The sequence below is a fragment of the Coffea arabica genome, chromosome 8c (assembly GCF_036785885.1).
Source record: "Coffea arabica cultivar ET-39 chromosome 8c, Coffea Arabica ET-39 HiFi, whole genome shotgun sequence".
NCBI lineage: Eukaryota > Viridiplantae > Streptophyta > Magnoliopsida > Gentianales > Rubiaceae > Coffea > Coffea arabica.
The window spans coordinates 36,357,843-36,408,860 of NC_092325.1; the positions used below are offsets into that span (position 1 = coordinate 36,357,843).

A 51,018-nucleotide genomic window follows, 5' to 3' on the forward strand; every position below is an offset into this window, starting at 1 on the left:
CTAATTAATCTTATCTTTCCAAAAATCTAACGTCTAAAGTATATTTTAACTAGTGGCCATTCAGTTTCTGTTAGATAGACCCAATAAATAATATATATACATAATCTGTTTGAATCTATTTTAGAATTTAGTTGGTTTATCAATTATAAAGTCATCAATGTTATGTTGTTATACTCTATAATCTGTTTGAATTTTTGTCGGTGGTAGTTATAAAATGACATCAACTCTATTGTGAGAATATATGCTATCAAATAAATCATTTTGCCTCACTCCAAAGCTAATTAATGTGGCGTCATTGATCTTGAAATGTGTCTAGATTTTCAATGATACTTTATCTCTATTAATCATGTTTAGTGTTTTTTTTCCTCTTTGGCGTGTTTTAGTTCTGTACTAAAGTAGCTGTTTGCTTTGTATCTCTTAGTGTGTTGAAGAATGTATCAAATTGGCTGAGGAGTTCCAACTACTCTTGTGATTAGATTATCACCTAGAGAAACCCGTGAGGAGAGCGGAGCAAGGCGGGGCGCGGGAATAGAAGTGAGGAGAGATGTTTGGCAACGAGGCTGGGGTTGAGGGTCGGGGTAGGGATCCCCCACCCCAACCCTACCCCGTTACCATCCCTAATGGTAAGGGATGGAAGAATTTTTTTTTTTTTTTTTGTTGTTGTAAAAAAGAACCTTATTAAACAACCTAAAACCTTATTTGTTATTAATTAGTAGTATGCACAATTTTTTGCTAGAGCAAGGCTCCCTAAGCAACTCTTTCATTTTGATTCAAAGACCAATGAAAAAAATCATACGCTCTCTCTGACCATGTGATGGGATTTCCCCACAGTTGAGGGATCCTCCTCAAAATTAGATCAGAATTTATGCTCCAATGATGCAACTACTTGAAGATAATACATAAATAAATATATATATATAATTCATTTAAGGGTATCCCAACCTTTCGATTAGATTAATTTCTTAAAATTGTATAGAGTCTTATCCCAAGAATATAAAGTGAGATAGCACACGGAAGTCAATTACGGGACCTGCTGGTAATTACTGAACTACGAAACCAGTCAGATTAACCGCTGGAGCTAGATACTTCCTCTGTCCCATTTTGATAGTTCTAATTTTTCTTTCACACAGTTTAAGAAAAAGTAGTTAATTTTGTTGGAAAAACAAATTTAGGTTGCTATTTTCCTAAAATACCCTTACATTAAATAGAGTACAACTTTATATTAATTATTCATGGAAACTTGAATTGATGGCTCATGAGAACTTGAATTGATGATCAAGAAAGAATCAATCCTTATTTTACATTATTTCACATTAAATCTAAATGTATTAAATGGGGTAGGTTAGCAATCTATATTAAATAAGGTAGTTTATACTAATAACAACCTATATTGAATAAGAGTATTTTAGAGAAATTAAAAAAAAGTGTGTTTGGACAGGAGATTATTTGTCCAAATATATTTACTTATATCACCATTACAATTTTCAATACACCTTTTTATCTTCTCAATTAATTTTTTATCTCACATACATCACATCATCACAAAAAGTACTACAATAAAAATATCTTAAATAATTTATAATTCAAACACATAGTATATTTTTCAATTGAAAAATGCCTGCAATTTGGGATGAACGAACAAGAAAAATTGGACGGAGGGAATAATAAATATGTTAGGTGCAGTCAATGTGTCGAAGAAAAACCGCCTAATTGTTGATACCGCTGCCTTCACTGCTAGAGATGGAAAGTTTCTGATCGTTTCGACTTAATTTCACATGCACTTGGATATGTCACCTGAAAAGTATCTTCGTGAATAGGAATTTGAAGCTTTCTAGGCATTTATTATTGGGTTGCTCGAATCTGACTGACTATGCTAGGAAGATTGCAGCTTAGGCCGATTGATTGCTAAATTTACGTTCTCGTTTTCTCGTGCACTTTGACAAGGCATTAATATCTTCTACAGGTCACGGGACTCACGGAAACAAATTGAGCTTTTTCGAGCGGGTGTTTAATGGACATTCATTAATATGTCTAATAATCACACACCCAACTTATTATGCACTTGCTGATAATAGAGTAAATCTTATAAGTACATATTAATAGTATATATATTATCACATTAGAAGTATGATATATTCAAAATTCAAATTTTACATAATTATTATTTATTCAAAATTGACAATATATATATATCATTTATTCAAAATTGATAATATATATGTATATTGTTAATGTAACAAAGATTAATTCTAATAAAAGTAAATCTTATATACACTAACTATCACTGTTAGATCCATGACACATTGCAAAATTGAACTTTAATATTTAAATTTTACATAGTTATCATTCATGCAAATCTGACAATGTCACTATAGGAAAGATTAATCCTAACAATTATTGTACTTATTTGCATTTGTATACTTTTTCTAATGAATTCAATAATTGCTCAATTGGCACCATTAGATAGGCCCAAACAAATTAATACGAATGATCTACTAGCTCTTGGGAAGGAAAACATTAATGCTCTTTTTAAATGGCGACCATACAGTTGAACAATGTCTTGTTTTTTTTTTTTCTGTAACTTTTAAGTTCTTGACTTGTTGGTAGGAGATAATTTACCTGCTTAACATTATTATTTAATATGTTAGGCTTAGTTCATGACCAAATATGGTAATGTGGTTTCTTTTTTTTTTTTCGAAACGATAATTTTGGTAACGTGGTTTCACGTTCAAAGGAATTCAGTAAGCTAATCCTTTGAGTAATTTGGCCTCCATTACTTTTACTGTTTAATTATTTCTTCTACTAATATGACCACGATTTTTTTACGAATAGAAATAAGAAGGATTGGGTTAATAATTAATTTTAAGTGCATGTTTTAATCTATTAATTTATTTGTCCCATATGTATAATCTATAGGTGATCCCTTTTTGTCCATCTTGAAGGCTTTGTTTAATAATCCAATTTAGCATTTAAACTTAATAGATTCAGATTTTAACATATCCGAACCGTTTAATAACCAAAAATTGAACATCTGAATTAATTAAGTGACACTGAATTTTCTAAACAAAACTTGTTCTCAAAATTAAGTGATAAGTTATTTACTTATCACTGAATGTGATATGCACTCATATGTATTAAATTTAGTACTGAACAATTCAATAATTTAATGAATTCAGATTTCAGATTTTAGTTTAATCAAATGCACCTTAGACTTAGGGGTAAAGATGGTGTTGGCAAGATTTTAATAGAAAAAAACAACTACCCTGAAAAAAGAATATTGATAAACAACAGCTATCGTAATAAAAGACTTTTTTCTTCCTTATACTCTCATTCGAACATGAAAAATTTCGCTATAAAATCCAACAAACCTTTCTCCCAAATAACAAAAGAAGTATCTGGAGAACAAAATGACGCATCCTATTTATTCATTTATTTTTCACAAGCCAATGCAAGGATTTTTTATTTTTCTTTTTCTTTTTGTCCACACTTTTCCATTGTAAATTCACACCTCCAATGCATTATTATTATTTTTTACCATTGATACAAGAATTTATAAAAGTACAAGGCATTGATATTAATGGTGCAAATTATCAAAGAGTTTACGATGGGCGAGTGCGATTTAGGATTTATTTTTCTTTTGCTTTTTTTAAGCTAAACTTGGATACCCATCATTTGAAAAAATTATTGATTACAAAAATGTGACATTTTTTATTTGGGGCATGATGTATATTAATCATAGGGTCAGCTCAGTGGTCAGAGAAAGCTTTTACAGTTTCCCCTCTTGATTGGGGGTTTGAGAGCTGGAGGTGGGAGGGTCAAAAAAGAAATATTATATTTTAAATAAAAAATGGTCAAAAAATATATTTATAATTTAATCCAAATAATTTTTTTCTCCAAACAATCCAAAATTTCTATGGGGAATAACATTTGAAATTCTCGGTGACATATTTTCTATGTCAATTCAATGTCACCTATAATATTCAGTGTCACTTGGTGCAATATCATAGGTGGCATTGGATTGATATAGAAAAACATGTCACCGAGGATTCCAAATGGGGAAATAAAGGTTAATTTAAAAGTAAATAAAGAGAAGAACCAAGGTCATTCTTGTCTTTCCAAATGTTCTAAGAGTCCACATGAAATACCATAAATTAACTCTTTTTTTTTTTTGTTTCTGACGGAATGGGTATATGGATCAATTCTCACGGGGTCCGACTAATCTCACTCCGATCCAGGTAGAGAGGTTCCATCCCCCGAACGCGTTAATAGCGGAACTCGAATTCTGATTGTCAGGAAGGCCGTCATATCCTAAAGAGGGGAGCGGACCGCTCGAGCTACCGTGGGACTCACGGGGACCCATAAATTAACTCCATGATATGGAAAAGATGAGCACAACTCTGCACAAGCATGAGCCCAAGAATATCAAGGAAAAAGGAGAGATCTAGAGACAAATAAACAACTACAACCTCGGAGACAAACAAATCTAGACACAATTCAAACGTAAGACTATTTGTATCCGTCAACAAAAATGGATTGAGAGGAACAAAAAGAGGGGAGGGGCATTTTCATGTGTCTCAGAACGCCAAGTAGAAAAAGCTGGAATAAGAAAGGAAGGAAAAATCAGGCAAAATGGGATTTTGAAGAGGGGGAAGAAGAAGGATTTTTCTTGAAGAAAGAAAGAAAGATGATGAAGGAAAAAGGACAGAAGAGGGTATCTTTTTTCAGTGGGAAGCTGTGTGGAGAAGGAGGAGGAGCCTCGTTTGTAGAGAATGAGATTGAAAGAATTTCAAGGGATGATAGAAGTTCCCATCACAGCATTTCCAGCGGTATTCTTCCATCTCTTGGTGCCCATAGCAACAAAAGGCCCAAGCTTCGTCGTTGCATCATCTCCCCTTTTGATCCCCGTTACAGGTACTTAATTCTTAATTCTTCCAATTTCAAATCTTTCTTCCCTTTTGCGTTTTTTCTTCTTTTGTTATTATTGTTGTTTTTCAATTTTACTTTTTTGGGGCTAAAAGGAATGGTTAATGGTTCGGTATTGCCTGCATGTATTACATTTAGGCGTGTTAAAAATTTTTGTTTTTTGCTTGTTCTTGCATGTGCTGTTTTTACTATTTTATGTCGTAGAACCTGCATGAAAGTTGAAACTGCAAGTAGTAATCTGAAAGATTATATCTTAGCAGATTTAAAAGACTCTCTGTATAAACAATTTCTATATTTTCAAATTTTCAACCTCGACAATTTTCTGATTCTGCTTCCTTTGCAATAAAAGTGTCTTCTGTTTCCCAGAATTTGAGAGGTATACTGTATGAATGCTGGCTTGTTTTTGATCATCTGTTAGATTATGTACATAATATATTAATTTAATAAATATCTTGGATTTTTTTGGTTTTTTGTTTGCTTCTTTTTTTTTTTTTTTTTTTTTTGTTGTGGTGGGGGGGGGGGGGTTGGTGTCTATGTAATAAGCCTGGTAACTGTTTGAGCACCCTCCAACTCTGTCAAGATGGCCCCATCATCTAAAGAAGAAAGTAGGAAAGACAATCTTACAGTGATCTTAGTTTTTTATCAACAATTGCAAATTGACTTTTGTTGAATTTGATAAACCTAATCCCAGAAGAACCCTCAAAAGCCGGCAACTCTTGAGGGCCTCCTAGGGACTTATCTACCCAACTAACCCAACCCCCAACCCCGATGTGGGATAAACTACCCTGGAGAGAACCCTGCTACTAAGAGTGTAATAACCCCCAAATTCCCCGGAAAGCAGTTTGTCTTTTATCAACAATTGCAAATTGACTTTTGTTGAATTTGATAAACCTAATCCCAGAAGAACCCTCAAAAGCCGGCAACTCTTGAGGGCCTCCTAGGGACTTATCTACCCAACTAACCCAACCCCCAACCCCGATGTGGGATAAACTACCCTGGAGAGAACCCTGCTACTAAGAGTGATCTTAGTTTGGGATGCAATTTTAGGACAAGGTGGTTGTGAATGTCATTAGACTAAGGCTGTGATTGATGTTTTTACTCTCTATGTGATTGATATTTTTACTCCTTATACAACAGAAAAAGTCCTTTAAAGCAAAGATACAAACTTTTGTTTGTTTTCAACTTAGCTGATTTGATCTGTTTATGTCATGATTTTGGTGGACCTTAACTGTTGCTAATATGACCCTTACTTTTCTTGCGAGTCTTCTTGGCTTTATTATTACCAATTACCATTCTGTAGCAGCTTTTCTATTTTTTTACCCCTTCCATACATAAAAGTGGGAAATTTATCCTGTTCAGTCAGTAGCTAACATCTAATGTTAAGGGGTTTAACAAAAGTAATGCACTTTAATGGTACTTGGGAGAAGATTTGCCAACAGTTAAGATTAACTTGTGAACTATCTTATCTGCAATATCCTTGGTCAAAAGCAAAACCTTCTACAATCTCTACATGATGATATGTTAAGTACCATAAATGTTTAAAAACCTTTTTTAGGTTATATTGATTGTGCAATAAAAACCTTTTTTATTGTGCATATTCATTTGGTATAAGGTTGATGATATTTGGAGAATGTCTCATTATTTCTTTATATAATCCCCTTCCACGTGTTAATGTTACCTCTGCTGACCTTAAATTTGCAGAGTTTGGGACACATTTCTGGTATTCTTGGTCTTCTATACAGCATGGGTCTCTCCATTTGAGTTTGGATTCCTAGATGAACCCTCAATAGCTCTCTCAATTACAGACAATGTTGTTAATGGATTTTTTGCTATTGATATCATTTTAACATTTTTTGTGGCATACCTTGATAAGGCAACATATCTTCTTGTGGACAACCCAAAGCAGATAGCATGGAGGTATACAAGAACATGGTTGCTTTTTGATGTGATATCCACGATCCCTTCTGAATTAGCAAGGAAGGTTTTACCTAAACCTCTGAAACAATATGGCTACTTCAATATGCTTCGGCTCTGGCGTCTTCGTAGGGTCAGTAAAATGTTTGCAAGGTAATCTCTTTGATCCATTTCCATATACTTACTATATTTCTTATCTTGCTAAGATTTTTTTTTTTTTTGAGAAATTTTTGTTTCTTCTCCGTGGGTGTAAAGATTTAGGATGTTTTTCTTCTTCTTGTCTCACATCATGATTCTCCACTATTTGTATGTGAGAGAAAGATGATGTTGTTTTGTGAAATGTTGGATACAATAGGCTAATACTAAGATGAAGCAGGCACACAGAAACCAGTGACTTATATTTTTGTCAAACTCCAGGATGAAATTTGAGGATGCAGGTGTAGTAGTGACTACCAAGTATCTTGTCTCCAGCAAGCTTGGGATTTTGACATCCAATTATCTTATGATCTACTGTTTCTTCATTAGAAGCTACCACAGATATTTTTCTTAATACCTCTGTATTCTGTGTTGAACTTGCTGAATGAAAACTTCATCCTGCACATACATTGTCTAAGTACATTAAATCTTTGGGATAGCTGAGGATATCAGAGTAGGGGCTTTATGTCAGAGACAATCATCTTGTTGATAAGGTCTTTGGCTAGTTAACTACTCAATGGGTTCAACATGAGATAGCTGTTTTGTCATGAAAAGGTGCTTGTTGGAGAACATCTCAGCAATTGTCATGAGCCAACTTAATTGAAACTTAAAACTATTTGGGGTAAGCCATGGTGATTTCTTGCTAAGGTAGAGTCACCATTTGGACTGTTATCCTTCTAATTGCTAGAAAGAGTTATCTTTTATAACATTATTATCTTCCCATATGGATTTGACAGGAGCAAATGTGTCAATGTAACTCTGGATGGAGATACAAATTGAACTTGAGAAATTTGCCTGCTACAAAACAAAGTTATATTTGACTTCATTTGAAGCTTGAGCAGCATTTTTACACTGTCCAGGACAATCCATTTTTCTCACTGTGTCACAATAGTCCACATACGCTTTTTGGTATTGCAGGTTGGAGAAGGATAGGAATTTTAGTTACTTTTGGGTTCGATGTGCAAAGCTTATCTGTGTAAGTACCATAAGAAACAAGTATTCGTTCCCATACTGCATACAAGACATATGATTTACTTTATGTATCTCCTGATTTGTCTGTAGGTGACTCTTTTTGCAGTTCACTGCGCTGGTTGCTTCTACTTTCTTTTAGCTGCTCACTACCATGATCCCAAAAACACATGGATCGGTCTCATGGAAAATTTTGATGAGCAGAGTTTGTGGGTTCACTATATAACTTCAATGTATTGGTCGATCACCACCCTAACAACTACTGGTTATGGTGATTTACATGCAGTTAACTCACGGGAGAAGCTATTTGACATTTTCTATATGCTATTCAACCTTGGTCTCACAGCATATCTTATTGGAAATATGACCAACTTGGTTGTTCATGGAACTGGTAGAACTAGGAAATTTGTAAGTAAATCCTCTATCGTTTCTGAAGTGGAAAAGTGAATTATCTCCATGTTGTTTTATACGTCAAAAATGCATTCAATATTTGCCAGTCATTCAATAGTATATGGCACATAAGGATCCTCACAAAAGGAATGATGTAAACTACATATCATGGTTTCTAGCTTTAACATTTAATGAAATATTTAGAAGCTCAATCACCCTTTCTTTTTATGTTTTCTATGGCTCACAGAGAGATACTATTCAAGCTGCATCAAGTTTTGCTCAAAGGAACCAGCTGCCTCCTCGCCTTCAGGATCAGATGCTTGCCCATCTGTGCTTGAGATACAGAACAGACTCTGAAGGCCTTCAGCAACAAGAAACTCTTGATGTACTTCCAAAAGCAATTCGTTCAAGTATCTCACATTATTTGTTTTATTCACTTGTTGATAAGGTCTACTTGTTTCACGGAGTATCAAATGACCTGCTTTTTCAACTGGTAATTGCTAGAACTTCCTTATTCTTCTCTTCTATGTTTAAGGTTGACGCCTTTTATCCCAGGCGCATGCCCAAAGAGGTGTGCTTCCAAATTTGTCTGTCAAGTGATGGGAAGGCTTAGATTTAGATGACTTACCATCCTTTTCGATGTTTGACTTGCTAGGTTTCTGAGATGAAAGCTGAGTATTTTGCACCCAGGGAAGATGTGATTTTGCAAAATGAAGCTCCAACAGACTTATACATTCTAGTGACTGGAGCAGTTGTAAGAAGCACTTTTCCTCCTGTCTGAGGCCAGCACAATATGAAATCACATAAACATAGTGTAGAGAAATAGGAGAGCAACTAATTGCTGATTTTATTGGTACATCATGTCTGGTTCCGTTTTTCTTACTTTTTGAATTAAGCAGACTAAAAGGGTAACATTAATCAGTAGCTTCAAGGCAGAGTCCTATTGGTTTTTAGGAAATTAATTGTTTTAGTTTTATGAAGTTTAACAACATCATGCTACTCAGATTGAGAAACAAGCATAGGCTGTTAAAAGAATGATGACCAACAATCTTCCTCCTATTTTTTATCCCTAAATAGCATAAAGAGTCCATGTTTTACTTTTAAATATAATCTTTGGTTTCTTTACAATTTTAAAGACTGATGTTCATTACTAATGGTGAATTATAGCTTGACATTGAGTTCTTGGTGACAGGAACTTATCGTGCTCAGAAACGGAATAGAACAGGTAACATGTGTGACATAATATCGCAATTAATGTCCCAGTCATATCTTATACGTCTATGCAAGAATAACTGCCCTATATTAGACAAGTAAAGGAGTGCTGTCTGTTATAAATGATCGCAGGTGGTTGGGCAGTTGAAAACAGGGGATGTTTGTGGTGAAATAGGTGTTCTTTGCTATAGGCCACAAGTTTTCACTGTTCGAACAAAACGTTTGAGCCAACTATTGAGGTTGAATCGCACTGATTTTTTGAACATTGTCCAAGCAAGTGTTGGGGATGGGACCATAATTATGAACAATCTTCTTCAGGTGAGACAGGATATACTTTTATTACCAATTCTCTATTCCTATGGTTAAAATGTGGAATGGTCTCACTTTTGAGGGATCTAGTTTGCAGTTCAAATTTTCAGGTTTTATATAGTAGTTTTGCTTGCAATAATTTCGCATCTGAGACAATTGGAGAATGTAGTTTTATCCATGTGTGAACTGATTGAAATGAGTTTTGTGTAAGCATCTGCATGGTATTGCTTAAGAGTTTCTAGCATGCACCCAGGGCCTTCTGTCTATTGCTTTAGAATATTTGTATATTTTCTTAGGAACTCAAATAAGTCAACATAAATTTCTCGCAAAAGGTAATGACTCTTTTATTGTTTCTGAGCTCTGCATCACATAAAATATGAAAAGAATTGATAAGGAAACAAGGAGCTTGTGGCGTTCTTCCATTTTTTTTTGCTGGAGTAGCCAGATGGTTAGGCAAGGCTACTTATCAACCATTCTTCATGTCCCATTGGTGGAATATGAGGAGTATGAGTTGAGGGCTTCATACACTCTAATCTGATATTGCGAGAAGAGTATGAGGGCTTCATACACTCTAATCTGATATTGTGAGCATTTCTTTTATGCCTGCGAGGAAAACAGTCAATTTATTTCTTTTTTTTCTTTTCTCGTGCAGCATTTGAAAGATCAAATGGACCCTTTTACAGATTCAATTTTGGCAGAAACAGAACACATGCTTGCGCAAGGGCGCATGGAAGTGCCTCTTAGTTTATGTTTTGCAGCAGCAAGAGGAGATGATTTACTCTTGCATCAATTGCTGAGACGTGGTACAGATCCAAATGAATTGGACAGCAGTGGACGTACAGCACTGGTTTGTAGTTTCTTTACTTTGTTCCATAGGTATGTCTACAACCTCAACATAATAAAAGTGTGACATTTTGGTTCAGATAATTTCATTTTCTGATACAGCATATTGGAGCATCAAAAGGGAGTCTTGAATGCGTGCTGCTACTTCTAGATTATGGAGCAGATCCGAATAGAAAAGGTACTGCTTCTAAACTTGAAATCTTCTGACCTGCAAATCATGGTGCAGTATAACAGGCACTTGTCAGATTCCCATTTTTACATGTTAAGCTCATCATATTACTAGTTTTTATATTGTTCTTCAGTGGTAAGTTTTTCCTGTTCAACATCCTGTGGTGCTCATTTTGAAGTACTTCTAAGTTCTATCTTCTTTCTTCATTGATTAGCTGAGTGAACAAGAAGTGTTGGCATCATGTTCTTGGATCTTCTGAAACGAATTTATTTAATCCCATATGATGTTCTTAATTTAGAAATAAGAGAAAGGGGCTGCAAAAACCAAGCAGCTAATCCTAAGAGGTTGTTCTAAGTTGACAACCCAATTGTAGGGGTTGTCATTAACTCAGGGTTAGCTATTAAGTTCTGAACATCTAGACAGGTCCCGCAGACATCTGTACATCTTGTAACACCTTTTACCTATAATAGTACAGGTTTTGTGTTTGTAGTCCATACCTTCTAATGAAATCAACAATTGTATTGCTGCAGATTCTGATGGGAATGTTCCCTTGTGGGATGCGATATTGAATAAGCATGAAGCTGTTATTAAGTTGTTAATAGACAATGGTGCAAATATATCTTCTGGTGATGTGGGTGGTTTCGCATGCTTCGCTGTTGAGCAAAACAACTTAGAGTTGCTTAAAGACATAATTAAGTACGGTGGAGATGTCACACTGCTTAACAGTTTAGGCACTACAGCGCTACATACAGCTATTTCTGAAGACAATGCTGAAATGGTTAAGTTCCTGATAGAGCAAGGAGCTGATGTTGACAAACCAGATGTGCATGGTTGGACGCCAAGAGCTTTAGCTGATTATCAGGCAAACGAAGGGATAAAACTTTTATTGCAGAATCAGAAAAAATCTACTAGACAACCTGTTGCATCTTCCCCTCAGATGCAAGCTGTATCTTACCTCAAAAAATACCAGAGTGAGCCTACCCTGCCTCCTTTAACCCCAGAAGTTGCAGTGAGTGTTACAGAGGCTGATACATCCAGAAACCGTTTGAAACGAAGGGCAAGTAATTTCCGCAATTCCTTGTTTGGGATCATGTCAGCTGCAAATAGACCTAATGAAGGTGAGCTTTTTAGGTAATTATTTGCTTTTCCTTTCATATTTAGAATATATTGTTCAACTCTTTTTGTGGATGTTGGGTATGAGAAGTTATGGATTAGGGTAGCCAAACAAGAACATGTTTGATCATGTTCAGGTGAAAATCTTGTTATGAACTAAACATCCAGTATATTCAAATGCAAAAGGATTATGAGGGAAACTGTGGACCTATCATAACTATCCAAACAGATAAATTATTCATCAGTTATGATCAAAATTGTCTATTGGTTGAGAATTTTATTAGCTTCCTTGAGTTAAGAAGAAGAACACGTGACAAATGACTATGTTGTTCTTGAGAAGAAATGCTTAGGAATCTTATCTTTACTACTGAAGAGGCAATTGTGATATTCTAGAAAATGTGATGCCTTTTTGCATGCTTGGAAGACAGAATATGCGAACATATTAATCTTATTTCTGCCACAAGTTGAGCATGATTATTTCTTTTAAATATTTATGCAGGAGGAAAGAGTATTGCTGCATCTCCAATTAATGTAAATACACTTAATCATGCTAGAGTGACTATTAGTTGCCGGGAAAGGGGCTGTGATATTTGCAGGCTTGTTCTCTTGCCAGAATCAATCCAAGAGCTACTTGATATTGGTGCAAAGAAATTTGGGTTCTGTCCAACCAGGGTTTTTACTAAAGATGGGGCTCTAGTTGAAGATATCGCTGTAGTGAGAGATGGTGATCATCTTATTCTGGCTGGTGATGAAATTGACAGGTCAAGAAGCTCATGAAAATGGAGTTAAAAAGAGCCGAAACACATTGTTATCCTACCCACATGCCACATATTTCATGGATTAGTTCAAAATCCCACGTAACACAATTTTGTTAGATGAATATAGAGCTTCGGTTCTTTTGCATGGCATCCCCTCCTTGGCCACCACCTAGTCAGGCAGGATATTTGATATGGCGCAAGCGAGGCATTTGTGCCTGCTGATGATGGCCAAGAGCTATGGTTTAATCATTTGTATGCTTGGCCTTCGGAGAATGCAGAGGTAAGAGATAGTTGCAGGCTGGTAGTTGAGTTATTTATCAGATCTTCAGGGTGGAAGAGATGATTAACAGTTCGATAAAAGAGAGAAGGCATTACAATTATAATTTTCTCTATATATTTGTCTTCATAAACTTTTCTTGTACCAGCCATGATGTTGAATGCCTTATGTTTTATACAGAAGCTGCAGTCTATATGAAGTCCTATTGTTGGAACAAAATGAAAGCAATGCATATTATTACAGAATACTCGTGTTGTGAAACAACAGCATAGATTAGACACAAAAGGCAATTGTATAACATGACAGATTTTCAGTCTTCTTTTTTCTTCTGATTTTGCCTTTTCATGTTCTAGAAAGACATCTCAATAGAATTTGGAAGTGATTGATGAAAGGGGGGCCAGTATTTTGATAAACCATGATATTTTGATATTCCAATCTTATGCACTTCATCATCTCCAATTTGCATTGCAAACCTAAGTTCATGCAACAGAAGCCAGAATATTTATATGGATTCACCAACACGATTCAAATGCCATTTACTAGTTCATATACTAAGATAATAGCAGCCACCTATTTCTTGTTATTCCAAATCCAAGGTGCCTGTATATTGCAAATCCCAACGATGCGGGTTATCCTTCCATAGTGCAAGTCTGATTTAACGGACTATGTTTTACATAAAATTCTACTACACAATACACAGCAAGTCTATATGGACAGTATCTCAAACAAAAGGACGAACGCTCATGTAAACTTCATTTGTGAAACTCACAAGTTATGTGAGATAGTCCATGTTAATCATGGCCAAAGAAGCACGCACAACGAATTAAGCAAAATTTTTCATGGAAATGTTGTCAGCGGATGTGTAGACATCCGTTTGGGTCGGGAGTGATTCAGTTCACTCCAGGTTATTCTTGGATTTTTTTAGGTCCCTCCTTCTCTTAGTATAAAGTAGTGTAGGTCTATCGTGTCAAATAAAAAAATATATATATCTCATTGATAGGTCATAATTTGTTGCTAAAATTATAATTATTCTTCTTTTGATTTTAGCCAAATATTGTTTTAATTGTCAAATTCTACTTATATTTGGTTAATGGTGCTAATTGTAGGAAAATGAGCAAAACGTGATTAAAAGTGACAATTTTCCAGTTAATTTGATGGTGGTATGTTCGGGACCTATATTCAATGCTGGAAAGTCGGGATTGAAATTTGGCAGTCTCCCAATCCGAGTCAACTTCCTAATTTGTTAGCTGTCAGGATTTTCCTTATTCCGTGAGGTCATTCTCAAGAGAAAGGAAAACTTGACGAAATTGAGTTGTAATAGGAATCTTTTGTCTTTTAGGAAGTTGATTGGTATTAGGATACCAATCAATTAGAAGTCAAAAAGGTGAAAATTCGGAGACATCAGCTTCTCAAGCTTTGGCTAGAGACGAAAAAGTAGCAGACAATTCTTGTCTTTTCTTTCCTTTGCACGGATTTGAGAGAAACAATTGGGAAGCTTCAAACAGATTTTTAGGTGGCTTGTTCTCCATTAATCTACCCATTAGAAATGTAGTATAAACTGGGAAGATGGTTTGAGAGTGTGGTCGTCCTCCATGTGAGTTTCACGTGCGAGAATGAGTTATGTTTTGTTTTGTTTCCTTTTTTTTCCCCACCCAACCTCCCCATTTTTCCCCCCTGCTTTGGGACTAAGGAGGGATGATTACTCTTTCCGCTTTTATTGCCAGTGTGTCAACGCCGGAGTGCTTATCATAAAGAGCATATATTGGGAAGGGCAGTCGCTAATCTCTCGTCTGAGCTCCAGCTACGGAGAGGCGGCTGCATTGTTATTATTAAGAGTTTAATTATGCTGGCATGCTCTGTTTTAGTAGTGGAGGTTTGCTCTGCCTGCAACATAATAATTCCTTTCATTTCCAAGACTTCTCTTGCCAGCTTCTCGTGCATTCTCTTCTTCACTTTTCGTAGAATCTCTTTCCGTCTTTCCGCTTTTCGTAGATTCTCTTTCTGCCATTCCGTGAAACGAGGATGCATGGCTTCGTTTTTTCGTTCTTATATAGCCTCTGGCCTTATTTTTTGCCTCTGCGCCATCTTCTTTGTCTTCTTCTCTTGCCGGCGTGTGTTAGCTTCTTCCATTGTCTGTTGCTCTTGCCTTCATCTAACTTGTGCTACTATCTGTTTTTGTTCTTGTTGTCGTCCTCATCAGCGTTGTTGTTGCTACTATTACTCGAGTCAGGTACTTGTTTTGTTCTTTTTTTGCCATTTTTTGAGCGTATGTATCTTTTTTCCGTCCGTTTTGCGGTTTATTCCCTGTTTAGCTTGCTACTTTCCGATTTTCTATTGCTCATCGCTTTTATCGTGCTCTTCTGAGCTATAGTTATATTCATCATCATTACTGTCTCTTTTCTTTTATTTTCCTTTCAGTTGTGGCCTGTTTACTTGGTCTTGTCATTCATTCGTAAAGACATATATGTGTTGTGTATTGCTTTTTGTCTGGTCCGTGGAAGGTTTTTTGCCTTTTGCCAGCTTTATTTGGTATCTTTTCTGCTGACTATTCACCTTCCTTTGTAGCTTGTTGTTTGGTTTTTTTTAGCCTCCATGGAAAAATGCATTGGAGTAACAAAAAAACTAAACGGCTAGCACGCCGCTGTGTCTTTGTCGACTTCGCTGCCTCAACTACAGCTTTGCTTGTTTTTCATCATGTTGTACATTTTACGAGGAATATCCTATCGTTCTTGTGATCTGTTTTGAAGAATTTCTTGCACTTGCTTCCCTGTTACTTCCTGTGTGGTGGATGGTGTTTTCCTTTCAGGTCTTGTCGTTCCTGCTTTTGCCCTGCTGCCTCAGGTCTTTATCATTTTCAAGAATTGAAGTGCCATCTCACATCGTTTCTCAGGCAACTTATATTTACATATGAACTATAGTTAGTGCCTATTCAATTCCAGGCCCTTCTAATCAAGCACCGTTGTAGCTAGATAACTAACTATAAGAGAAGGGTATAGAACATGGCTTATCCAACTTCGTCGGCAGTCATTCGCTGAAGGATGGCAGGAGTTTTGCCGCAGCAACATCATCAAGGAAAACTACTTTTTCTTGCTTCGACATTCTGGTCACCTAATTTTCGACGTCATCCATTTTTGCGAGGACAAAAAACAAGTATACATGCCATGGACAAATCCTCTACCTAATATATTGCATTCACATCCATCCCTTGAGTTAGGAAGTTGAGGGTTAACTGCTTTTGTTTTGTATCAGCCCATTTGTATTTTTTAATTTTTTTTGCCTCATGCGATTGTCCTTTAATTTCCAGGTGATATGAAGCAAAAAATGATACGGCAGCGAGTGTCATCATCAATGAGGCCTGATTTCGTACAAACTTTAACCGAAGGCATGTGTTTCTGTCAATTCATTGACAAACAGAATCGGCATAACTTTGTGAGTTTTATATATAGATTTACTCAGTTATTTGGCATCTTTGTATCATAACATTCTTAACTCTAACACCATACAATGCTAGAAAGTCCCAAGGTTTGTTGCTCAGTTCGTCCATAGTAGCAAGACTCCTTCGATTACTCTGAGGACTGGAAACAAAATAATAACTATTACAATGCGTGGAAGGCAGTTTACTGACAACTGGAACATCTTTGTGGCAGAGCACCAACTGCAGTTTCGAGAAGTTTTGGTCTTTGTTCCTGAATCCATTACTACCTACACTGTTCTAATCTATGATAGACATGGTGCAGAAAAACACTTCCCATGGTATGATAGCTTTTATGTGTATTCTACCATGGGAGATGCGGCAACTTGGTTGTATTCTATTGGCTTTTCTAACCAACGTTTGGTTTGAAAACTCCATCTATTCCTCTATTATCCATTTTTGTATGTTCATCCGTATGTACACTGTGCATCCCTAAAAAATGATGGGCTTGTTTGGAAGTGAAGTTTTTGGCCAAGTTTTTTAGCTACTAGTTTTTTAACAACTTTTGCTACAGGAACCCAAAAAACTTTGATAAGTTTTTTACTTACACACTTCAAAATAATACACAAAAAACTTTTCCTTCAACTTTTCTTCTTTTTCCTCCCCCACCCAACCGGCCACCACCTCCACCACCGCTTCCGGTGCCGGTAACTATTCCGGCCAACTTTTGCCGGCCTTCCTCTTTTTTTTTTTTTTTTTTTTTTTTTCTCTCCCTCCCTTCCCCCTTTGACCGATATGTTGGTTTCCAAAATTTCTTTTTTCTTTTTTTTTCTTTCTCCCTCCCCCCTCCCCTCTTTCCCTCTGCCTTTCCCCGCCACCTTCCCCGTCCCGCAGCTTGGGGAGAAGGAAAATTGCAAAAAAAAAAAAAAAAAAATTACACTCGGCTGTTGCTGCTTATTCTGCCGGCAAGATAAGGAGAGGAGAGGGAGATAGAACATTGGAAAAAAAAAATCATTTCTGTTGCTGCAAAACTCATGTGCAAAACTCAGGTGGCGGCAGAGACAGAGGGAGAGGGAGGGGTGACGGGGAAGCTTTTGCAGGGGTAGGGGAGGGGGCGACGGGGCAGAGGGGGAAGGGGCAAAGGGGGTGGCGGGAGATGGCATTGGTGGAGTTACTGCTGGGGGTGGCGGAGGTAATGGGGAAGGGGAAGGGGGAAGGAAGAAGAAGAAGAGAGGAAAGAAAAGAAAAAGGAAAGAAAGAAAGAGAAAGAGAAAGAGAAAGAAAAAAAAAAGGAAAAAAAAAAGTTTTTCACCCTACAAAAACTTCTACAAAACTTTTTACCTTACAAAAATTTCTATAAAATTTTTTCAAAAACTTCTACAGTGCACTACAGTAAAGTTTTAGACAAACTCCCAAAAAACCCAGGTTCCAAACAGGCCCGATATTCTTCATAGATGAAGTTTCATCAACGGTTTACACATGCTTGCAAATAGAATATGCACTGTATCAAACACTCACTCTCGTAGCTCCAATGTTTTCTCCCCAGGCTGTAGAAAAGGAATTGAGTATGCGTTTTACGGCTAGACATAATAAAGAACTTCCTCATTCGATCCTAGGCATATTTACAATTTACTACCGTGCGCGAGCACGATCATAATCTCCTAGTATAGTAAAAGCACGAATGAGTTTTGGCAAAAGAGTGGTCGTCTGCTGATGTGTCAAGCTGTCATTGGTTAAAATGTGGTCATCCTCCTTATGCCAAAATCACGTGCCCAACTAGAGAAATATTGGAGGGTTTTCTTTCTTTCTGACGTATTCTGCCGAGGATAGGACTAGCGCATGGCTCTAAAGGTTTCAAATCCTCTGTCCCAAAGTAGTTTCTGTCCCCTCTGTCCCTTATTTATACAGTTGCCACGTGTCTTTAATCTTTTGTTAATCCAAACTCAAATAAATTTTAGATTAAATAACTATTTCTTGTAAACAAGTGAATTTTGGAATAACTAAAATTTAATTATAAACAATAAAATATTACCTGTGACAATTGCGTTGAGCACAACATACGTTGGCTATTTGGTTCCCATATGTTTAAACCATCTCTACTACCAGTAGGACCTTCATACACATGCTTAAAAATAAACAATATAAATGAATAATTATATCATCAAGACTAAAAAAAAATTATATTAGCATAATATCTAATTAAAAGCTTGTTTTTCATGCAAACAAACCCATGGTTTATTTGAGTTTGGATTAACAAAAGATTAGAGACACGTGGCAGTTATATAAATAAGGAATAGAGGGGACAGAGACTACTTTGGGGACAGAGAATTTGAAGCCGGCTCGATACATCACAATTTAGAAGGGTTCTCTTTCTCCCTTGTTCATTACTGTTCTCCTCTCTCTCTTTCGTCTGATTGGGTTTTAGTCCCTTGGTTTACCCCTTCGATTTTTCATTTACACGAACTCTCTTTTCTATATGTGTTTGTTCTTTATCCACTGGATCCAATCTAAGACGTGCAGTAGCAGAGAAAATTACATCAATTGAAGGTTGGTTAGTGGCTCGAGGATTACTACCATCAAATTCTTATCTTTTTCCTCCTCTGATTTCTATACGATTGGGACTAGCGCTTGGTAAACACTCTCCGTCCCTATCACTTACTTTTTTCTCTTATCAAACTCACCAGCGGACCAACATTTCTTTCATACCTCTCCGATTTTCTCCGTATTGTTTTCTCTAAAAATTAAGGTCAACAGCAGCCACAGATGACCTTCAATTTTCTGGCTTTTGTTTCTGATCTTTTTAGATAAGATGAGCTACAAATAACTTGTAGATTTACTCAACTTTTCTCTGTTCTTCCAATGGTCTTTATTTGCTTAATAATTAATAAAGCTTGGTTTAATATCTCTATTACTCAGTTATTTTCTTAGCGATAAGAACTCTAATCTTCTAATCTTTATATCTTAAGATTTTTTTATTTTATGTCTCTTATGTTTTATTTATCCAATTTCCTAATTTTTATAGTATTATCTTTGCAGGAAAAAGATGAAAATTTTTGTGGGATGCAAATGCAAGTACTTGTGGATATATTCCATCCTTTTCTGTCCTCCAAAGGTCTGTTCTGCTTTATTTATCTATTGATTTATTTGTTTATTTATTTTTTGTCGATAAAAACTTTGTCCTTTTAATTTCGGTCTCTACTCTCAATTCACTTGAAGTTTTTATTTTGTCTTTTAGTTTATTGGATTATACTATTATTTTTATAGAAAGGAAGATGAATTTATTAGGTTTTAGCTAAAAAATAGGCATGAACATCAATGTTTTCCTCTGTAAACATTTTTTCTGGTGCCGTTTGACAGAAAGTATGAGTTATAGTGGTTTCTTAAAGCATTCTAGGAGCATTTAATTCCTAAAACACCTATGCATTCTAGAGCCCCTGTTATAGAAACACTGATTGCTTCTTTTCTTGGTGCACATTCATCTGTGATTTTTCCCGTCTTTTTACTTCGTTTATACTCTCATATTACAATTTGCATTTTTACAGAGTAAGGAAGAAAAGGAAGAACAACCTCTGTGGTAAGAACTTTTTAGCCCACAAGTTTTTTGCTCTGGTTTGTTTTCCTTTTCAATTTGTGACCTTTCCCTCTTTCCCTCTATGACAGAGGTTTGTGGAGGATGGCAAAAAATTGTGGTAAAACTCCTGCTCCTATTTTTTTCACGGTACTTTGGGCCTTTTTTTTTAGATTTTAATATTCTTCTTTTAAATACTAGCTTTGAGTGAATCCTTTTACCTATCAAAATGAAATCTGCCAAAATTATATCATGTGCATCTGTTAAATCAGAAGTTGGATGATAAATAACATTAACTAATATGGAACAAAAGGGTCAAGGTTAAGACTTTTCACTTTCACTTTTGCAGAGAAGTTTAAAGATTTTCCGAAGAAACCTCTAAGCCGGTTCAGGAATCATTTTTTGCTCAGTTAAAAGTTCAATCCTTTTGTTCTTTTCTTGTTTTTTCACTGAATATGGGACCTGGTCTTCATGCAATTTCTGTTTCTGCATCTTTTAGGACAAGTCAATATTTCTAAAGTAGTATATGTTTGAGAGTAAGACGAGAGAGATGATTGTCTACACAACTGAAGGTACTTTGCCATTCCAATTTCTCAGGGATAAATTTTTCCCCATCAGATTTTTATCTTTGACCTTTTCTTGCTTCTTTCTTCTTTATCCGGTATCCACTACAGGAAGAAAGCAATCTTTATTTGTGGTCCAGGAATAAACAAATGGTGAAGATAGCCTTTAAGTAGGTGTTTGTTCACCTTTTATTGTTGTTTTTCCTTTTTTGGGTTTTAATGATAGTATAAGTTCTAATTAATTGAGTTTCTGTTTAATTGATAGGTGAGAATATCTTAAACTAGGTGACTTGGTTGAGTAGATATTGTGCACATCCGTATTTGAAACTCTATAGCATGTCAGGTTCCTTATCTGACTATCTAGATAGACTATTTTGTAGTGTGAAAATGTCATCTTCTTTTGATGGGCTTTTGAATAACGAATCATTAGTTTCTTTTCATTGATTACACTTTTGTTGTTAAGAGTAAGTTTTACTTGGTAATTAATTTGTAAATTTCATCTTTAACCTTTTAGGTTCATTTCTTGAACTTCAATATTTATAGGTATAAACTTGTTGAAAAAAGAATGAGAGGCATTGGCAGTATGAGGAGGGACGTAAAAGAAAAGAAGAAAGGTGTGCGAAAAAGTGCAAGTTGAAATACTGATACTGAAATCATTATGGTCATTACTGTAATGATTAAAATGCTAAGAAAAAGCTAGAGATTGAGTTTCAAGAAAGAACCTTGGTTTACTTGGCGCTAAGATAGGCATTGGTCATTTAAGTTTCCTATTCTTTGGGAAATTCACTATTATTTGACCATTTCAATATTCTTTTACCATACTAGAGCTACTGTGTTTGGTTGACTGTATCATTGATAGCTATTTAATGTAACTTGTCTTTACCCCTCATAGCTAAAATGGATTGATGAGGATTTCCTGAGCTATGACTTTGAGTTCAACATTTTGCTGACTTGCTAAATTTGTTAAGAGAATTTTCTTCACTTTTCTTGGAATATGTTTCTGCTGTTCTATGTGCAGGTTTAGTCAAGATATGGAGATTAAAGGACCTCATTTAAAACATCTGACACTTCTTTAGGCTTTGTTGTTCTAGGCCCAATCAGATATCTTTATACTTACTGTTATTTGATTGTGTGGCTTGAGTTCAAATTAAGTAAATTATTTGAGAGAATGCTTAATGATTTGTTTGGCTTGTTTTGCTTAGCAATGAATCAAAGCCCGAAGAGTGAAAGAACTCTTACCGTTTCCCTTGCATTATCATGATTGAAGTGTCAAGCACCCCTAGAATCAAGATTGGAATTATTTCTATGTCTGTCCTGCATGGATCTATAGTGATTATTTATTAGCCTCATTTTTTGATACATATTATTGTAGACATTATGTACATTTTACTTTTTAAATAAGAGGTTTTGTTTGTAAAGATAGTGAACAATTTTTGTTTCAATGCATCATATTGTGTATAGTGGACCTATTATGTACTTCCTAATTTTGTCCAGTTACGGTGTGTTGTATTCTTAATGACACTGAATTGCCAAATAATTCAACATCTGTCATCACAACAATTTGCAAGTTAGATGGCCAGGATTGGGTAATTTGCATGCTTTCACCATTTTCCTGCTACCTTTTTCTGCATAATCAGTAATTAGTCAGTAATTAATTTCATATAAATGGCCTGTTATGGCATGAAACTCAAGTGCGCCAAGAATTCCACCTTTCTATTTGTCAACTAGTTATTTCATTCTCCCAACAATAAACTTTGGTTAGGGAACGTTTCTATTGACTGTGAAGATAGATTGTTGCACAGAGGATCCTTTTTCAAAAATATGAACCCCCTTCATTCTCAATGTACACCTACTTCATACCATGTATCACACTTCCATTCTCCTGACCAGAGTTGTTGCGTTAGTTGTTCCGATTTTCATGTTACATGCAAAGAATTGGATAAACAATATAGAAACGATTGAACCACATCAAAATTAATGCTCGTTGTAAATTTAAAACCACCACAGCTAATCAATGCTCCACAGAATAATAGAAAAAATTAATAGTGTTTACTCATTGTTTAATATTTTTGAATCTCCCATTTACTTCTCCAAACACTTTATCCCATCTCTACATGAAGCAAAATCATACTGATGAGCTTTAATTTTATTCGCCTCAATTATTTTCTTTTCGATCTTTTTCTTGACACCATGTTAGATGCAAAGCTTTATTTACTCGCATTTTCTTACAGCATTGCTTATTTAAAAGCTTAATCATTTTATAACCAAATAACTTAAATGCAATGCATACGATTTATGATATCTCCACTTGAAAATCTGGGCACTTTCTGGGCAACATGAAATTAATACCAGTGGAGAACTAACTTCATACTTCTAGTCGAAGGCCAACTTGAAAGCGCGGTTCCAAACATCTGTGAGATCGAATTATTTTTATTTATTTTTTTTATTTATTAGTACGTCTTCTGGTTTAACTTCTTATGATTGTTTTGTTATTTGAATGTCAAGATCCCAATATTCGAATTAACCTAATAATCTACAGCTAGATTAACTGATTGAATCCGTAATTGTTTAATCAATTAACACCAGTGGTGACTAGCGTGATTGGTTTCATGTTAGGAAAATGTATGATCTAAGTTAAACAAACTCTCGTAGCGTGTTTGTTGGTTAGGGTTGGACTTTTCTAATTATTAATGCAATCGAGGAATTAAATCCTACGGTCGTATCTAGAGTTATTTCTTAGTTAGAAAAATAGTTAACGGTCGTACCTTGATTATCGAAAAAGTAAGGAAAAGTTGGTTGTTTATCGCGTGTATGACAACTATAACTAATCTAGTAATGAGTAATTGAATTATCTTTGCATCGATGATCAGTTGAATGAACCGTGTCTGAAAAGTTGCACCTTTTGCTAGAATCATATTGGTTATTGATTAATTCCTGTTTATTTCTATTAGTTATTTCATTAGTTGGTTAATTAGTTATTTTAATTTTCCAAAAATCTCCCATGCTCTGAACTCTAGAAGAAACGAATTATCTCCAATCCCTGTGGATTCGACCCTACTTGTCACTGTCTACTAGTTAGTAATTTTGTCAGTTAGTCAATTCTGGTATATCGGATTAAGCAAACTCTTTGAAATTAGGGTGAATCAAGTAACCCATTGCACATCCAGAGTCCCTGCTCCAGTACTTGAAATTGATTGTTGATTGCTTTTGGTGGTAGTTAGGTTTTTATTATTGCACAAGCTCGACACCTGTCACTCTTCCTTTACCTTCCACAGTAATTTTGTCCTGAAAGTTTGCATTTCAATGTCTGTTTGATGCAATGTTCGTCAAACAAAACCATTGAGTATATTGAATGAGCTTTCAGTTCATAGGGGCTTGCTTGGAACCTCAAGTTTTTACCAAGTTTGTATAATACTAGTTTTTTAACAACTTTTGCTACAGGAATCCCAAAAAAATTTATCAAAGTTTTTCACCTACACACTTCAAAATAATACACAAAAAACTTTCCCTTCAACTTTTCTTCTTTTTCCTCCCCCACCCAACCCACCACGTCCTCCGTCGCTGGCCACCACCTCCACTACCGCTTCTGGCGCCGGTCACTATTCCGGCCACCAGTGCCAGCCACCTCCTTTTTTTTTTCTCCCTCCCCTCTTCTTTTGACCGATCTGTTGGTTTCCAAAACCTCTTTTTTCTTTTTTTTTCCTTTCCCTCCCTTCCCCCTCCCCTCTGCCTCCCCCGCCACCTTCCCCCTCCCACTAGCTGCGATCTGGTCGCGCGATCAAATCACAAGGGGGGAGGGGAGGAGAGGGGGAGAGACAAAGCGAAAAAAAAAATTTCAACTCTACAACAACTCTAGCATCGGAGGGCGAGGGGGAGGGGAGAGGAGAGGGAGAGAGAGAAGAGGAGAAGAGAAAGAAAAAAAATTTCCTATGGCTGCTGGGCGACCAAGGTTGCTGGTTGGGGAAGGAGGAGGGTGGTGAGAAAGGGGGAGGAGAGTGGGGAGAAAAAAAGAAACAAAAAATCCATGGCTGCAGCTTGCAAGTTCTCTAGCGTCGGAGGCCTCCAGGAAGGGGGAGGAGAGGGAGAGACAGAGAGGGAGAGACAGAGAGGGAGGAGAGGGCAGAGGTGCCGGGGAGAGGGAAGGGAGAGGTGCTGGGGAAGAGAAAAAGAGGGGTAGAGAGGGAGAGGGAGAGGGAGAGGGAGGAAGGGGCAGAGGTGCCGAGGGAGGGGGAAGGGAGAAGAGGAAGAGAGAAAAGAAAAGAAAAAAGAAAGAAAGAAAAAGAAAAAGCAAGAAAAAGTTCAAAAAATTTTCAACTTAAAAAAGTTTTTCAACCTAAAAAAGTTTTTCAAGCTAAAAATTTTTCTTACAAGTTTTACAGTAATCTATAGTAAAATTTTAGACAAATATCCAAAAAACTCACCTTCCAAATGGGGCCATAGTTCAACTGATTCAATTCGGTTCAAATGTTGTTTTTATTATTTTATTTATTACATAAATTGGATGGCTTTAAAATTTTTTAAAAAAAAAAGTATGAACATGTTCAAAGTCCAGTCTTTTTATTGGTTTTGACAGGTTCTTGATCGGATTTGACTGGTTCAATTGATTTTTTAAATTTAGTATAGAACTGAACTTGTGCCATGACCAGTTCGTTGTTCAACCAGTTGAACTGACCAATTCAGTCTAGTTTTCGAACTAGTTTGATGAGCAATGGGAATAGCAATAGCTGGTAAATTGGCAATGCAACCATTTTGTAACTATCTCGAATTACCTACTGCGAAGGGTCATATCATGAAGTAATTCACACAACAAAAAACGTAACTCAGAATTGAGTTTGGCCTCACAATCAATCCCACACCTTAATTGAATCCGATTTGTTGTCTCATGGGGCGTATAAGATGACTAATTGCTATCCAAAAAAAAAAACCAATCAATTGAACATTTTGCAAATTCTCTTGAAAACGTGATTTGCACAAAATGTTGTATCATCTTAGTTATGCCCACAGTAGGTATGGTATTTGGCACATGATGACTTACCATTTGAATGCAATTTATGGTGCATGATGAAAATTAATAGAGTGCTTTATATGTATGTACTCACGCAAAACTCTTAACATGGAGGTTACCATTTAAATTTAGAAATTAGTGCCTGTAGTTATATGTCTCATCATCTTTATCATCTATCTACCTATATGTGCATTATATATTATCTACCTATTATAGAAAGAGTAAATTTCATATACACTGACTAACAATATATACACTATCACCGTTAGATTCATTACATATGTGCAGAAGTTGAATTTCAAATTACTACTTATAAAAAAGTTTCAACAAAATTGCTAGAAAAGTGCATGTGCTTGCACGTGTTGATTGACATACTGGCATAAACTAGATTAGAAGAAATTGTCTCGATAGATTTAATGTTTGTATATGTCATTATTTGAAATATTATTTGTGTTTTGCATCATAAACACGTTTTTTAATCATTTTTCTAATTATATTCTTTATTCACATACATCACATTATAAAAAAATGGTATAATAATTTTTTAAATAATATTTCAAAGTTAATATTGATATAATTAATTGAAAGTACCACATAGAAATGTATCCATCTTAAAATATATAAATATTAATTCAAGTCTCAAGTGCTAAATGGAAAAGGTCCAATAACTACTAGTGAGATATTACTTGAACACAAACACTTTAAGCTACTAGAGATAGCTACCATGACTACTTTCTTTCAAGCATTATTCCTCCTCTCCATGTCCTACAAAACAATATTGTTAGCAAAAAATTCGCAGACATGTATTATTTGAGAAATAAAACAGGGATGAATAGAAAAAGAAAGTCAAGTTCTCAATTTCAAGTATATTACGATCTCAAGAAATTGCACATCTAACTACTCCATGTATATGGGGCCAGGAATTTACTACCATGAACTAAGACAGGATGCATCCAAGAACACTCTTTTACAAATTCATCTAGATTGCACTGGCCATGGTTTTATTAATCAATCAAAGACAAAACGTACTTTTTTTTTTTTCCCTGAAAGACTTGAAATGATGTATACTTAGTAGTCGTATTTTGGTCCGCTCACTATTGAATATGTAACAATTTCATCCAATTCAAACAAGCACAAAAATCACAATTATCCCAGAAAAGTAAAAAGAAAAAAGAAAATATAAAGCGATCTAAGATGTAGCAATTCACCATTTCTTAAAATAAAAAAAGTAAAAAAAGGCAAGCTCAAATCCACAATTATCAAATTTGTCTATTCCACTACAAAACAACATATGTCCATGAAATTTCGAGGGTGACAAGAAAAAACAACTAATAATTTCAAAGATCTAAACTTTGACCAACAAAAAGCAAACCGGGGGAAAGAGGAGGGGCACAATGGCAAATATTTCAAGAAATGCAAGATTTAGTGAAGTAATTCCTTTTTTTTTTTCTTGATAAGTGGAAGATTTTGAATCCAGAACCTCTTAGTTACAATCCCTTCCTCCTTATCACCCAATCCCACCCAACCTTCTCCTCCCCCGAATTTAGTGAAGCAGCTATCAAGCTAAGGCTCTTTCTTGAATTTGCAAGGGCATGTACACATCCTATCAAAAAGGGGACCAAAATAAGACTAGCCATATAAGGACCATGCACACTTCTTTACTTTCCATTAACTTCAGTGAAAGCTAGTTTTGTCCAATGATGATGATCCCATTAATTTAAGGGCAGATTGCTGGTCAAGTTGGTGTAAAACTATCAATTAGTCCCTTTTTAGAGGGAAATGAATTAGTTCTTTTTTAACAGACTTTATCACCAAATTTAAAGGAGAAATCTAAAAGATCAAGGGCTACAAGTATAAGACACTCCTATGTTAAAATTTGTGAAAGTTCTTCTTAAGAGGTCTAAATTGACTCCTTTTCAATGATAAGCTACAGAATTAGCATCTAAGGGGACCATAATAAGACTAGCCATTACCAATTTTTATCAAATTAACCTTCTTGTGAAAAACCATTTCATATCCAAGAATTTGTCAACCAAGAAAATGCAAAGAAGAGTCTTAATACAATGAATTCATCTAACCTTATCCATTCAAGATTCATGATGCTCTCTAGAATTAGGATCCTCATGTATTGTGTCAAGATGGTCTACACTAGCTGCATCCGATACCTACAAAATATTCAATATCAGCAAAAGTTAAGCCTTGTGTAAACAGCTATAGAAAAGTTATTCATCACATATATCTGATGGCCTTATATTGTACATGCTACTGTAATAAAGTACTCTTTTGCAGGTATGCAGGTAAGCTTAATCAATGGTTTTTTCCCTTTCTTCCTCAAGGTTTGTTGGATTTTTTTTTTTTCGGTTCTTTTTGTGTGATGTAACATCTGCCCATAAAGTGAGTTTTTCTGCATATACTCCTGCCATCTTCTGTTATAAGCAAAGAGAATCCAAAAGCCAAATCATTCACCAATTTAGAGATACTAATTATTAAACGCATCACGAAAGAATCTATATTTACACAAAAATGTACGTCACTGTTTTAAATTTAGACCCAAATCTTGGAATAAACCAAATAAGCTAAGAATCTCCTCCCGCAAGTAGTTCAATTCAGTAAAAAATCTTCAAATTTATTTCAAACCCAAAGTCAAAATGATTAAATAAACCTGAATAGTAACTATGGTCCCATATGGGCACCTTTTGTAGTGAACACCAATGTAATTTCACTAAACTACTGAGCTAAGCCCAGTGGCCACCACCAATGTTGGTGAGGTGGAAGGTTAGAGATCAAACCTTGCCTCCCACCTTTGGCCACAAAAATGTGGCAAACCACTTTAAGTGGCTTCCAAACGAGTGCGTAGCGCACTTGTTTGGGCCGGTAGGTGATTTAGTTTTCTCCGATTTTAGCTTGATCTCTTCAGGTCTCCCCTCTCTGTAGCATAGAATAGATGTAGATCTATTGTAGTGGAAAAAAAAAAAAAAACCAATGTAATTTCACGAGTGATTTGTTTTTGTGAAAGTTGTGTGGTGGGGTATTAAGTGTTATATAATGTGGTCCGGTTGTGAGTGAATTCTCAGTCTAGCCCTCATATACCCTCAACTTCTCAGAATAAATTTTTCTGATACTTTTTGCCTGTTTTCTTGTTTGCATTCATTGTTTTGATTGCGCACTCTAAGAATAAATACTAGCAGGTTTTAAGATGATGCAGTTGAAAGAACACACAATTGATCAGCAGAAATGCCCACAATAAAGTTAAAGGTGAATCTTGTTCGCTTTATACTTATGAAAAGATTGAAATTGCTGACTTATAATTTTGGTTGCACAAGGCAAAATGTATTTATACACTTGGTATGAGCTTTGAGGTTAACCACAACATCAATTCTGCCAAAGAGCAGCAGTAGCAGGCAGGTTCATCACAGGAACGGGGCAGCAGGAGGCGTCCCTCCCTCCCCTCTTCCCACCATCCCCTTCCCCAAGACCCTTCTTTTTAATAGAATAGCATAGAACTTGTGCTCTGAAATTGTCGTAGTATTCTTGGTTCAGAAATTTAGTCATAGCTAATATGACTATTCTTTTCTATCCACTCTAACACATTAAATATGGGGTGGCTTACATAATATGCTTGGTTACAATCTATTTACTGTTTCCTCCATTCTTCAATTCTATCACACCTTTTCCATTATAAGAATCTAAAACATGACAGGCAATCTCATGCAACACCTGAGGTGTACAAAATCTTAAAAGCAGAAGGGGAGACTTTTACATTGATCCTAATAGACACTTTGAAATTAGTCGAATTAGTCAAAACTATCAAATGATTAGCCAAAACCATCTAAATTGGTTGAAGGGACTATTTACAACTAGACTTTTGCACAGTTATCATTCATCCAATGCTGACAATGTATACATTCTCAGTGTAGGAAAGATTAATCCATACTTGAGTAAATCTTATATACACTGACAGTGTCAAATTCAAATTTTGCACAGTTGTCATTCATTCAATGCTGACAGTGTATACATTATCAGTGTCAGAAAGATTAATCCATACTTTTTTCCAACAAATGTTAACAGTTTTATATAAACACTTGATACACTGTGTGATTTATTATATAATCAGCTTATACACGAGAGCCACAAGAATTTCTTGGAACTCAATTGCAGTTCAAGGTGGAAAAGACATAGGCAACAATGCTAGGAAATCACCTACAATTTACATTTCAATTCTGAAGAATTGGCAACACAACACTAATGGGCTAAAAGATATTAGTACCCAGTGTGCAGTTAATATGATATGACAACAATATCACATGGAAGGTACAATATATCCTAGAGAAATTATTTCACTTGCCTATCAAGCCTTGTTATTGGTGTAAAAATGCCAAGATTCAGGTCATATAATTAAGGAAGAGAAACCAGGTTCAAGTGCAGTAGCCAAACATGTAATTTGTCTAAGTAGGAATTAGCCACACATACTTGCAGTGATGGGCTTTAAAAGAAACAGAAACCTGTGTAGTTAATATGGAATGAAAATGGTAGCACTTTAAAGGTACAAATATGTCCTAGGAAAAACTATTTTACTTGCCCATGAAGCCTTGGTTTAGGGATACAAGGCCAAACAGGGCAGTTGTCTAACTACTTAAAAACAACAATCCAAAAGATACAACTGTTATTTTCTAAAGTTTCTATTTCACTATGCATCTAACAAATTCTGAATTATCATAGTAGGGCAATTCTTGAATTAACTACTTGTGAACTGCATCCCTTCATCTTTCAGCTTTGTGAACAAGTGTATATGTTCTAATCCAACAATCATTTTATGCTTTCCTCTTCCTTTTACTCCTTCCATCCGCTTCTGCTTGGCAGCTCAGGGCCTAAGCAACGTTAAGTGCCTTAAGGAATTCTTCCAAAAGTTCTCCACTGCTTCTTCTAGTGTGTAAAAATTTGAAGAAATAGAGTGAAAAGTCTCTCTTCCTTCACCTTTCTGTTCTTTTCTTCTTCTCAAAGTAGTCTATAGTTTTCTTCATGTCCTATAGTCAATCAAGAAGATACATCGACAAAACTATTCCCAAAAATCTTGTTTGGGAAATCACAAATGTTCATGTCAGCGTGTACGCCTTTAGCTGTTACTATATCCCGGGCCTTCTGGATAAACCTAGAACAGATAATAGCCCTTAAATCACCATCTTTGGAAAGGAAAAAAGAGAAATTGTTGACTATAAATATTAAGTGACTAAGGAAAATAACCAACCTGGTATTGCCTTTCATTGAAGTTTTGAGACCTGCGCTTCAATTCACCCCTGTTGGTTGTCATCTCATCCAATACCTCATCAGGTGACCAATCAAAAGCATCGTAATCTTCAGTATCAGGCTGTGACTCATCTTCCTGTCAATAAGATTGTGACTTAGAGCGTATTTCAAGCTAAACAAGATACATTCTCACTTTTGAAGAACCAATTATAAAGACAATCTCCTAAAACCAAATTTAACCTGTTGACCCTACTTTATAGACATCCATAACTATATCAATCAACCTCAGCACTTAGAGAAAATTGTTAAGTTCACTAGCAAAGACTCAAGAATGCTGTTCAAACATAGCAAAGAGATTTCGGCATAAAAGCAAGTCCAAGCACAGATGTGGATTGGATTTTCAAAAATGTAATCAATGGTTGTCTTTGCATAGAGCCGACTACAGTCAAAGTATGTCATTTGGCGAGTATATCCATGATACCTTTGGTATTTGAATCAGAGTCGCCTTAGCATTGCATTAGAAAAGTATCGAATGGAACTGAATTACAGTGGAAATATTGCCTTAGGAAGTATGAAGATGAATTGATTCTTATGAAATCAATCTCTAACCCTATGAACTGCAGTTACCATGGAACATATAGAACTGATCTGCACGCAGCTTCAGCAACGTTAAAAAGGATAAAGTCACGTACCCTGATATTCAGACTCCTTTTGCGGTGGAATGGATTTCCAGCGACTTCATCATACTCAGCCGCATCTAGTTCTTGAAGATCATGAGGAGAGAAGAACTTGGGAAGGACATGTTCTCTTAAACTTATAAGAATGAAGAACGGTACTGGGAAGAGCACTCCAGCAATTGGTATCCATGTTATACCAAAACAAATCAAAAGATATACAAACTGGAGCACAGTGAATGCTGCAATGATTTTGAACGGCACAGACTCCACAAATGAAGCATGTGCTCCTTCTAAGACCCTAGAAAAAAAAAAAAAAAAAAAAAGAACAAACCGAAAATGAGAAATTAAAAAAGATACCCTAGGAACATAGCTTTTGTGTTAGCTAAAGGAAAAGAGAAGAACTAGTCATAGGTATACGTGAGCAGGTGAATATACTCTCCTTATCACCTAAAAGGCTAAAACAAGTCAATAGATCTGCTTAACTGAGAGAAGTATGGCTTACTTGAAACGTCGACCAGGAGGAATGAAGAGTAGCAACATCCTCTCAAAGAACTGGCTACCGGGGAGACTGTCAATGGCCATGTATGCAAAATATCCCCAGAGAACTGATGTAGGAATCATCTTGATCAAAGGCATAGCAAATACAGAGAGGCCCACAAGCACGGACTGCAACAAGTTGCTCACTCTTTGCTCATTCACTCGGACTGGCAAGTTTGCATCAACGCATTTTTCTGGATCAAACGTCCCATTTTCATCTTTTCCATCTTCATGTTTCAAGACTGCATCTTTCAGGTTCTCCAATTCTTTGTCCACAGCAGTCTGTCAAGAAAGTAAATAGTTATTGTTATGAACTGGAAGAGTATGTTCAAAGATACAAGCTTGTAGAAGCACATCGTATCTACTTTTTGACCACTTACAAGCGAAGCAGGGTCCATCTCCACAAAAACAGCATGCATCTTTCCATAGATCTCTGTGTGGCTTGCTTGTTGCTTCATGCATTCTTTCGCACTCTTTACCATTCTTTTACGAATCAACTGCAAGCCAATCAAAGGTCATATCCTGTAACAACGTATTTTCGACATTTACATAGAGAAACTGCAAAGGAATGCTTCCTTTCAGAAATGCGTCACTCACCTGCTTCTTGAGGACTGCAAGGCTCCTGGTATGCATGGGTGACTGTGGAAGGACCCCATTTGAAGGAGGAAGTCCCAGCAGCCCGCAAAGCAATGTCTGAAAACAAAAATTTGAAGCAGAGAAAAGCCTGTTAAAGGGCACTTAAATTTGAACTCAAACTCATCCCTTTGAAGGGCAGGGGCCTAAATGCAACTAATCTGAACATGCCATATATCTGCAAAATCTATACCAGGAAGCCGAGAAGTAAGAGATCGTAATGATAGGCAGATGGTTTTTGAAGATTGAATTCTTTCTGCTGTGCCAACTGTGAAGCTACACTGTGGTCGAAAAAGTATAGACCTGCTATCATTAAAGCAGGTATAAAGGCAGCAAAGATGTATCCAACAGGAACCCTTGCCATATCCTGCACAAACATCACACAAATATGATATATTTAATTTTTATTTGAGTTATTGTGCAAAATACACTTAGTACAAGATATGGTAAATAACTTGTGGCAGTAGAACATGAAACCCCAGGACACTTGACAAATTCAATACTCAAAGTTGTAAGTTGAACAAAAACATCCAGATCAGAAATGTTAAAAGATCTCCCATTAAGCAAATCATGACATAAGTGCTTCATTCATTTCTTTTAATGAAACAACAGCTTTAGTCCCTTTCAAAAATTCCAGGAAGGCTGGCTAGCCCCACACAATTCTGTCTAGAATGGAAGGCACCTAGTAAGGTTACTTAAAGAAGGCTGGGGACCGCATGAGCTCCACCCAAGAAAGGGGTAATTTTATAGGTTGAAGCATATTAAAAGTAAAGTTCCAAATGTTACAATAAACTAAAACCATCTTTTCTTTAACTCAATCCCTTGTGTATAGTGTAAAAAGATTTCGTCAAACAATGCAAATACGAAAGCTTCGACCAGAACTCTGCTAACATTAGAACTTATGTCTCCAGCTCATAAATTCCCAGAAACTATGACACGGGCCAATACAGAAATATGTTATACATGAATCAACTATCAACTCATTGATTATAATATTACCTTCATAACCGTCCAGTGGTGCAATGATTCAGGATCCCAAAAAAGAGGAGAAAAGAGCCTCCTGGGAACTCCATCAGGAACTTTTTCAGGTACACTATAAGACAACGCTGTCCATAGCACAACAATGCAGGGAACACCATAGTCCGCAATGAGACCTCGAAGCCATCCTGTTTACGTTTACCAACAATAAGGGAAAGAATTGAGGTTGGATAAAAGATAAAAGTAAATTAGCACTATAAGAAGACAAAGGAAGATCACCTCATATACCTGTACCATATTGCCAAGACCTAGCTCTCCTACTCTTCAAAGCAGTGATCATCACACCAATCGAGAAGATAACTGCCAATAACCCATTTGCATAAAGCCATTGGAACTGGTAGACTTCTGATGTGGGATTTTCACCTTTAGGAATGGCAAACTCAGTCACCAAACCCTGACATTGAAATGTTGATGAGGATCAGCAAGCCAGTTTTAGTCGCTTTAGCAAATGAGACAGCTAATCTAGCTGTAAAATAAATCAGAAGAGTGCAAATACCTTAATAGCTTCTTGCAAAAAAAGAACAGTAATAAGCATGCCAAAAAGTTCCCCTGCAATCCTTGTAAATCTAGAGATAATATTGGCAGCATTGAATATTGCAAGAAGGAAGAGCAGGATGGCAGTCCAAACGCAGACCCTGTGACACATTTAAATCTATCAAATTACAGTCTAAAATTCAGTAACTTGAGCGAAATAACAGCTACATGAAAGCAGGTCAGTACCATCCTGCCCATGCTAGAAACAGCCCCTGCCCCATCTCCGGCCTACCCTTGGCAAAATTGTACAAGTAAGTATACATAATAATTGTTGGTTCTGCAACTCCTAAAATCAAGAGAGGCTGTCCACCAAAAATCGAGTGGATGACTCCACAAAGAGCAGTGGAAGTGAGAGTCTCCACGGTGCTCAAGCTTCCATCTGTGAAAAAGTCATCAAGAGTTCGGATTATTTTGATATAGGCATACAAATTAAATATGCTAGATGCACTTATAATAGATAATAATGCATAAAATAGAAAAAACTTAAACATAATACAAGAATAAAGGCAATGGGAACGTAAATAGAGGCCAAAAAAAAAGAGGAAAATGTAGTTACCTGTTTCTCTGCTCAATTGCTCTCCAAAGGCAATAACAGGAAGAGCTGATGCAAAGAATATGTAAGCAGTGGGAGCCAGTATCCTGAAATTAATCAATACCACCATAATACAAAGTTTAAAACATCATCAAATTGAAATGATGTTATGCATTGTCTAAAAATCAAACTCTAGATTCCATTTGAATCCAAACTACATGGCTCCATACCTTACACCAGAACCACAGGCATCAAGCCAGTCATTTTTATAGCATGATAACCTTCCTTTGATATCATTAGTGACTCCCTGTAATGGAGTACTAAGTTGCTCCATTGCTGAAGCTGCAGAACCACAAAGCAAGCTTGACAGATGTCAGAATCAAAAGTTCAAAGCACTGAGAAACACGCATTAACTGCAATTCTGATTTCTTGAAGACTAAGTCCTACGACAACCCATATGTTTGACAAGGGACTAACACAGCATCAAATAATAATCAATCTTCATTCACATTCTTCACTTGTTTTCTGAATAAGAACAAGAAAAGAATTCAATAAACAAGAGCTAGGACTAACTTAGGATAAATGGACAAGGTGATCAAATGAAAAGATTGGTATGTTATGGTGGTATACATGTGCTAGAAGATTCTGATCTTCAAATAATATATTCTGTTAAAAATGTGAACAGGGAACTTTCGTAATCTAATAGGACAAACAATCAGAACAGATCAAATCACCTGATTAAAATGATTAACAGAGCAGACCTCTATTACTTGATTGATATCTTTTTGTCTTGAGGGGTCAATTAACTCATACTTTACTAAACAAACAACCACGCAAATCTGTATTCATGCCAACAAACTAGATGGTAAACAGTACTAGTAACTTTAGAATCCCAAGTAAACCAATCAAAGCAACAATATCCCAACATGCAGATTTGTTGTTTTCTGACATATTCAGCTAGGACAGTTAATCAATCAGACAAATTCACTTTAAGAATGGACACACCAAAAAGGACAACAAAAATGCTATCTGATTGCAATAAAAGCAAAAATACATAAAATCATCATGGAGGAACCAATGATAAGCAGCAATACATCCACTCCAAGAATGAATAAATTTAAGAAAAGACAAGAACAATAACCCCTTTTGGCGTAAAAACAAGAAGAACAGGAAGTAAAAAAAAGGACCACCACTTTTTTTTTAAAGAAATAATAAAAATAATTAATAGCACTTAAGAAAAAAACCTTAACAAAAATTATTGAGCTAAACCCACGTAGCATTCACATTAAATAGGCTCGTAAACCGTAAGAATTGAAGAAAAATAAGCCATAAATATAAATGTCTTCATAAATCTTTTGCTTTGATCATCATTCCCCTTCAGCATGGAAGAAAATACACAAAACATCCATCCTTTCCACTATTTCTTTTTCTGGGGCTACTCTTTTTATCGTTATAATGTCGCATTACCACTTTTTTTTTATTACATGCATGGTAGAAATCATAAATGTAAAAGCCAAAAAGAAAAAAAAAAAAAAAGGAAACTCCTTCAAGAAAAAAGAAATGCATAGAACCTTGGAGATGGGGAAGAAGGAAATCTAGGGAGGAGAACGAGGAGAAGGCTGGCATGACAATATCAGTTTAATCCGGCCGGCATGAAGCCGCCGGAGAAAATGTAGAGGCAAAGAAAAAGAAAGAAAAGAACGGTAGAAGAAAACAACTACAGTATTATATTGTTTTTCTTCTTCTTCTTTTTTTTCCCCCTTCCTCTCCTGTTGAGCTGTTATTTTTTGGACACTTGCTATACTTTCTCCCTCATTTTTTTTTTTGCCCTTTTCATCTGTACTCTCCTGTTTTCTCTCGGATTCACCAACAAAATTACTATTTTTTCGGAGCAAGAATTTTAAAAAAAAAAAAAAAAAGAAGAAGAATGTGAAGAAGAACGATACCTCTGCTCTCCGCGTGCCTTTCCAAGGTGTTTTGGTGCGTATTTTCCGGCGGTATGAAATGTGGACTCCTTAGTGAGCAATGATAATGGAGCGAATGTCAGGGAAGCTGCGTGTTCAAATATATAGACTATAGAGCAGACGTAAAAGTTTGTTGGTGAATTGCGCGGTAAAGCGCGTGGGACCCACACTAGGGATTTTTTTTTTTCTTCTTTTTGCCCTTTTTTGGTGTAGACAGTTTATAGCTGGCAAAAATTGTCCTTTTGATTTTCTACAGCTCAGCAGCAAGGAAATTACAGTCTCGTGAAAGTGAAAGTACAGCACAGTCTAAAAGTGTAAAAGTATGAAAACAGATGAGATGAAATCATGAAATGAAGGGTTGATTAGTTTTATCTGCCCTGAAGTTGCCCAAATCGTGTAAGAATCAAACTCTTCCGAGTACCAAAATGTTTATTCCGTATCTCTTACATTAAGAGAAATTGGAAATGATATGGTCAAATGAGTACAAGATATCCTTGAAAGTTTTGAAATATTAACTTTACATTATTCGCATTCAGATTGCTATTCTCGAGAGTTTCTATACAAAAATATACTGTAACGATTTTATATATGTGAGATAAAAAAGTAATTGAAATATATAATCACAAAAAAATTAAATTATTTTTTTTTTAAGAAATGTTGCAATCCCAATAAGGCCGGTTTTGAATGGCCAAATGTTTATCAAATAGTTTTTTGATATATGTATATATGAGATAATTTCACAAACCTCCCCTAAGGTTTATAACTATTACAGGCAGTGCCCTTTAGGTTTAAACAATTGCAGAAACTTCCCTTAAAAAAATACATTAGGACTCACTTTGCTGATGTTAGTAAAAAAATCCCCATTGATAATCCTAAAATGCCCTTAGGTGATTGTCCTCCACAAAAGCAAAATTCCTTAGTAATGTTAAACTCAAAACATTACTCACATGCTTTTAAAAAGTTCCCCAGTAAGTTTGTTCTTAACCTCTCAAAAATGTTGATACCTATGTGACCAACCAAAAAAAGGTTACTTATTCAATAAGAATCCATGTACAGAGAAAACTAAAGTTTTTATTTATTCTCAAATTACTACTATACAGAGTAAGAGTGGGTTTGGGTGTTTTGAGTGTCTACGACAAAATAAAACTTTATCACTCTTGTTGTTCTTTATCTTTTTTTGATGGATTTATTAAATTGAATTTAAAATACATTAGTTCTCTTCATGGAGACTTTAAATTCAATATTGGATGAAGGTTATTTTTGTCATTTTACACAATGAGGGGAGGTTATGTGTAATTTTTTTAACTTGGAGGATACTGCCTGAAATTGTTATATACCTGAGGGGAGGTTTGTAAAATTATCCCTATCTATGTAGCAACTCCAATGGAGTTGTAAACAAGATTTTCAACATACCCAATTTTCTTCAGTCATCCCAGCAACATAGCATTAGCAGCAACGTGCCTCCCATCGCGACCAAAAAGCTGGAGGTTTATCTGCAAAGTCTTCCTTTGCCACCTCTACCCATAAACTTCAATGCTTCTAATATATATTTATCACACAGTTTGAATGATGGAAACATGCGACCTATAGTAAAAAATTAACCCAATATTAAAAAAAATAATAACACATTCTACTGATTTTTTTTTTCATTTTCATAAATTTGGATACAAGAATAATACATCCTAAAAACTTTTTAGATTTTAATTTTCATGTAGCACAAATAAAATCTTGTTATTGTTATGGTTTAAAATATACACTCGTGCTACTAGTAAATCCTATCCTATAGTAGAATTAGTATTAATGGAAGAGGAAAATATTAAGCAAAAATAATTACATTAACTATATTGATTTATATTTTTATGTTTGTGTGAAAGTGAAAGCGACTTATCTTTACGAGACAGAGAGAGTATTGTATTAGCCGTCTTTCATGAGGTTTGTTGAAATTACAATACAAAGACTTGTGATTAGCCCGCATGACAATTTAATCTATTGGATGGTCAAATCAAATGTTCATCAGATAGCTTTTTCCTATACATGAGTAATGTCGCTATTGTAAATGAAATTTCCAAGTACCAATTTTTCTTCGGTCCTTTCTTTCTACGACTGTGTTGTTTTCTCATAGGTTACAGTCAAGGATTAGCAGCAATGTCTAGGGTTAGCAGCAAGATCTCTTGTCACTCTCTAAAAAGCTGGAGGTGTATGTGCAAAGTCTTCCATTGTCACCTCTACCCGTAAACCTCAATGCTTCCTGTCACTCTCTATTTTTTTTTTTTTTTTTTACACTTGAATGACAAGATCTATCAATTTGATTCGAATACGTTTCTATAACAGAAATTAGCAACTATAAATTATATTCTGAGTGGTTTTAATTTAAAAAAATGATCTTTTTAACGGGTATGGACACTCATTAAGATATATTTCAGGTGTTATATTTTTAAAAATATAAAATTAATTAAAGAAAGTCAATAAATATAAGGAATGATAGGTAAGATTAAATAGGAAAAGTACATAAATGCTAAAAAGAATAATAATTGTTAGTATGTATATATATATGTATAATATTTTAAGTGAATACTAAATGTATTAACGAATGCCCTGAAGTCACCCGTTAGAAAAACCTTTAAAAAAAAACATGTTCAAATTCAATAGTTTATGATAGGGTGTAATTAATTGCTTGTAAGATATATCATGTCCTAAAAAAGGTCATTTATAATTTTGTGTCATACCCTAACTTTGAAAATTGTATGATGATTTCCTATTGCACAAGTTCATGGTGGAGTTCAAGGTCACTATCCATCATTCCTAATTTTCCAACCATAATTTGGCTACCGTCCAGCACCATTTGAAACCATTTTTAGGTCTATGTAATCGATTTCATTGCCAAAACTCTACTACTTTCCTTGTATGTGGCACATGTGGTCCAAGGGAAGAAGAGAATCAAATATTTGATCAAAGAATAGTCACACTGAATTTTCTCTGCGGAAAGAAACCCTTTACACTTGATGGAAAAAGCTACAGCAGCACGAAAATTTGCTTTTCAAATTCGTGGTTGGTTTCATGTTATCTTATATAGGATAACATGACTATTGATTCCTACGTTGCTATCCCAATTTAAGAGGTTAGAATTTCAGCTAGCTTATATAACAGGAAGCTTTTAGATATCGAACAAAGGATTAAGAATGACAAAATGATACTCTTTTACACATTTCAATCTTTCATTTGCCTGATCAGGTCCTCAACTCTGAGGAAATAAAAGAGTGCAATGCATCCTCAGGTCTGATCATGACTCCAATTAACCTACAGGGACATATGCAAAATTCTTCAATTGCCACCTGCCCTCAGTATCAATGCTTCTGCACATAAATGAATACATAAACCACTCATTTGGAGATTGAAAGGAAGTGATCCAGATAGATATGGTTCTTGAGAGATAAACAAAATGAATCGATCCTAAATTCGTGATGAAAAAGATAAATTTTTGACTACAACATTTGATACCCAATGCACATGCATTAAGTAATAATGGATGAGAATTTGATGCAAGATGAACGTGTGTGATGCTAGAGAATGGTAACAAATACTTAATTTGATGATATAGGAATTTTTTTTCTTCCTGTGATTCCTGCTCTTTCTCAATTATTTGAAATCAGAACTTGGGTTAATTTCTTTCTTTTTTTTTGGTTTAAGTTTCTTGAAAATGTTGTTAGGGGGATTTTCATAAAAACATTTGACTGTTTAGAGGGTAAGTTTGTAACTCGATTAAATTACAATTTCCCTTTTTTTGTAATCTGAGCTAGCTAGCCCTAGAGAAGGTAAATGTAAAGCACAATCATCTTTGTCATTTTATTGTTCTCATTATGGGATTTGGATTCCAATATTGCAAGATAGGTAAATGTAATTTAAATTAATTCCATGGCCTTGAACAAACCTCAAGGGAGGTAAGTGAAATTAATTGGATGCTTTATGAGTTTAACAATAATAAACTTCAACAACAAAAGGGGGGAAAATCCAAGATATTCTTGTTTAATTTGCTCCGAATCTTTGAGTTACATCTTGTAAATTGAATTGTATTATAAAAATTCAAAGATGAAAGATTGAGAAGAAGAACATCATCATCCATATATAATTTGATACGTGGACTCAAGTAATTCTTCGAGTCCCTTCCCCTCCCACAAAAAAAAAAAAAAAAAGTGCGGTAGGTGTCTACTCACGTGATTAAGGGTTTTTTTTTTTTATTTCACTTTTGACTCATTTTAGACGTCTCTGCTGTTTGCAGCACATATTCACCGTTCCCGTTACATGGGAAAATTACTTAACTAAATGCAAAGGAACAAATGGGAAATATCTTAGTTCCATCAGAACAATTCATTCAGGGATAGTACCTTAGTTGGCAAAAATTTGGGCAGACTCGATTTTCAAAAATTCAGTAACTCAGATTGCATCACACTACTTAGTGAGATGGTGTGACACAATCCGAATTATTGGATTTTTAAAAATCGGATCTATCATTGTCCTGTTTGGATTGTAATTTTCTGAAGTTTTTATAAAAAATGTACTGTAACGATTTAATATATGTTAAGTAAAAAAACGATTGAAAAATGTGTTTATGAAAACGTTAAAAATTTTTTGGTGGAAAATGACTTTCTAAAAAACAATAGTACAACAGGAAAATCTAAGAATAGTTTTATGTTGTTGAAAGTTCGAGTAATGACTTCAAGAAATAACTGTAACACTCTTTATAATGTGATGTATATGAGATACAGATGCATTTAAAAATTATATTTATGACGTTAGTTGAGTAATATTTAAAATTTTGTTTTACAAATCATGCCTACCAAACGGATTCTTCATGTACTATAATCTTCTGAAATTTAGTCCACATTGATGATTTGACGTGACTTATTTAGTACAATAATGACGACTAAAACCTAGCAGAGGAAATAGAATCAATGTTTTAAAAATCGGACCGTTCATTGAACCGGTGAAGTGAAAGGGTCGAGGTTCAACCGGTCGGATCGATTCAATCTCGGTTCAATGAATTTTTTAAAAAATTATTTATATAAATATATATATGTAGAAAATAAGACATGTAATGGATTGATTTAATACTTTATATGATGAAAGGTTTACTATTTTTTAATAACTTGGATTTTTTAAAAATAAAATTTTTAAATTATAAGTTAAAACAAATAAATTTCATCTCAATTTCAATTATATCTAAATCCAACTAAAAAATATCACAATATTTTGAAATTATACAAAATTCACGTCTATGAGAATTTAGATATTGTGAACTTAAATTTTAATTTACGTTTTAGAGATTGCAATTTAAAAAAGGAAGTTTGGAGTTCGAAGGAAGTCAAGAAAATCGAAAATAGAAATGTAAACTTGATAAGAAACAAAAAATGAGATAAAAGTGAGTGGTTGTAGCATTAAATAATTTGGGTTAAAAAAATAATTCTTTTTGAACTTTTTTCAATATAATGGACAAAAACAAAATTAAAAGATGGAAGAAAACATCAATAAATTAAAAATAAAGAGGTTTGATTAAAAAGGGAGTGACAAAAAAAAAGAGGATAGAGAGAGAGAGAGAGAGAGTTGAAAATTAAAAAGAAAAAGCCATGAGAGGATGAGATTTTGTAAGAAAAATGAAAAAAAGATTATCAAACAAAACTAATAGGATGTGATGGTGCAACGGTTAATACATTGGTTTTCTATTACAAAGGTCTTGAGTTTGAATCTTGATAGCTGCATTTTGAAAAAAAAAAAAAGAAAAAAAAAAGGAGGAAGGTTGAAAACCGGTTCAATAGCTGTTCGACAGCGATTTTTACGGTTCAATCGGTTCTTGACCAGTTTTCTGATAAAATCAACTATGGCATTGAACCGGACCGGTGCCATGGCCGGTTTGCGGTTCAATCGGTCGAATCGTCCGGTCCGATCCGGTTTTCAAAACATTGAATAGAATATGGTGCAATCATGGTACAAGAGAACTAGAAGTAGACGCAATTTTCATTAAATTTCTCAAAACTATTAGATCATAGTTGACTTGAAAATTGAAGTTCAAGAGGACTTTCCTTAGTTTTTGCTGACAGATGGTACAAGATCTTATAGTTAAAGAAGGAGGAGAAATTGTTTTTGTGATATTATTAAGTATTTTATCCTTTTGACTATTTAGGATTAAAAAACGGATAATTATGTTTGATAAGAATTAATTACTATTTCTAAATGTAACCAAAGTGAATTTTTGCAATATTTGATATTTTATCTGGTGACGTTGGCAGATATTAACATGCGTAGGAGTTAGCCCGAAATTTTTTAATTTTAAATCATAAAATGGCGTTTACTTGTCCTGTTGCTATCTATCCCCAGAATAGACTATTATTCTTAATTGAATATCATTAAGTTAAATGTAAAATAATAAATAAGCAAAATTTGAATTTGAACTCTAAAATTTTGCACATGTGATAATTTTCAGAGGAAAATAATATGTGTATTTGTATAGCCATTATTTGCGCAAAAATTATTTACTTGTATCACAACTGCATTTTTCAATACATTTTTTTTATCTTTTCAACAATCTATTTATCTCACATACATCACATCATAAAAAATGATACAGTAATTATTTTAAATAATATTTCAAATAAACTCCTATCCAAACATAATAAATATTTTCCGTAAATGAATAATGGGCATTGTCCAAACCTGTATTTTCAAACTCGGACCAAACTAGTCAATTGGACCGATTGTAGATGTCCGATCTGAGTGTTTCTAACACCCGTGTGTTTAAAACTCGGTCAAATTCTATCAAAAGCCAGGTTGGACCGAAAACCAATGAAATCGGAGAGAACCGGAGTTTTTTTATTTTCCTTTTAGCTTACCTTTTTTTTTTGCCCTTTTCACTCTAACCTGGAAACCCATCTTCCTGATTTGACAAGCCGTCTCAAAAATCTGCAAACTATCTTCCTCCTTTGAAAAGAAAATAAAATAGTAAAAAAAAAATAGAGTACAAGAAGAGAGAAGTTTAAAAAAATAAGATAAAAATTTTATATTTTGTTAGTTTAAGGAGAAAAGACTATCAGCACGATGGAATCTGGAACGAAAAATGGAAAAAGAAAAAAAAAACAAAGAAAGACTCGGAAGAAGAAGAAGAAGAAGAAGTTGCAGGGGAAGAATGGAAGAGAGTGACGGCAATGTGAGTGCATTAGGCTTAAAGTCAAAGAAGAAATACGAGAAAATTTCAGTTTGGGTTCAAAGTTTTAACAATTTTATGTTTTGTCCTCTAAAGTATCTCAAAATTGTTGACATACTTAGAAATATTTTACAGTCTATAGATAGTCCTAAATTTTAGCGTTTTATTTCAAACAAATCTCCAAAATTAATTCTAAACTATGAAATAGACATTAAATCATATGAAATACTAGTTGATTATTCTATGTTATTTTTATTTTCTTGTTAAATAACTTTGAAACATCAAACATCTACTAATGTACCTTGCTTGATATTAACCTATGGTTAGACATTTTACATAACACTTTAATTTTAATTAAATTATATTAATGACATCTGACAACATCCAGTTTTTGACACTGGTTGAACTCGGTTCGATCCGTTAACCCTTAACCCCTGAATTCTACTGAGTCTTTGTCCGATCCGAGTTTCAAAACATTGATCCAAACTCAAGAGTAGAGTTTTGTTTTACTTAGGCATACGATGAGGATAACTAGTCATTCTTTGACTTTTCCAAAACATTGCATGATTTTTAACATTTGGACGGAATCTATAAATCTTTTAAATGCTACAAATGTGAATGTGTAGCTGCACCATTTTTTTGATAGAAAACTAGAGAAATTCATTAAGGTGAGGATAAGTCCGCCAAAATTGCGGAAGAAAGAAAAGGTGGTGGAGAAGAACTCCAACTACAAATATCTGAAATAGACCTAGCATTCTTAGCTAATAAGTGGGCAGGCACATTTGCCTGCCTGGGGACCCAATTAGCTTCCCATGCAGCGAAATTCTGTAAACTAAGAAAGATATCGTCTAACAGCACCCCGTAGGTTGAGTCATCAGATTCCATAAGCTTAATCATGTTAATGATCTTCAGAGAGTCGCCCTTCAAAATAATCTTGGGCACCTTCCACTGAAGCAGTAAGGAAATTGCAGTCTTTGCAGCATAAGCTTCAATGACCTCAGGGGAGAAGATACCGAAGATTTTGTGAGAGGTACCTGCAACAAAATTGCCCCACTCATCCCGCACAACAACTCCAACACCGGAGCAGCCATATTCGGAGAAAACTGCACCATCGAAGTTGGCCTTAAGGAAACCTGCAGGGGGCTTATTCCAGTGAAATTGAGCAGTGGCAGTGCGGATTGGAGTGTGTGGAGATGTGGTGGCTTCTTGGTACCTCTGTAAGTAATTGATAGAGAGGAAGACTAGACTGAGCAGATCACGATATGAACCGTCGAATAGAGCACCATTTCGGTTAAGCCAAAGGTTCCAAAGAATTATGGCTACCAATTCCATGTCTCGCTTTTTCAAGAGACGAAGAAGGCCAGGCAACCAAGTTGAAACTTGAATAGCGGAGTCCAATCTTATCTTTAGCGTAAGATAGCTGAGAGCCCTGCTTGAATTGCTACCGGGCAGCGCAGGAAAAGGTGATTAACATCTTCAACAGGGGCCTTACATAAAAGGCAGGTAGGGTCAAGATAGACGCCACGGCTATTCAACGTGGAAGATGTAGGTAGAATACCTTTGCAAATACGCCACAGGAATATCTTAACTTTACTTGGTATGTTGAGCTTCCACAAGCGAGGCCAAGTATCATTCACAGAGCCATTACTCCCTGAAGTTACATCTTGCCAGTTTGTAGATTGTGTTTTGATAAGGTGGTAGGCACTTTTCACTGTGAAGGAGCCATTGATTGAGTAATGCCGGATGAGCTTATCTTGATTTTGACTATCACCCAATGGAATACCCATAACCAGCTCAATCTCATCCTGCCAAAAAAGCTCCTGAAGCAACTCAAAATTCCATTTCCCGCTATTTCTGTCAATTAGGCAATCCACAGTGGAGTCTTTCGGCAGCACATCGGAACGTGATACAATCTTGAAAGTAGAAGGGCGTGGAATCCACCTATCTTGTGCTTTTGATGGAAGTTTGCTGGATCAGTGGTTGTAAGTGATGTAAGTGTAGCTGCACCATTGATGTTACATTTTTGGATATCCACTAGTGACTGTTTTTTTTTTTGTGTATGTTGCTTTGACTCTCACAATTGAATTGACCTCATGCTCATAAAAGACAAAAAAGAAAATGGTAACAAAAAGCTTACTCAGAATTCCATACAAAAACTAATACTAATAAAGCTCACTGAAAAAGTTATATTTTCTTTCTCTTCTTCTTCTTCTCCTTTATTGTCCTTAACAGACACACATGCTAGGACTTTATTAATTTTCAAATGGAAGTATCTTTTATGTTTTCATCAAAATAGTAGGGTGGGTAACGTAGAAATAGTAATGTACTTTCTTTCAAAAGTAGAAGTTTTTCAAACTAAGCTCTAGGAGAAGATGAATGAATGGAGAAGATGGAAGAGACATGGCAGGTGGATTGTGGAGTAGCTAGCAGCTGAGTACTCTCATTCATGCATCATTATTCCACTGGTTCAAGATGGTAAAATCATGCACACAATGTACTATTGGAATTTTAAATCAATTCTCTTTTATTTTTGTGCATTAATGTTTTTTGTGACTAAGAATCAGTAATTTATACATTTCAAAATTTCATAATGGTATATCTCCGGATTCTAATGAACCTATTTAATGCAACCTTGATATCTTTAAAACGAATCAACTAGTGTTAGGTCATAGATGGGTTGGGTACCAAACAAAATATATAGGATGCAATCCGGGCCGTAAATCAAGGATTCAAACTTTTGCGCCTACACTTAAATTCAAACAATGTGTAACAGTGCAGCCTCTCATCTAGAGGTTAGTTTTTAATTTCTCTTCTAACTCTTGTTCCTAGTGGTGTTCAAATTTCGGAAGAAGCACAAAAATCGCATCCAATCTAGATTGGGATATCGGATTTTGGTAAAACTAAAGCATATGCATTGTACAATGTTTGGTAAAACAATTCAGAAGTGGACATTGAAAATAAATTCCTGAATTTTTCGTCTAAAATTCTCATAATATAATATTATACTTACTTACATATATATATATATATATATATATATATATATATATATATATATATATATATATATATTAAACATATCATGCTTGTTTGAGCTAAAAACATGCTTGTTTGAGCTAAAATGATTGGGATATCGGATTTTGGTAAAACTAAAGCATATGCATTGTACAATGTTTGGTAAAACAATTCAGAAGTGGACATTGAAAATAAATTCCTGAATTTTTCGTCTAAAATTCTCATAATATAATATTATACTTACTTACATATATATATATATATATATATATATATATATATATATATATATATATATATATATATATATTAAACATATCATGCTTGTTTGAGCTAAAATGATTGAATTTTGTGGGGAAAAACATATGTAATTTAGTTTTGGTGCAATAAATCTTTCAGAGAACATTGAAGTTTTTTGGCTTACTACAATGACATTTCAGATTTTGAATATTATCAAAATATTGATTCTCTAGCCGAAATCTAATTACCAATATCTGAATTACCAAATTAAAGTTTGCATGACAATCAAACGTTGGTCTTGGAAGGAAAAAAATTTAAAAAAAAAGCTACAACTTTTTTTTATTACTACCCCATGAACACCTCTACCTTTAGGTCCAATTGAGCCCTTCTCTAAAATAAGTTAGGGGTTTTTTTCACCAACTTTTTTTTTTTTTTTTTTTTTTTTTACTGGGAGATCTTGAATCCAAAACTCTTATTGACAATTCTTCCCACCTTACTACCTATGTAGATGTTGTAAATTAATCCAGAAAAAAATGTCATCCAATATCAACTCATGCTACATACGTAATAGCGAAGCAGGTGTTTTCAGATGCAATTGAAAATTGTGTATTTAACTAAACCAATCTATGTACCAATAGGTCTTGGAGTCGAGATTTTTTTTATTTTCAATATGGTTAATGTGCTATAGAGAAAAGGGCATTAATCTCTTGACCATGTGCTATGTACTACACTTACCATCTTATAGGAATTTTATGTTGTTCATTGCTTTCTTTAATTTCTACAATTAAATTATTGTCATGTAAGTGTTTTGCAACCAATATGTTGAACTTGTCCGGTATATCAACTGAGAATAGTTTTGGAATAAGATAGGTCAAACTATAGTTATCTTTCCTCAATATGAAGGGTTTTTTTTTTTTCAAGCAAATATGAGCTCTAGATAACAGGATATTAGCCGTTACCTTTTTTTGAGAAAAAAAAAAAAAAAAAAAGAAGAAGCTTGAGGCTTGCAGTTTTTTGGTTCAAGGGGTGTGCATTTAAATATTATATTGATCATAGAATAGGCATAATAGAAAAATACGAGTGCTTTGCACCTGTACTAATTTAACTATCAAAGTTTAAGTTGTTTTAAAAGTCAAAAGTAATTATATTGGATTTTGGTGTAGATCTGTAAGTTGTATAAACAGATATGATGATTATAAGTTTAGATTTGATATTAAAAGTAGAGATATAAATTAAAAAGGATCAAAGTGATTTTTGATCTTGATTTTACATTGAATATTTAGCTAAAAAATCTAAAAAACTGGTTTACAGTGTTGTTATGGAGTCAATATAAAAAATATAAAAATATAATTACACAATCGCGAGGGCACCCGCAAGGGTATGGGGCAGCTCGAGGTAGGGGGAGGAGCCAGAGTAGAAAAAGCGAAAAACGGTGCAAGGGCTTTGAATTCTCTGTCTCCAAAGTAGTCTCTGTCCCATCCGTCCCTTATTTGTATAGCTGCCACGTGTCTCTAATCTTTTGTTAGCCCAAACTCAAATAAATCGATAATAATCGATTTACAAATTTACTCAAAATCAATTAAAACAGATAACTCAAAACTTTTTTTTTATTTTTTTTAACAAAAAAGAGTCTTATTGATCATAAACATAGAAATCAATTAATAGACGACGGAACTCAAGGGTGGGAGGATATTTTAGAACACGGGGCAAGGGAAGGAAGAAAGATTCTCCGTCCCACTCCTGCCTCATTGTCATCCCTAAAAATTTAGATATATTAACAAAGCCGTTGAGGGTATCGCTAGACAAATCCATCATTTATATCTAGTGCATAAATTGGAGTTCCGTTTACTAATGTGTAAAGATTCCCATATGGACCAATGTAGGAAAGAGCAAAAGGAAGAGGCACAAAGTAGGCTATTTACCAAAAAACGCAACAATAATGACATATTAGCTAGCAAGTCCTCACACACTATTGTTCCGATTAAGAATTTGTATATTGATAAAAAACATTTACCAGTCTTACGTATTTATTTTCATCATACATAGCTAGATTTATGCTTAAGCTGCAAATTTCTTTAATCATAGGCTAATGAGGTAAATCCAACAAAGAAAAAAAAATCAACAAAGCAAACAACATCAAGCTATTTTTATAATACTAGTATAGATATAGACTTGAAAAAAAATTCTCAACCTCACCCCATATTCTCTTCTCCAGGACCTTCGAAGAGTTTTGAACTTAGGGCCCTGAAATTCATTAATGACAATTGAACCAACGTAATTGGTAACGTATCAGCGACACGATTATTGATTTTCAATCTTCCTTAATTGACCAAATATATTTATTTCTTTATTTTTTTTTTAAGAAAAGCATATCTTTTGGGCATAGGTAGTTTTCTAATAATAGGATTTTTTTTGGGTAAAATCAGTGGCTGTTGTGGAAGATACTGCAATGCATTCATGGGGCAAAGAACATCACAGCTGATTATGTATCAGACAGCTACAGCTTCAGGACTGTTACATTCATTTGAACTAATTATATGGCATTCATTTAATATTGTAATTTATTTTGAACACAATATAAATTTAGAATAATAATATACGGGTCTAGCTCATAATTTAAAAAAAAATAATCTTATGTTTTTTAAGATTTTAAAATCCAATCATGACTATAAACCTTTCGAACCAAAACTTTCCTCGTCCGGAAAATGGGTCAAAACGACTGTCTGTGAACGGTTCATGACCATGATTGACCAAAAAAAAAAATGTAAGGTTCAGATAGCTGTATATGCATTATTTTTGACACCACGTGTGGAATCTATAACAATTTGTTCTATATTTAATTTATGTTCAAAGTGAATTAGATCTTGAAAAATAGATATACATTTTATAGAATTGAACAAAATTAGTACAAACGGTTATCAGACAACTATTTGTGCCCCAAATCCTCGTGTCCCTATCTCCTTACGACCTTGAAGGTAGTTATCACCGGGCATGGCAGATGCATCCGATCCGGGCAATCCGAGTGGCAGCCTACATCGGGCCGCATCAGCTTGTTTCCAATTTGTTTATTTATTTATTTATTGTTTTCCAAATTTAATGGCCCAAATCGGGCCAAACGTTATGCCAGAGCAATCGTACCATTGGTCATTGATCGACAATGACAAAATTAATCCATCCACGTCGGAAGATCGCGGGGTTTTTATCCTAGATTTAAGGTTCATGGAGTGCTCGTCCTGTCACCAATTGATTGGATCGGGTTGCTCTGTGAATCCTCCTTAGATTGCTTATTTATCGGGCCGATTTATCGTTAACTCTCGTGCTTGTTTCAGTAAAAAGACAATGACAAAATTAATATTTTTTTATATTATCAGTGTATACAAAATTAATTATATATATATATATATATATATATTAAATTTTACAATTTAGACCAGGCAATTAAATCTTTTCTCTTGTCAATCAAAATTTTTTAAATAATAGAATTTTCTTTTTGGGTGAAATCTGTGGCTATTGTGGATGCTAGTAATAAGTACTAATGAAGGCCTCAAGGGCCGAAAAAGTTTTGATCTTATGATTAAAATTGAAACTCCAAAGAGAGGCTCTGAATTCCAATTCTCTTGCCCCTCTCCGTTTCTCCTCCCTATTTTTTAATTCCACCCGACTTTTACTAGGAAAAAATTTTTTGAAGAAAAAATGAGGGCCTCAAGGGATCAAATCACTGCTCAAATAATTGTATTGACTATTGAGGAGATCCAACAATGCCACGACTGTAATTGCTGTTTTCTGGGAACG

General features: G+C 34.9%; 3 protein-coding genes and 2 long non-coding RNA genes across 14 annotated transcripts; 3 read left to right on the top strand and 2 right to left on the bottom strand.

Moving 5' to 3' along the window:
- Positions 1-4,229: 4,229 nt before the first annotated feature.
- Positions 4,230-13,317, top strand: LOC113707219 (potassium channel AKT1). Of its 2 annotated transcripts, XM_072062587.1 has the most exons (13): positions 4,230-4,911; positions 6,625-6,733; positions 6,830-6,990; positions 7,951-8,008; positions 8,095-8,409; positions 8,639-8,884; positions 9,047-9,145; positions 9,584-9,616; positions 9,736-9,921; positions 10,565-10,759; positions 10,858-10,933; positions 11,455-12,042; positions 12,537-13,317. In XM_072062587.1, exons 1-13 carry the CDS (start codon positions 4,568-4,570, stop codon positions 12,812-12,814), a joined length of 2,688 nt encoding a protein of 895 aa, XP_071918688.1. In that variant the 5' UTR covers positions 4,230-4,567; the 3' UTR covers positions 12,815-13,317. The 2 variants fall into 2 exon arrangements, with proteins under 2 accessions (XP_071918688.1, XP_027085233.1); XM_027229432.2 differs by having other exon boundaries at positions 4,231-4,911; positions 6,625-6,990.
- A 527-nt stretch (positions 13,318-13,844) lies between these two features.
- LOC113705242 (uncharacterized) lies at positions 13,845-16,921 on the top strand. Of its 4 annotated transcripts, none has more exons than XR_011820421.1 (3): positions 14,417-16,289; positions 16,377-16,501; positions 16,584-16,921. It is a non-coding gene; the product is annotated as an uncharacterized lncRNA (long non-coding RNA). The 4 variants fall into 4 exon arrangements; XR_011820422.1 differs by having other exon boundaries at positions 14,418-16,222; XR_011820420.1 differs by having other exon boundaries at positions 13,845-16,501.
- A 686-nt stretch (positions 16,922-17,607) lies between these two features.
- LOC140013334 (uncharacterized) lies at positions 17,608-22,037 on the top strand. Of its 5 annotated transcripts, none has more exons than XR_011820427.1 (5): positions 18,414-19,115; positions 19,521-19,596; positions 20,027-20,058; positions 20,145-20,624; positions 20,727-22,037. It is a non-coding gene; the product is annotated as an uncharacterized lncRNA (long non-coding RNA). The 5 variants fall into 5 exon arrangements; XR_011820425.1 differs by having other exon boundaries at positions 20,145-20,461; positions 20,552-22,037; XR_011820424.1 differs by having other exon boundaries at positions 18,421-19,115; positions 20,145-20,785; positions 20,881-22,037.
- An 8,062-nt stretch (positions 22,038-30,099) lies between these two features.
- On the bottom strand, positions 30,100-36,804 carry LOC113706512 (boron transporter 4). Of its 2 annotated transcripts, none has more exons than XM_027228430.2 (14): positions 36,762-36,804; positions 35,046-35,157; positions 34,840-34,922; positions 34,470-34,662; positions 34,246-34,384; positions 33,978-34,143; positions 33,711-33,877; positions 32,905-33,078; positions 32,676-32,771; positions 32,459-32,575; positions 32,044-32,360; positions 31,557-31,839; positions 30,866-31,000; positions 30,100-30,769 (listed from the first exon to the last, which is right to left on the bottom strand). In XM_027228430.2, the coding sequence occupies exons 2-14, from the start codon at positions 35,147-35,149 to the stop codon at positions 30,734-30,736; spliced, it is 2,010 nt and encodes a 669-aa protein (XP_027084231.2). In that variant the 5' UTR covers positions 35,150-35,157; positions 36,762-36,804; the 3' UTR covers positions 30,100-30,733. The 2 variants fall into 2 exon arrangements, with proteins under 2 accessions (XP_027084231.2, XP_071920097.1); XM_072063996.1 differs by lacking the exon at positions 36,762-36,804 and adding an exon at positions 36,387-36,629.
- Positions 36,805-44,634: 7,830 nt separating this feature from the next.
- On the bottom strand, positions 44,635-45,303 carry LOC113706045 (uncharacterized). Its single transcript, XM_027227939.1, has one exon. It carries the CDS (start codon positions 45,301-45,303, stop codon positions 44,635-44,637), a length of 669 nt encoding a protein of 222 aa, XP_027083740.1.
- Positions 45,304-51,018: the final 5,715 nt, after the last annotated feature.

What these genes read in the sequence shown, in the direction of transcription:
- LOC113707219 (XM_027229432.2), top strand. Translation starts at nt 4,568, where the DNA reads ATGTGTCTCAGAACGCCAAGTAGAAAAAGCTGGAATAAGAAAGGAAGG. An exon ending in GTCAGTAAAATGTTTGCAAG is followed by an intron (nt 6,991 to 7,950) that starts GTAATCTCTTTG and finishes TTGGTATTGCAG; the next exon opens with GTTGGAGAAGGATAGGAATT. An exon ending in TGCAAATAGACCTAATGAAG is followed by an intron (nt 12,043 to 12,536) that starts GTGAGCTTTTTA and finishes ATATTTATGCAG; the next exon opens with GAGGAAAGAGTATTGCTGCA.
- LOC113706045 (XM_027227939.1), bottom strand. Translation starts at nt 45,303, where the DNA reads ATGGAATTGGTAGCCATAATTCTTTGGAACCTTTGGCTTAACCGAAAT.
- LOC113706512 (XM_072063996.1), bottom strand. Translation starts at nt 36,441, where the DNA reads ATGCCAGCCTTCTCCTCGTTCTCCTCCCTAGATTTCCTTCTTCCCCAT. An exon ending in GTCTTGGCAATATGGTACAG is followed by an intron (nt 33,878 to 33,977) that starts GTATATGAGGTG and finishes AAACGTAAACAG; the next exon opens with GATGGCTTCGAGGTCTCATT. An exon ending in AAAGGAGTCTGAATATCAGG is followed by an intron (nt 31,001 to 31,556) that starts GTACGTGACTTT and finishes TCTTATTGACAG; the next exon opens with GAAGATGAGTCACAGCCTGA.